The 60,948-nt window shown below is 45.1% G+C and overlaps 2 protein-coding genes across 3 annotated transcripts; both read right to left on the minus strand.

Moving 5' to 3' along the window:
• Positions 1-4,580: 4,580 nt before the first annotated feature.
• CDX2 (caudal type homeobox 2) lies at positions 4,581-8,339 on the minus strand. Its single transcript, XM_038144005.1, has 3 exons — positions 7,603-8,339; positions 5,259-5,404; positions 4,581-5,067 (listed from the first exon to the last, which is right to left on the minus strand). Exons 1-3 carry the CDS (start codon positions 8,102-8,104, stop codon positions 4,900-4,902), a joined length of 816 nt encoding a protein of 271 aa, XP_037999933.1. The 5' UTR covers positions 8,105-8,339; the 3' UTR covers positions 4,581-4,899.
• A 9,293-nt stretch (positions 8,340-17,632) lies between these two features.
• Positions 17,633-60,551, minus strand: FLT3 (fms related receptor tyrosine kinase 3). 2 transcript variants are annotated; one of them, XM_038152645.1, is made up of 24 exons: positions 60,414-60,551; positions 46,624-46,748; positions 44,866-45,068; positions 43,982-44,097; positions 41,681-41,798; positions 40,174-40,310; positions 39,440-39,579; positions 39,205-39,358; positions 35,558-35,723; positions 31,502-31,608; positions 30,179-30,290; positions 28,484-28,662; positions 27,249-27,361; positions 27,017-27,149; positions 26,823-26,927; positions 25,114-25,224; positions 23,082-23,235; positions 22,604-22,734; positions 22,097-22,221; positions 21,618-21,740; positions 20,864-20,975; positions 20,681-20,780; positions 19,261-19,366; positions 17,633-18,583 (listed from the first exon to the last, which is right to left on the minus strand). In XM_038152645.1, exons 1-24 carry the CDS (start codon positions 60,481-60,483, stop codon positions 18,449-18,451), a joined length of 3,075 nt encoding a protein of 1,024 aa, XP_038008573.1. In that variant the 5' UTR covers positions 60,484-60,551; the 3' UTR covers positions 17,633-18,448. The 2 variants fall into 2 exon arrangements, with proteins under 2 accessions (XP_038008573.1, XP_038008564.1); XM_038152636.1 differs by lacking the exon at positions 60,414-60,551 and adding an exon at positions 59,005-59,175.
• Between the last annotated feature and the right edge of the window lie 397 nt (positions 60,552-60,948).

The following is a 60,948-nucleotide window of genomic DNA, read 5'->3' on the forward strand; positions in this document are numbered from 1 at the left end:
TTGAAAAATTGAATCAAAACACCTACTGGACCAATAGGTTTGATATTACATTAAATATATTATCTATTAGACAGATTGCATTAGATATTATCTTAGCTGAGTTAGTGTTTTGATTAGAGGAAATTAGGAGAAATGAGAAAATTATTCATGTCATTTACCAGTAGTTAACTGGTCTGGAGTCTAATGAATGCCACAGATTGGTACCTAGACATCTGTGTGAATGTGTAATGAGAATCATCCATGAGTTTTCATCTTCTATTTTCCTGTATCTACTTTGAAGTAGGGGGATGCAGTGGGTGTCATCCCAAAACAGGTGACACCTCAATTTAGAAATACAGGGCTTGAAAGGGATTCCCAAGTCTCTAATTCCAGTCTCCTGGCAACAAACTGTTTGTTTTTGTGAATGGCTCAAATTTTTCCTGTTTCTTTGCAAGTAACTCTCTGTTGCCCTCTTTGAAGGAGGGTGAGTTTGGCTTCTGAAAGTGTCAAAACCTGCTAATGGAACAGGGGGCATTGCAGAAGCTGAGACATTAATTAGAAGAAACTCTGTGTGTCTGCCTGAGTCACAGCGTGTCAGAACGTGCAGGTGAGAAGGAAGCAGCCCTTCCTCATCAGCGAGGAGAGCAGGAACATCCTGCTCCGTCAAAGAGCTATTCTGGAGCAAAGCCCAGAAGGCTGCTAAGGCTGCTGGGAGAGTTTGTTCCCATCTCTCCCCAGAGGTTTCTGACACTTCCCTGCCATGGCTTTCTGACGGTAACCAGAGCTGTTTTGCTAAGGTGGCTCCTAGCATGCACCTCTTGACACTGCACTCTGCTGGGTCAGGCCACCCTTCCATGGCCTCTCACTCCAAGGTGGCCTTGTTCTCTTGCTGAGCCACCCCTGCAGCTGGACTGCCCTCAACAGACTTGTGTCCTGCTGACTTTTGTTAACGTTTACAAGCTGTTTGCCTCCTGGAAAGCCTCCAGTGCTGCTTCTCTGGCATCAGTTCAAGGTTTGCTTCCAGCTCTAGCTGCTCTAAACTTCAGCACACAGTTCCACACTTGTGTGGGACCGAGGGAAAGTATTTGGTCACGAATTTTGGCTATGACACAGCAGAGCTGTGTCAACAGAATTGTAAGCTCCATGATTGCCTTTTCTATGCCAGCTGCTGATGGAGTAGCAAGGATAAACCTATGGCCTCACACAGTCCTCTGGAGCCATGATTTCAGTCAGCCATAGCAAATGCCCCCTCAGTTTCTAAAGGATGGGCTCTGCCCTCTGTTAGATCCCCTGCTTCATCCACAGATGGAAACAACCTGGACAGAGGTCACTTGTGTGGGAAAAATGCTGGATGGAGAATGTCTCAAGTTGTCTAATGTAAGATCTTTATGTTTTTTCTTTTTATAAAAGCTTCCTGTCTTCATTCTGCAGATGCAGAGTGCTCAGCTGTCAGACTGAGGACACATAAAGTGCCCTTAAAAGATACTTCAGATCAGAGCAAGCAGTCATTTGCTCTAGACGCCATCCAAGTACTCTAAGGACCTTACTCTTCTTCCTATGATGGGCACATGTTCTCATCCCTTGCCCCAAACTCAAAGAGCTTTCTTGAGAAACTGGTATTTGCCTAAGAGTTAATCCAAGAGAAGAAATACCAATTGGTTTGTTATTGTACAGTGATAGGAGCAGGAAAATCTGACAAGAGAGAGAGAGCAGGGGAATTCCGTCTTGTAACTTTGGGGCCAAAGCTTCTGATTTCCTGGATTTTTCTTTTCATGGACTTGCCTGTCTGGCAAGCAAGGTGCAGCAGCTCTAACCTGTTGAGCTCCACCAGTCTGGGTTGGCTTGCTGCTGCAGGACTGCATGGAGCTCTGTGAGAATTGAAAACACCCATGGGTTGCTCACCACGATCAGCTCACCTCTGACAAAGACAGCTTCTGGTTCAATGTCATAGTTCAGCTATGGACTGATCCAGGTGCCTGTAAATATCCACTCAAATAAACAGGACTCCCAGTTTGCTCTTTTTTATGCTCTTTTATGGTGCATGAGGAATATAAAGGAAGATGGAAGCCTAATGGTTTGCTTGCTTGGGGATAGGAGAGGGAATATATTTGAAATTGGAGTGGATTTTTGGATTTGCTTGGTTACTTGCTTCTTACACTCAGAAATGTGAGTTCTGTGTTGCCAGAGGAAAGAATTTGAGTAGAGCTCAGAAAATGAATGCTTGCTAATAGAGATCAAGAGATCTGGAATGGGGATGTTTAAAATATGTCAGGTTTGTTGATGTAACTCTAATGAGCTTTTTGGAGAAAGAGACTTCCGTGGACATCAAACAGTTCATCTCAATGAGGGCAACTGTCTTTCTCAAAAGTCCTACAGGCAAGAAAGAAATTTTCACACTTTCAGCATTAAAAAAACCCCAACCCACAAAGCACACGACTGAAAGATTACAGGGACTGTCCCAAATGTTGCCATGCCTGGGCTAGTGCCAGAGGCAAGTGTGTGCCACCACTGCAGCAAGGAGTCCTGGATTCTGCAAGTCCTGCATCACCCTAGCCCAATGGGCATGGGCAAATGCCAACAAAACCTCGGCAAGCAGCACCTCTTAAACCCTCGGATCCTTTGTGATTAATTTACTTATTGATGGTCTTTCATAACTCCGTGGTCATCTTTTTTCTCACTGCCATTAATTATTCCTGGAAGCAAATAAAAGGGCCCACCGATATCTCTCCCTCCCACTCAGCACAGCCAGCTTTTCCTTAGGGAGAAAAAACTTGCGCTCATTTGCAGTGGGACAATGCCGACTTTTGAACCTCTAACCACTAAACAAACAAACCTTGCGCTCTGCTCCACAATCCAAACAGGGTTTATTGACAGGCGTATCGCAGCAACGCGCAGCGGCTCCGGCAGCAGCCGGGCTGGGATCAATGCTGCGGGGGTGGCCCCGGGCGCCACAGGACATCCTCGAAGGGGCAGCCCCACCCGGGGCTGATGCCGCCCGAGAGCCCTCGTGCCCGGGGACAGCACAGAGGGAGGAGAGTGAACGGTGCCTGCAAAGCCCTTCTAGCTCCGAGAGCCCTGGTGCAGCTGCTCTGCGCTGGTGTGGGGTTGGTGCTGCAGAGCCAAGACCCTCGGTTCAGGTGCTGCTCAGCTGTGGTTGTCCCCAGCAGCTCCTCCAGAATGATCCAAGGACCCTTTAGAGTCACAGGAGGATGAATCTGGCTCCTACCTCCCTGTGATCAGGAACAAACCATGGACATTGGACCCAGCAGGACGTGCTCTGTGTCAAGCCCGTGCGCAATGAGCATTACTGCTTTGGGGCTGCACCCATGTTTCCTGGCCAGGCCCACTTCGGAGACCACGTGTGCAGCAGAAAATCAAGCAGGTTCCTTTCACTGAAGCTGCTGCCTCCCACCATGGTCTTCTCCCAGGCACAGGAGCCCTGGATCAGGTTTTCATGGCCACGTGTCTGCTCTCGGACTGCCAGCCCCTGGCCCTGCAAGGCATGGAGCTGCATGCAGACAAAAAGCAGTGCAGAGACTTTGGGGCTGGTGCTTTCCATTTCCCCAAGCTCCCTTAGGCAGAGAGAGCTGCCTTGTCAGTGGGGTCAGTCCCTGACTGACCATTCTCCCCAGGCAGTTCTGTAGATGCTGCTAGCATTTGCCCTTGGCTTTTAGCAAAAATATAAGAAAAGCTTCAAGAAGGAAGAAACCAGAAGAAGGCAAATGGAGTAACTTCAACAAATTTGATAACCAAAACTCAACAGCATGGGGCTAAATCCTGGGGAAGTCAATAATCCACATAACGTGTTTGAGGCTGGACGGTGCTCCCATCACCCCTGCTGGGCCCAGGCCCACACGAGCTGGCTCCACACCCAGCCAAGGGCACTGGCTGCAGCGTGGCTGCTCCAGCCCGGCCTCACTTTGCAGCTGGACTTCTCCTATCCCTAAGTAAGAAGTATATATGGCAAACAGCCAGGGCGATTTGGCCAAATCAGCTGGACTGTCCTAGTTCTCATCTCTGCCTAAGTGAGTCTTTTGGCCTCTCTACCCCGATCCCCTCCATTTAGCCAGCATGTCGAAATGGGCCACAGCCTGTGTAAAGTAGGCTCTGATAGAGCACAGGGCTCGTCCAAGGATTTCTGCTTCTGATGGAGCTGTGATGAAGCCTACATAAAGCTGATAAAATCAAGGGAACTTTGGAAAATCGACTGAAACAGCCCTTCCCCCCTCCCCAACCAGACAGAAATTGTAAGGATGTGAGAAACAGCACACAGTTTAACCAAAGGGACATTGCGCACACAAATAAGGCTCCTCACTTCAGCATGACAGGACACCTTTTTCAGAAGAGACTAAATTCTTTCAATTTCTCTGCACTGCAGCTAATAAATCTGGATGGATGACTATCTGCGCTGGATTTATGGGCTCTTTTACAAGTGCCTAACATTAAGCAATTCACTTCTGAACGTTTAAACAGTGCCTTATCTTGTCTGCTCTGACCCTCAGGGCAGAATGAACATTGTGCATATTCATGGTTGCAAGAAGAAAATAAAATAAAATATAAAATAAAAAAACATGTGCTTTAATTTTTTTTCCTGCTAAAATTCATCATTAGCCCAACAACATTGCAAAGGTCTTTTGGACCGATCCCTGAGATATACCGGGGGTTGACTGGCAGGCAGCGCCCCCACTTCATCTAACAAATTCCAGGGTAAAAAAAAGCACCCAAACATAATAATAATATTAATAAAGCGATGGACGCGCTTCCCCCGGACGACGAGACACATACACTGTACACCTGTACACACGGCCGGCCCCGCGGGGCGGTGTAGTGCATCGGGGGGGCCGCTCCCGCCGTGCCCCCCGGCCCGGCCCGATCCGCCGCGTCCTCCAGCAGTCCCTGCGCCGTTGTCCCCGGCCGCTGTCACTGCGGGGCGGCGGGGCCCAGCCCGGCGGCCGCCGCCCCCGCCGCGGGACCCTGCAAGGAGGCGCTGGGGCTGAGGGGCTCCGCGCCGCCGGGCTGCGCCTGCTGCAGCTTCTTCTTGTTGATCTTCCTCTCCTTCGCCCGCCTATTCTGGAACCAGATTTTCACCTGCCAGGAGGTGGACAGTGGAGTGAGAGGGGGCAGCTCGCCGGGGATCTATCCCCCTCCCAGAGGCTCTCACAGCGAGGGCATCCCAACCCCGCGCGTTCCGCCCCCGCGCATCCCAACCCCGCGCATCCCAACCCCGCACAGCCCGGCCACGCGTGGTGTGCATAGCGAGCGCCACTTTTGGGACAGACCTGCCTCTCCGACAGCCCCAGGTTGGAGGCCAGCTCCGCTTTTCTCCTGATGGTGATGTAGCGGCTGTAGTGAAACTCCTTCTCCAGCTCCAGCCGCTGGTGGTCGGTGTACACGACGCGGTACTTGTCTTTCGTCCTGGTTTTAACTGCGGAGCACAAAGCCAAGGTTGAGAAAGTCAAAGCCAAAGGGTAGAGCTGAGCGCAGCCGTTCTGCTGTGCAGAACGATCAGGAGCAGTCCTATCCCCCCCTCCCGGGCTTGCTGCTCGCCTCCCCTGCCCTGGGCTGTGCTGAGCGCAGCAGAGGAGAGGAGACGTTCCGCATTTCCTTGGGGACGTGGGACATCAATGCCAGGCATGCCAGCGGGCGCAGAGGCTCCCAGCCCCGGCTGGCAGCCCTGACCCCACCGCACACCCCTCCCTGGCACGGGAACACCTTCACTGGGCACTTGTTGGCTTTTCGTTTTGCTTTACCTTCCCTAGCGACAACAAACTTTTTATAGAGAAAGAGGAGAAGGGAAAGAAAGAAAAGGCCCGTTCAGGGCGCGGTGATTTCGTTTCTAAACGAGAAGCAGCCGTCTAAGCGTGGAGTATCGGGAGCGGCTGCCGGGAGCCACTCGTGAAGCGGCCAGCTCCCCCTTTTCTGTTACGGCACGGGGGCTAAAGTCATTTCTTGGGAAGCCTGGAAGTGCGATGTACGACTTCAGAGCTCAAAAAAACCCAACAACCCAAGCCAACAAACAAACAAACAAAAAACCCCAAACCAAACCGAACACCGAAACCCCAACGGAATCCGGAGGCGAATGCCAGCTAGCAGCGGGTGAGAGTGCATCGCCGCAGCCGCTGACCTCCTTTTTCCCGAGGGTTTCTTGTTTAACTGGTTGTGTCCCCGGCCCTCCCGTTCCCCAGGGAGCCGAGGCGGGGAGTCTCTGCCCCCAAGGTGCTTAATGGCTAGCAGGCTGACTTTGTTCAGGTAAACTCTCTGCAAACCACAACAAAAGCACCCTGTAAAGATACAAGCCTGATCAGAGAAAACTCCCCAGAGCCAGTGAATAGGGAACACAATCCCAAACAATGCAGGACAAGGAGATCTTATCAAAGAAAAACCCTTCTCAAAGCCTTAATGACAGCCACATTCTGTTTGAATTACCACTACTGAACAAATGGCGGCAGGCGCTTTCATCCCCCCGGCTCTGCACATTAACATAAACACTGGCTCCAAAGGCAGAATTTGAATGGAGACAACGGACCGGCCACCACCGCACAAGCCCAAACTGTGGGAACACCACGGGCTGCTGTGGGAAGCGCGGTGGGCCGCAGAGTTCCACCGGCGCCCGGGACGTGGCTGTGCCAGCGGTCGGCGCCGGGGCACGGAGGCTTTTCCCTCGGGGCGCGGCGGCCACAGGCCGGGACTCCCGGGAGTAGCCGGGACTCCCTAACCGCTCCGCTCCGACCGGCCCTGCCGTCGGTCACGCAAGGCAGGGGATGAGAGGGGCATGCCATAAGTCGTTATTCACTGCGAAAGTCGCCGTCCTTTTTTTTTTTTTTTTTTTTTTATTCGGCCACTATATACAAATATTTGAAAAAATGTAAAAAAAGAAAGAAAAAAAAAAAAAAAGGAAAAGAGGATATAGTAGTCGTGGAAGGCGTATATCAAAGAGCGGGACTCGCATGTCCCCTGGCAGATGCACGGTGGGAATGAAAGAGAGGGTCTGCGGGGGTATTAACATCACAAGGGAGCGCGGCGCCGGCTACGGCCTGAGCCGGGAGGGCACGCCCTCGCACGGCCCGGCCCGGCCCGGCCCGGCCTGGGGCACGGCGCGGCCCGCAGGGATCGGGCTGGCAAGTGGCCGCCGCTGTCGCTCGGGAGGCCTGGCCGCACGGAGACCTTAATAAAGGGCAGGCGCCCAGTGACTCAGAAACAAATGCGGAGCGACACCGGCCGATGATTTATATGACTATAATTGGTTATAAAAATCTTCTAAGTGGCTATAAGCAGGAGAGCGGAGCAGTGGGAGGAAGAGCGAGCGTTTCCTCGGGATCCGGACCATTCCACCCTGCTCCGCCGGAGCGCACCCCCGGGCACTGAGCCCCGGGGCCGGCAGCGGCTGCTCCCGGGCCGAGCGCCGCTCCTGCTCCTGCCCGGTTCTCAGCAGGGAGTGCGGACGGGCTGTCGGTGGAGCCCGGCAGCCCTGTTCTCCCGAGGACCGACCCTCAGGAGAGTTTGTTTCGGGGAGCTCTCCCCGAAAAAAGGCTTTGCCGAGCTGCCCGGCGTAACGGGGGGCCGGCGGCCCGGGGGAGTCGTCGCGGGGCAGCCCCCGGCCGCCTGGCCCCGGCCCGCACTTACCCTGGCTGCTGAGCGGGGGCTGCGCCGGCTTCCTCATCCACTCGCAGAGGCCGCGGCGCTGCCCACCGGGGGAGAGCGGCTCGGGGGCGGCGCTGGCGGCGGCGCTGGCGGCGTTGAGGGGCTGCATGACCCCGGCGGAGCAGTGGGGCGCGGGGCCGGCGTGGTGGTGGGCGTGCGGGTGGTGATGGTGGTGGTGGTAGTCGGCGGGGCTGTAGGCCATGGGGGCGGCGGGGGAGCCCCCGTTGAGGCCGTGGACGGCGCCGGCGGCCGGCGGCGCCCCTTGGCCATAGGTGCCCCAGTCGTCGCGGAGCGGGGCGGCGTAGGGCGCGGGCCAGGCCGGCCCGGGGGACTGGGCGCCGTCGAGGTTCACATGGTACCCGCCGTAGTCCGCGTACTGCGGGGCACCGACGAAGTTCTGCGCCGCCAGGTTAAGCCCCCCCGAGTGCCGCACCGGGCCGGGGTACATGGGCCCGTCCTTCTCCAGGAGGTAGCTCACGTACATGCTGGCGGGGCCCCGGCGGCGGCTCTCCACATGCTGCTCGGGGCTCTCGCCGCGGCGCGCCTGCTGCTGCTGCTGCTGCTGCTGCTGCTGCTGCTGCTGCTGCTGCTGCTGCTGCTGCTGCTGCTGCTGCTGCTGCCTGGGGCCGGGCTGCCCGGGGCGGGGAGGGGGCAGGCGGAGGGGCCGCGGCCCCGCGCTGCGCTCCGCGCTCCTCCGCGCTCCCGGTCCGAATCCAATGGCCGGCAGTCCTTACATGATTAACGATTGTTTACAAGGCTCTATTAGTAATGGCCCAGACGCACCAAAGGCAGGTGACGTGGAGAGGCGCTGGGTATATAGCTACTACCCCTAAAAGACGATTTGCATTTAAAAAGATAAGGAGAGGGCAGCGACCTGATCACAGCTAAATATTCAAGCCTTTATTGTTTAAGAGCTTCCTCCTTCCATTGCAACCTGGTGCACTTTAACCTCCAATCACAGGTTCAAAGGATGAAATCAAGAGACTTGCAAAAGACAGAGAGGGAGATCTAAGGGCGAGGGTGGGAATATGGGAGCCGTGTATCACGGCCGATCTGTAGGCAGCACTTTAGCCAGTTCTTCTCTGGGCTTTGGTATTGGGGGGTAGGCGGGGGGGGGGGTAAGGGGCGGAAGAGGAGGGAGTTTTGATTAAAAATCCGCAAAGCCATTTTGCCGTGGTTGTTTTGAGCAACAAACCCCATCGCTGCGGCCTACTGCTTTTTGTAAAACGCTTCCCACCCGCTCCCCCTCGGTCATGGGCGATGAAGGCGAGGTAAGAGGAGAAATTCCCCCCTCCAAGGGCTCTGTCTCCTTCCTCCGCGTATGTCTGCAGAACTTCGAGGTCGGGCGCGCCCAGAAGGTCCGGGAAAGGACGAGGGCTGGGGGTACCTTCGTCTAAAACACCCTCTGCCCTCAGACCCACCGCTGGAGCGAGGCCGGATAATCCCGCCGCCAGGGAAGGCCTTGGAACCGGGGCAGGGGATGGTTCTCCTCAAGGAGGGAACCATCAACCTCCTCCCGGAGCCCGTCACCTCATTGGGCGATTCCCTCGCCGCAGCGCGGCGGAGCCCGCGGGGAGCCCGGCGGCTTGTCCCTCCAGACACACTCACTTTTTCCCTCCCCAGCTCCTTGGAAACCCTCTGGAAATGCTGGCTCTGGAAGGGCGGCTCCCAGGCAAGCGGCAGCCGGCTCCCCCAGCCCAGCCAGTCCCCTTTGAAGAGGCGACCCCCTCTCAGCTTCCCCCCGCCGCTTTTATGCTTTAACTTTTCACCCTGAGCGGGGACAATGCGAGACGACGTTTGCATATTCGCATCTTTTCCCATGACACAGCGAGGAAACCTTTCACCCGCCGAGAAAAAATGGATGGGGACGGGAATGTCCCCCCGTTTTCCCAGCACTTTCCGCCGGAGCAGCGCAGCACCGTCTCAGCCTTTCTCACCGGCTTTCCCGGTCCCTCGGGGCGGCTGAGGCTCCGTCCTACCGGGACTCCCCAGACGGGCCCCGCGCTGTGCCGGACCCTCATGTCCAGGGTGTTACACACGGAGATCCACGTGGTCGTGTCCCAAGGGTGCTTTTCCTTCCACGTGGGTGGCTGTTCTGCACACCGAGGAGTGTCACTGAGACGGGGCGTCTTGCAGCTGAGGGCGGATTTCAGCTCTGCAAAGGCAGATATCCCGAACCCACTCTCTGAAAATCTCCTTCTCCTTGCCCCCATTCTATCGTTCCGCTGGTGCTGAGCGTGGGGCTGGCGCGGAGCCACGCTTCAAAGCCAGTGCGGGTAATGCAGTGACTCTCTCAAAATGTCCCCAGGGATCCAGTGTCAGTGGCCCTGGGAGGCCGGGACGCCCAAGTAGGAAAGGATGGAGCATCTCTCCTTGGGAAGAGACCACGGACGGCCCCCTCTCCCCCCGGAGTCGCTGTGCATGTCCTGGATGCGAGGAACGGGGTATCCCCACCCTGCACATAGACGGGAAAGCTTGTGCCCACGCCGTCACTTGTTCGCAGGCGCCCGCTGTTGAGACCCTACGATAACAGCAGCACAACAGCAGGGATGCAGAGATGCCTGCCGGACGCTTTCTCGGGAGGGAATTTCTCTCTCTGTTGCCTATTCCCACCGTGACACTTTCCCCCCGCCCCGACGGTGGGGTAACGAGGAGAGGGGAGCGGGGCTTGGAGCTCCCAGCGCCGTCTGAGCAGGAGACTGAAATGTCGCTCAGGAAAGGAAACGCTGCGTCCTTTCAATGTAATCGCCTCTCCCGATAAGCACCGACAGAGCCGATCTATGCAGATGTGAATTTGATGATGCCATAAACGGAGAAAGGGGCCATTAAAACGACAAAACCCTGGACATATTGTAATAAAACGCACTACAACCCTGATCAAGCCCGAAACAGCCCGATTCAGTGTCTAAAGTCCATCAGTGAATCCCTGGCAGCCAGGTGGCAGCTTTTTTGGGTGAGACCCGACGCCAGCCCAAGCTGACGGGGCCGGAGGCCGTTGGCCGCGGGATCAAATGAGGGTCCGGGGCTCCGGTGAAGGAACAGGATAAGGCTCCGAGGCAGCTCCGCCAGCACCTGGAATGGCAGGCAGAGCGTTGCTCCGCCACTTTGCCATTGTGACAGTGATCCCAGTTGCCCCCCAGTACGGGGAGGACTTGGGAAGACCGGCCCCCACCAGCCGTACCCTAACAGGGGTCGGTGGCGAGATGGGGACGAGTCCCGCTTCCCGCGCGGATAAATGCTCAGAGGCATCCTCCGCTGCCGCGCAGCTGCTCCCCGGACGCGACCCATGGCAGCAGCTGGGGATGTGGACACGCTGGCCCAGGCCACTCTTGTCTTGAAATAAGAGGGATCCCGATCCACTCCTAGATGCCTTTGCGGCCCTTTCGGGCTTCTTTCCGTTGTGACTGGCACAGGATTTGTCCCCCCTCCTGCCCTACCCAGCTGTCGGGGCTTATCAAGGACGTCTGGTAGAGAGGATATATCTCTCGGCCGGTTTTCATCCTTTTTCTCCCCTCCGTTCTGCTCGCTCCCTCTCCGCTTTCGTCTCGGGTTTTCCCGCCAGCTCCGGCCCAGAGCTGCAGATCCGGGAGAGGAGTACGGGCCCTGGGACCAGACCCCCACCCAGGAGCCTGGGTGAAGGCCTGATCTCTCCCTCTTCGCTTCCTCCGTTTTTTTCCTTATTTCGTTAGATCCTGAGCGGGGAACTGCGACCCAACGCCTCTCAAGCTGACAAGTGCCTGATGGGGGACACCTATCACGCAGGGAAATATCTTCCCCTCTGCCCCGCGCTGACCTCGATACTCTCCCCGTAGGGCTGTTTCACCCAGGGCTGCCTCCTGGGCAGGCTCTGGGCTCGCCGTCCTCCTCCTTCAGCCTCAACCTTACTTCTTGATCTGTAAGAAATACTTTCCGGCATTTTCCCGGGGGGAGTCCGGGCAGGGCATGGCTGCGGGGAATGCCGGGGGCAGGGCGCTGCTGCCCGCTGCCCGCTGCCCGCTGCCGAGCGCTCGGACCGCGGGCAGGCGGGGCTCGGAACCGGAGCGGACACCGCGTGTCGGGCCGACGCTCATCGTCGCCTGGGGCCACGGGGCTGGCGCGGACTGGGGGACAATGGGGCGAGCAGCACAGCCCGAGGACTCCCGTCCCAGGTCAGAGAGGTCCCCGTAAGTCCCGGGAAGGGCCGAGTGCTGCGCAGCGCCCACCATCCCTCCTCCGCAGACTGCTCCCACTCGGCGGGACCCTTGTGGGGATGCGGATTCACCGTCTTTATTTCTACTTGCTTTGTGGTATAACTCCTTGTTCTGTGATTTAGGAGAATCTCGGGGTGGAGTGTGGGGGATCTTTCCGTCTTCCTCCACCTTAGCGACACGGAACCGGGAGCGTTGTTTACAAGGTAAAGAAAAAGAAAAAAAAAGCCCGCTTGAAAGCCCTTTGGCGGCCATGGAGAGAGAAGGGAAGGAGGAATCGTGTGTTAGTTAGTCCGACCTGTGGAATTTATGACTCCCCCTAAGCACAGACATGATAAGGACTCAGAAAACATCTTGGATCTTTTCAAGCCGGCAGCCCCCGAGGCTTTGATGTAGATTACATTGCAGAATAACCCAATACTTTTATCGTGGGGTTGATACTCGTCTTGTTTAAGCACATGCCTCTAGGAGGGGGTTAGATGCTGAACGCTCGCTCCCGAGCGGATTCGCGTTGCTGGGAAGAAAGCAGACGGGAACGGAAGGTGGCACCTGGTGCCTGGCCGGGGCACAGCCGCCCCGTACCAGCACCGCCACGGGCCGGCCCTGCGGCCCCGGCCAGCCCTGCCTCTTTGCACAGGTGCTGCCAGGCCTGAGTTCTCATGGCCCTGCTCTCCTGCAAGAAATAGGAACGCAAACAGAGAAGAAGGAAAAAAAAGTCCTATGATACATCCGAGACTTCCGCAGCCAGAGGCTGGTGAGGGTGTCCCCAGCCTCTCAGACCCAGCGGCTGGCACACCTCTGCTGACCAAGGAAATAGCTTTGGTTGGATTTTATTCTATTAATTTTCTTTACTTGACTTTACCTCACTTTGTTATCTTTCTTAAATGTCACAGGGGAAGAAGGCCGCACCAGGGCGCCCCGGCTGCCCGCAGAGCGCTTGTGCCCGGCCCCTGCTGGCGTGTCCCGCCTGGGACGGCCGGGGCCCGATCCGGTCACGGGAGCCGTGAGTCACCGGCAGCGCGCACCCGCAGGACGGCCCCGACGGCGCGGCCGGGCGGGGGCGGGAGCGCTCCCTCTCACGGGAGGGGAAGCCCAGGGCTCGGCTGTTGTCGCCTCTGCCCTCCAAGGACATTCCCGCCCCGCCACGGACGCTCCCCGCAGCACGCAGGGCCGCTGTTATCTTCCCCGGGCCCGGCAGCGCCCGGCACGGGATGCAGCGGGAGCGCGGCGCTCCCCAGCCTCACGCTCCCGGCTTTGCGGCGAGGCACGGCCGGCACGGGACACACAGGCAGAGGGTGTCCCCCGGTCTGCCAGTCCTCTCCCAGAGCCACGTCGCTCCCCGGGAAACCGCAAGCCTCGGCCCGGCTGGTGGGATGGAGCCACTAACGCGAATGTCGTCTTCCGCGCCGAGCAAAACACCGAATTTGAGCTGTGAAATGGTTTGCACACATTTGCCACCAGGGTGCCTGCCCCGTGCTATCTCCCTCTCCCAAGGAAAATCTGAAGGCTGACGCCCTCCCTGCTTTCCTCACTGATTAGTGTTCCACATTTCCCAGCTCTGAAGCCCTAGCAGGGAGGTGATGCACGCCCCTTGGGTGTGTTGTCCCCATCTCCCCAACACATGCTAGTCTTGCCGGTTTTTTTCCACCATTCCCTCTGCTCCAAGCCCTTCCATGGCAAGATACTATGAGCTGGTTCCCCACACAACTGTGTCCCTCAGCCTTGTGCTCCATGGCAAGCCCAATCCTACAAACCCCTTCAGTGAGCAGAGGCAAAGGGTGTTGCTGACCCATGTAGATGGTTTGCTGTTTGTAAGATCATAATTGTATGCACCCCTGAAGGGCCATGGTGCTTTGTGGATAATATTTCATGCTAGCAAATGCAGGAGCCCAAAGCAGAGAAGTGCCCAATGCTTCTTTGGCCTGGCAGGGAGCAGGCCAAGGCTCCCATGTGGGACCTTTCCTTACAATGGGGCTGTAGGAAGGCAGAAGAAGACTCATCTTTCTTCCCCGACAAACCTTTGCCCTCCAACCCAAAACCTTAGTCCTTCTGTCTCCAAGGAGAAATTGGTACCTGCCTGCTCTCCACCATCTCACATTTGCTCCCAGTTATTTTATTCTAGTTTCTGAGTGGGAAAAGGAATCTCACTACATTTTGCTTCTGGTCTGAAAAGAAGCCCCAAAAGGAGCTGAAGGTAAGGCCAGGCAGACCCAGAGCCAGCTTCCCAGCTGTGGCCCACACTCCCTGCCCCAGGCTCTCCTCCATGACTCGGCTCCCAGCCACTAGCCCAGCCCTGACTCAATTTAGCTTCCCAGCCCCTCCTCACCCAGGGCAACCCTACACACAGGAGGCTTTTCCAAAGGAGAACCCAGTACACATCATGTAGTTACTTCTCCAAGAGAAGTATTTCAGAAACTTGAGGAAGGTGTCTCTTTCTTTTTATGATCTGAAGCCTCCAAGTCTCCTCTGAAGATGGGACAGTCACGGCACTGGTGGGGCTGGAGGGCTGTCATTAGAAGTAATTTCTGGGTTTTCTTCAGCTGGTGGATGCATAGATCAAGGAGGGAGAGGAACGCTAGTGCACCTGGAAAGAGGCTTCTCTGGGCAGCCAAAACTAGGTGTTAAAGCTTAGCTATGGTGCAAAGGATCATGAGTAGGTGTAGGCAATCCATGGCAGCAGGAGTGGGTCGCTGTCAGGATCTCCTGTCTGCTTTCATCCCAGCTAAGCAGTGTTTACATGAACTGGCTCCCACACCAGTCTTTATGTGCCTCTGTGGAGGCAACCACAGGAGCATCACCACTTTGCCACCTCTCTCCACAAACGGGTCTTCAGAACTCCTTCTCAGCTGAGGTCTGAACCAGATTGTGCCCCAGGGCATCCACTCTTCTTCAAGGAGTGTTACTCTATTAGTTTTCTGGCACAACCTTAAACACATACATTTTAATCTGTCAGTGACCTATAAGGCAGGATCCCCAGAAGCTGCACTATTTATCTCATTACAAAGCATTTCAGGAAGCATGAATCTAGCCCAGGTCTCAGACAACTTGCCTGGAAGGACTTCTGTTGGGTTACTCCATAGTGCTGGGATGCTCACCAAGGGTGAGAAGGAGCTGGGCTCAGGTTCCATCTCTTTCTGAAGCCATTTGAGGCCTTCTCAACCGCAGATCTGGGTGGGTCTTTTCATGCTTTTTTAAAAAAAGGGTGTTTTCCTTTGCATGGTCTAATTAATTAGCCATTGATGCAGGAGTGAAGGTGGCAGAATGAGAAGTCTGAGCCCTCAGCCACTGAACACTTGATCTGATTCTGTGTCTGGGAGAAGAGGGCTGAGATTTGGTGCATCCAGCTCCATGGGATCCACTCATCTTGAGTATACTTTGATTTTTTTCCCCTGAAATAATTTCCAGCAGAAGTTCTGATTCTAAAAATAAAACCTGTTTGCAAACAGCTCCGGAGCAACTATGACCTTGGATTTCTTCATTGCCTTTCACAGTGCCCTCCATGGAGATGTGGACTGAAAGCCACTGCTAGCACGCATGACAGGGTCACTTCTGCTCTTCTCTTCTGGTTTAGCACATGGTTAGTTCCAACTTCTCTCAGAGGGACGCCACAGAGCCCATCCCAGGTATCCCAAACCCAAAAACATGACGTGTTGGAGAAGCACCTCCAGTTTCGATCAGGACAGAGAAGGGTCTCTCACCTTTTTGGTCCCTGCTGCCTGTGGCACAGGAACATGGTTGGTTGGGAAAACGCTCTGAGGGGGGTGGGGGGGCAGAGAGGTTTGTGCTGGTACTGGTTTCGTCCCATCGGTGTTAGGAGGTTTTGGCTGTGGAGTCCTTTTGACCGACACCCTCATGCCCAGCCCTACTCTCCGGGTCTCCTGTAGCTCTGCTCCAGGCACCGCGGCTGGCCGGGTCCCTGTGCCGGGCGCCAGCCCTGCTCCTTGTCCCCCGTCCCTCGGCGCTGTCCGCCCGGCAGCCGCGGTCGCGGAGCTCCACCTAGTGCCGGCTGCGGCCGAGGAACGGGGCCGCTGTGCCCGGGCATCCCCGGGGGGAGCTCCTCGGGACACGGCTGCCGGCTCCCAGGAGCGCCCTTGCAGGTACAGGGGAAAGAAAATTCGGGCAGATTCTCCAGCGCCATCCTGTCGTTCAGCTTGGGCTGTCAAATTATCTTTTTTCTTATTTCTGTTACTGTTGCGAGGGAGAGCTCAAATGTCCTTTGCCCTTCAATGCTTTTAATTGACCTCAACCCTTCTATTGCCCTTCTCAGATTAATGATTACTGAATCTCTGTCAGTCTGTGCCTAACTTAAGGCATCCAGCTTAGACTAAAGGCATCTCTGCTGGAGGTCTTCGAACAAGCTTAACTCTCTCCATTGCCCCCCCACAGGGGGCAATTCACCACTTTCTCCTGACAAAGTGTTTCTGGAGGCACAGATTAGGGGTCTGGATCCTATGAGAGAAATGAGGGCATTTCCCTTCCAAGATCATGAAATTGATCCCTAAGCAGCACTGTCTGTGGCTCTGCACAAGTCTCAGGAATGGACCACCACTTTGCTAAGCTGTGTTGCAAACATCCTGGAAAGAAAATGTCCTAAAAGAAATTATTTTTCACTCAGTACCTCCTGTAGCTTTGCTCCATCCGTCTCTTCTGCGTGTAGAAGCAGATTCACAACTTCCCACATTTTCAGCCTGTGCAGGAGGGTTTTTCTCCTGATTGCTCTTCCTCACAGAGTGCTGTGTTGCCCGAGCTGCTTTTCATGTGTGAATCGTGAGAAGTTGTGCTTGCTCCAAGGTTGTCCATTTGCCTTTATATTCCCAAGTCTCAGCTCAGTAGTGATGATGGGGCCAGATGAGCTATGTCCAGTTCTTTTCAAGTCTTGTGGATAAACATGTGACACAACTCCCTGGCTTGTTTTTAAGTACATGGGATTCCCATCTGCTCCTCTTTGAGCCAAGTTCACATCTGCTCAGTTTCTAGGGCCAGCCAGGCTTGGAAGTGACCAGCTCAGCATTAGGTTTCTCTAAATTTGAAGGCTGAAAACACTTGTCTTCACAAGATGCTTAACTCCCACTGTCCAGCCACTGCAGGCTGTGGGCTAACAGCGCTGAACAGTGACATCTTGCAGATGAACACTTTCAAACCATTATGGGTATGTTAAAAATAATACACGTTTTGCAGAGAATGTGATGTTAAAATTTATTTCTGTCTAAATATCTCCAGATTTCTCTTCAGCAGTTTGTATCTGATTAAAAACTGATGATTCATTCATAATTATTAATAACATTAACAAAAATATACAAATGATAATCACTGTATTACAACATTGTTTTCAGACAGTGTTAGTAAAGAGCAGCTCAATTTCTGTGATAGCATATTCTATGCAAAGTTATTATTTTATAAGATCTGCTTCTGAAAAATCCTAACTGAACATAGCACCTTGTAAAATGTAAAAGAGAAAAAAAAACTATTAACCAATATATTCTCATCTTGATCCACTGTGATGTAGACAAATGTATCCTATTAGTCATGATGAAAGTTGCATTTAGAAATTCCTAAACCTCATAGTGAAAATAGCTGTCTTTTTAAGTATACTGAAAACACATCAAGCCTCTGGGTATTGTCCTGGGATTCTGTGAGAAAGTTAAAGAGATATAGCTTCATTTTAGTGCAGGAGTGTTCATACACCCAGGCAGTGGATTTGGAGTGATGATAGTACACTCCTAAATTACAGAATGTAATTTCTTCAAAATAAAACTTTTTTTTTTTTTTTTTTTTTTTTTTTTTTTTTTTTTTTTTTTGCTGTTAAAACACAGCCCCACGAATTAGCTGTAACTCAGCTGAAGTGAGACTTTCAACTGGAGACTGCCACCTGGATTTTCCAGACCAGGGAGGTAGAAGGTTATCTCCAAATATCACTCCTCCTGGTTATTTTAGATGCTTAATTTAGGTGGAAAGGAATCCCTCCTGTGAGCGCCTATCTCTCATCAGCAGTTGCAGAATGTAGCCTGGCTGAGTAGAGGCCACATGAGTAACCAAATCTTGATAAAATGAACTCACCTGAACTGAACACCCACCACCCATACTTCACAACCACTGAGATGTCCAGGGTCAGACAGTTACACTCAATCAAACTAAGAGCTCCTTGTACAACAATACTGATGGAACTGTAAAATTTGGACATCTAAAACTGGTGACTCCAATGTTTTTTTCCAACACTCCCTGACATCTGGAGATGAAGATGTGAATAGCACTTCTGGAAATCACACCAGCTCCCTGTAGGTGTGTAGTCAATGCTTGTAAACATTGACTAAAATTACTGTGGACTCTCTCATGTTTGCTTGCAATGTGGTAAGGACAGTATGGATTCAATATGTTGATTGGGCACTATTTACATAGCACCAGGAAAAGAGATATTCAGTTGGAGAGAGGCAGCAAAAAACCCTGTCTTGTTATAGATGCGTTTGCTGAATTCAATCAAATGAATTACACCTTCTTCTCAAAAAGTCACATAAATACTGACTGGCCCACAAGAAATACAAACAGTGCAGCAGTTGGTGACAATTTCTTTTCTTAGAGCTGATATAAAACACTTATCCTACACATAGTTTATGACAATACTGAGACCAAATCCACAATTCAGATTATTTTTCAACTTGAGGGTCTGCATGCTGGAGCACAACTGGCGACAGCAAAGATTCCTCATCCCTGCTTACACGAGGTTTAGTTTTGATGCTGGAATGGTGTGTAGCAACGTTTTTCTCTGTACTATCGTAAACCTAGAATTGGGAAGAGGAAATAAAAGATATCTTCTGTTATTGTACTTGGAAAATTGCTCTCCTCCCCATGAAGCAGGCGCTGGGAATTAGTGTGTTTGGTCCAGAGTGGATACCCAAGTAGCAATTGGTAATTTGGAAAGAAATAGTTTATCCTCCCTGAAGAGGAGATAAACATCTGGTGTGGATAGACCAGGACTTCCTCAGATCATCTTTATTATTTTGACCTTTGAGAATGACATACAACATTCTGTCTGTGTGGACATGGCATGGTGATCCCGCATGAGACACCCTGGGCCCTGGCTCAGGCTCAGCTCCCCTCCCATGGCAGCTAGCAGCATCACCAAGCCTGACTGCCCTGGCTGCTGCACAAGGGAAGCCCATTCCCTCAGAACAGGCTGAGAGACTTCAGCTTTCCAAAGTCCCAGTGCAGGCAGTGGGAGGAAGAAAATCCTCATCAGGAAGGTCAGGGTTCTTTCTGATGGCAGAAAAACATGCCCCAAGCTCTTAAATGGATCCATGGGCAATGTATCCATAATAGAGTTGTATACTTCAGTAGAAAGAAAGCAGAAGACTATCCCTCATCTCATTGTGATCTGTGGAGCTACATATAAACCCCACAAAACCCCAAACTCAAACCCAGACAGTGTTCACATGTTTATCTCACTGTATTTACTTACTGCTCCTTCTACCTCAGCCAGCTGACAGGCCAGAGAGGAAACCAGGTAAGAAAAAGAAGGTCTTTTCCTGGAGTCAAGAGCCCAACAGGACTGCATCATGCAATAGCTGCAGAAGGAAAGACATGGCACAGAAAACATGTTAGCTCTTGGACTCTCTCTGTAAGTGACTACGTGGAATTGCAGGACTTGAATGGGGAACCATAGGGATCAGAATGATTTTATAGAAATAGGCCAGAATTACAGTGTTGCATCAGAGGAAAAGAAGCAGAAAGATAAGAGGTGAAGTGATATTACAGTGATTTAATCAGAGTCTTTAGTAAAATCTTCATTGCGGTATGACACATAATAGCACGATGCTTGTTTTCCAGCTTCCACAGAGAAAATGTTAGGAAGACAATGCCTGTCTTTCATAGGAACTAAACCTGCTCCTTGTGGACTATGTAGTCCTAAGTAAACTTTTCACACAGCTAGTCTTTTAATATAATTTGACATCATAAAAACATTTCTGAAATTTAAACACCACGTTAGAAATATTGCAGCTTCATCAGGCATCAGTGCAGTGCCTGACTGCTAAAGTCCCTTGCAAAGTTACCGGGATAGTGTGTTCCCTGATATTTAAACCTCCCTCAGCAATCTTTCATGGGTTAATTTGTCAGATTCCCCTGTACTTTTAATGCCATTACAGCCTTTACGTGGTGAGGATAAGAACAGTGCAGTGGCATGGCAAGGCACTCTGTCCCTAGAGCATCTATGAATTCTTCTGAGCCAGAAGAGCTCAGCCAACCCAAAGTCCCTCCCCTTCCTCCATGTTCCAGACCTCATAATTCTCTGTCACCTTTTGTCTTCTCTTGTTCCCTGGGGCTGACCTCCAGGCAGAGTCCACCTAGGCACAGGCTGAAAATTATGTGATGAGAGCACAGAATTAGCTTCCCCCAACTCTTCCTTAGCAGCATTTTTATCTAAGATGATCCCTAGCCACCTGGAGCTGAAACAAACCTGGTAAAGCTTGATTAAATCATAAAGTTTAGGATAGAACCAACCAAAAAATTAATCAAATGGAAAACATAGCTTTTGGGGAAAAAAATAAAATGAAAGATAAGAAAAAAGAGAAAAGCAAAAGAAGAAAGAAAGGGGAAAAAATCTGTGGTCTGAGAATACGAAATTACCTGGGGAAAGAAGGCACAACTAAATAAATAAAATAATTTAGTCATGTCAAATGCACATAACCTATAGTGTTGATCACTTCTGCTTTAGAACAAAACCTGCAGGATCAGGCAGCCTTTGTTAGATTTAGAGGAAGATCTCATATTTTGCAACTAATTTTGGGTAAAAGATAGTGTACAATAAATGAAAGGTTATTCAAACAGTGACCTAGTAAGTATAAATTCTCATGCTGTGCATCACTTGGAAATACACTTACACATCTTTTGTAGCATAATACGGTTGGTCCATTTTAAATCCACTTTGTATTAATTTGTAGAAATTGGTGTCAACCTGAATACCGGGGTAAGGATTTACACCTGTGGAAATTATGGGAGAATATGTGTTATTTCAGAAGCTGTCAAAACCAAACATCGCTCTTTTGTCCCACTGTAAAACATACCCAAGGAGAATATTTCCCACAGCAGTATTCCATACGACCAGACATCGCTCTTCATGGTGTACGTCCTCTCAAACAAGCTTTCGGGGGCCATCCATTTGACTGGCAGTCGAGCCTGTGCAGACATGGGGATGGGGGTCAGGTCATGCTGTGACACAGGCTGTGACACAGGCTTTCTAGGTGACTCACTGTGCTTCTCACTGCCAGCATGACCGATTCATGTTTGCTGTGTGCAAAGCTGTGTCTCTGTCAGCAATCCCTGGACATTCCCATTGCAGAGAGAAATCGACACTTCTAAAGAGCCAGTTCATCTCATCCATTTTAGATGACTATTTAAGGAAGAGATGAGCTCAGTCCTGGAAGAGCCACCTTCCTTCCTCTGACTTCAAGTGTAGAGTGGCCCAGATGGAGATGTCCACACTGTACTTCTTCATAAAGCCAGAGGATCTGGCACACCCCCACACATGTGCTGTTGTCCTACACTGTTAATGCCCACAACAGTAAACAACTCCCAGTGCTTCCATCAATGGGTGCTTTAGAAAGAGCATGGGCACCATCTCATTTACAGAACCAGCTTGATTAGTTTAAATATAATCTAAGAATTTGCTTTTGCCAAGGGCAGGAAAAACTGAGATTTCTGCATTGCCCATACAGACATGCACAAAGCTAACTAAGAGTTAAAAAATTTAAAATTTTCTTCTTAGTTCCTTATAATTCTTACAATGCTGTGAAAACCAGAGAGCCCTCACAAACTTACATTGCCCCTGACGATGTAGTTGGAGTCATTCATTACATCTCTGGCAAGGCCAAAGTCACATATTTTCACCACTTTCCCATGGGTCACCAGTATGTTCCGGGCAGCGAGGTCTCTGTGAATGCACTTAGAAGGAGAGGAAGGATTAAAGCTCGGCAGCATTTGGTAACAGTGGTGGACAATTCCCTGCCCTCTGAGTTGGCACCTCCTTCCACTTCAGCAGTTTGGTCCATGGCCAAGCTGGACACTCCCTGGCTGCTGGTGGCAAGGAAACAGGGCCAGAGCAGGCATAAATGTGCCGTGCAGTTGCTTCTTGCTCAGGGTGCTGCCTAAAACTGCAACCCAGTCTTCGCTGTTAAACCAGGGAAGGAGGTATAGTTCAAGCTTGCCACTGAGTGGCTCTGTTCCTCAACCTGCCTTTTATAAACTGGCCTATTTTTAGCATCTTTTCTATCTGAAAAAGTTGCTACCCTTCACCATACCGATTTGGACTCAAGAAATTCCATTCCTTTGGCAACTTGATAAGAGAAGCAAAGAAGGTCTTCAAAAGTGAGCACATTAAAATCCTCTTCTTCATCCACCTGTGTGCCTGCATCCTTAATTTTCTCTGTAAAAAATAAACAAAAGTATGAGTTTTCCATGGATTTCCTCACTCCGATTAATTCCACTGACTGTTGTAAAGGATTTTTACAGGCTTCCTACCAAGAGCAACATCACAAAGAGCATCCATCTTTTTTATCCTTTACTCAGATACAAAATAAAGGTGAGTATTTTCATATTCAAATACTGTGTATAGCATGAGCAGAAACATAAGCCTCTGATCTTAAGTGTTGTTGAATCCTCCTCCAGCAAAACTCCTGCCAGGGCTGAAGAGAAACATATGATAGAAAGAGGCCTCTTTTCTCATGGAATCTAGTCTGGTCATATCAATAGTACAAAAAATATGATAATAACAGCATCCTTGAAAATATAATCAATTAATGTCTTACCTTCCTCAGAAAACAGCACAATCCTATTTGATCCCAGGGTCACATTTATGTTTTGACTTCTTTGTGTGGTTTCAAATTCATCCCCTCTGCACAGAGCTGAGTTCACACTGTACGTCAGGTGAGTCCCCGTCCTGGAGCGGGTGACACATTTTCAAAGGTTTCACACAGTGCATCACATAATCTTCTACACATAAACTCTTTTGCAGTGAAAAACATGAACCGTTACTAGTACAAAACATCTGGACACAGACATGACTCTTCTCAAAATTGGGAAGAGAAACAAGAGATTGTCTGTCTTTTGCAGTCTCCATAAGGAGAATCAAATCTCAGTTCCTCCGAAAGCATTGTTTATTAAAGTATGTGAAGGCACATCCTCAAGAATTCAATAATTTCACCAGCGTACACAGCACAGGTGAGAATGCAGCTTAAAAAGCAATAGCAGTTTTTGAAAGTATCAAATTGTTACTCAATTCTTTACCTAGAGTTTTGATCCTGATGAATATTGTGGTAAAAGCTGAAGTTTTGCTGTTTAAAAATATCTGTCAGTGTCCAGTGAAACTTTTCTCTCTTGCTCCTTAAGTAGTTCAGAAGGTCACCATAGCAACAGTATTCAAATATCAAGTAGATTGGTCCTGAAATAGTTGGAAATGTAAATAACCTGCTGCTATTTATAGCACCCTCCCCATTAAAGCCCTAATGCTGCTTCATTTTCTCGCAGGATTAATCTGTGTTAAAACATCCCAAGCATCTTCCATTCCCAGGTAGATAAGCTGTACTGATGGGCACATAATAAGAACTTGTTTACTGACTATATCGTCCCTTGGAAAATCTGTGTAACTTTGTCCTTGTGGCGCATCTCTCAAACTGTGCTGAAAATCCCTTATAGAAACAAAAATCCTTGCCCATCCCAATGGCAACGGGGAGGGCAGTACAGGCTGCAAGGATGCAGCATATTTTCTAAACCATGCAGGGCTCAAGCAGAAGATGACTCCTGCTAATTATCTGGATGGTGTGAATTTGTATCCTTTGACCTATATCCTTCCATCTATCTGTTCAACCTTCATGCTCTGGAAAGATCCTTTTTATTTTTCCCCAAGAAGATCACCTGAAACCCAAGAATACTTTGCTGAGGAGACCTAAATGAGGGATATCCCTTGCAAGGGGAGGTGTCTTAAGTAGAACACTGGTCAGGACACTTTCTCAAGGAAGGAAAACTACATCCAATTCCTGACCCAGGCAGGCTTGGATAAAAGCCATGACCAGCCAGCAGGAGATCAGAGTGGTCACACACCATCCTGCAAAGCCTCACTCTGCTACCACTTCTGGCCAAGAAAGACTGACCATGAATCTGTGGATATTTCTGTCAGAGGGCCACTGTCAAGCATAGTAGGACATGCTGAAAAAAAACCTGTGAAGTCTCTCAGAGGGTGGACGGGAAAGTCTTGAGAACCATGTAAATACTTCTGAAAATGGCACTAGGATAAGGCTGGAAGTGCTCCTGCCCTATCCTATCAGACTAAGCAGGTCTTCCTTGCAGCTCTCCTGCCTAAACCATCACATCCTGCCCACTGTTCCACAAGGCAGTGGTTGTATTTTTAAATCAGCTAAAGCTACTAAGAACAACCTATTTCTCTGCTTTCCTCTTACCCCTCACATGTTTGGGCCTGACAGTATTGCCACTGATGTAAACTGAGGAAACAAAAGTTAAACTGTTCTGCTTGGTCTTTCTGACTGAATAAATAACCATGAGGGAAAATCTGTCAAGCTTTTCAGTGTCAGGTGTTACAGTTCATGATACGGACCTACACTGGGTGAAACCCTGGCATTTCCCCAAGCTGATCTGTTCTTTAGCCTTTCTTCACCCCCTCTTGTTCACCATTGGACTGGCCAGAGAAGCAGTTCCTTGGACAAGAATAGCTGTGTAAATTACCTCAACGATAACACGAGTCACACATTAATTAATCAATGATATTATCTCACTACTTTAATCTTAGCCCACCTTTGCTTATTTTTTTCACTCTTCAGTTTTGTTTTTACTTTTGATCCTTTAAAAGGTTGTCCCTCTTTCCATTATTTACTTCTCTCATTCCTTTTTTTTTGTGTCCATCCTACCCTGGTTATTTTTCAGTTTCTTTTGTTTCCTATCTTTTAGCTATTTTTATCCATTCATTGGTGAGCCACATGGATTTAAAAAAAAATTATAATTTCCTATGTGAACATAGTCATGTGTATACAAAAGTCCGTGACACCAGATAAGTTTTTCCTTTTCACTTAATAAACTGGCTCATACCAGTGCCATCACCACTGTAACAGGAAATCCTACTCTACAGAAGAACTGTTGAATCACTTCCTGCCAGTATAATCAGAAATGACCCTTTTCTGTACACATGCACAATCTTAAATTTGCTTTCAGTTCATCTTCATCTTATTTTGGGCCAGCACAGAACAGCAACATTAGTCCTCTTTATTCTGATAGTTTTAATTTGTACTTTTCCACAATTTCAATTTACCTGAGAGAGTACAAGCTCCTAGTAGGTTCACAATATTTTCATGACTTCCAATGTGAGTCATCATTTTCAGCTCAGACATGAGAGCATCTTTTTCTGAAGCATCAGGTTTTTCTGTAAAAGCAATAATACAGATTTGGAAACCTCCGGCAAAGAAATTAAAATTTAAATGGTTGTGATGCTTTGTCACGTGCAAATCTTCATTTCAAATTCATTGGACTGACAGTACATTCAGGAACATCCTAAAAAAACCTTTCCAAAGTAAAAGATTCAGTCAAAGGTGGAAACTAAATTTGTGTGTGAGTGCAGATCATTTGAGAGCTTGGGAAAGCAGTCATGAAATGTCCACATTTGTCATTCTTGGGCTGGCAAGGAATGACAGCAATATATTAAAGTGTTCCCAAGCACAGAAAAAAATGGCAGACAAGCCTGTGGCAAAGAAATGTTAAGAGATGAAAATGGCAGCCACATGGCACACAACCAGCTGCAATCCAGCAGCTGAGAAGGTCACCCTGTGTTTCAGTAACAGCTTTAGTCTTGTTTTTCAGTGAGCATTTGGTGCTCACGACTTCAGTGAGTTGGGTATGTGAACCAAAATGATCAAGTCGAGCTTCCACAAAGACAACCACAAAGGAGTGGGCCAAGGAAGCAAAAAACTGATGCCTATGTGGAAATGGGGGACGAAAACCTGAATGGCAGTGCTGGCAGGAAGGGGCTGTGCGGGCACATTGGTATCGGTGTGAAGATCATTCCAATATTTATCAAAAGGTGGGTGAGGTGGATACCTGTCTCTTTTCCCAAGTAGCTAGTCAAAGGATGAGGGGAAACACTTCAGTTTGTGCCAAGGGAGGATTAGATTGGATGTTCAGAAAAATGTCTTCACCAAAAGGGTTGTCAAGCACTGGAACAGGCTGCCCAAGGAAGTGGTTGAGTCACCATCCCTGAATGCATTTAAAAGATGTGTCACTGAGGGACATGGTGGTGTGGTGGACTTGACAGTGATGGTTAACAGCTGGACTCAGTGATCCTAGAGATCTTTTCCAGTGTGAGGTACTCCAACATTCTGTGAACAGGGCTGTAACTAGTTGGGACACAGTGAGGCAGCCCTCCTCTGCTTTCTTCCAGGGAGGCTTGCTCCTGGACTCTGCTTTTGTGAGGAGTCGAGACAGCTTGGAGAGAGGCCAGACCACAGCAGAAAGGAGTATTCAAGGTTTAGTATCCTTATTCATAAGTAGGGATGGAAAGAAACTGTTTTGTGTTGTCATCAAGAAAAACACTACAGGAAATTGTGCTGTAAGTTTTGGAAACAGGCAAGCTCAGACACAGCAGGCAAAGGGCTTGGCACAGCTCGGCAGCACTACAAGAAAAAGGGACCTTACACCAAGGGTCATAGTCACCAATATAACCAGTAGGATAATCTGCACTGGGGATTTGCATTTCTCCTCTTTAGAGCCTCCATACTTCCCTACACAACACAGACCTTCTGTAGTGTGTAGGGCAAAATGCAACGTGTTGTAGGATGAAGGCACTTCAACATTACCTTTCCAAACTGAAACAGGGATTTGAAAGCGCTTTGAAACGGTTTTGAAGCCAAGCATTTGTGAGGTTAACTGATGAAAGTTTTCTGTGTAAGGGGGATTTCTAATGCCTCTTCTACTTTGGAGATACTAGAACACATCACTGCTTGTGGAAGGTACCAGAGTTGATCATACCTTTTAGCATTTTCACTGCGACCTGGACTGAATCTCCTGCATTGTTTATTCCATAAGCTGTTGCAGTCACTACTTTTCCAAAGGCCCCAGAACCAAGGACTTGTCCTGCAAGACACAAAATGCCAGTATTATTTGCTGCAGGTACAGCACAGACTACTGCTGCAGTATTGAGATTTACCTTATGGATTGCTCACCAAATTCCAGATTTTCCCTGGGAAATTCCCATTTTATATCATATTCAAATTCTCTGAAGTCGATGTAGATGTATTCATTATCTGATGGCCCTATCATCTGTATCATTTGCCACTGGCTTTCATATTTGAATTGCTTTGGAAGAAAAAAAACACACAATGAAGTAAGTCTTAGAGAAGAAACAGCCTGGTAGGAACAAAAGAAGGATAGTCAGGTATTTATATTTGCTTTTACCTTTTTGTATTTAAGAAAAATAAATACAAACAAAAAAGCGATCAAGAGGAGAAGAAATCCAGCTGAGGCATAGAATGCAGCATTGTCCAGGGGTGAAGAAACAGCTCCTGCAACTTTAAAAGCCACAAATTACTGCCCACAGAAACAGAGTTTGTGTGTACAGCTGAAAATGCAAGGAGAGCCCACAGTCAGTTCAGGCAGTCTGCAGCCCTCTCACACCCGAGCCTCCTTTGCACGGAGAGTGAGATGCAGCCACATGCAAAGCAAGATGGGCAGTGGGCATTAAGTTCTGGGTAATTCTGACATCTGTTCTCATCATTAATAAACCTAAATTCATGGAGGTATTGCTGTGATCCTTGGATTGAACTTAGTGAGCATAAGCAGGAATAAGGTGTTGATTGGTAGGTGAGCATGCAAACATGAGACCTACCCTCATATTTTGGTTGTTTCTAAAAGTGTAAGTATTATGATTACTTTCTATTCTAATTCCAACACGAATGCTCAAACTCTGACAGTGGTCACAGCTTCTGTCCACTGTAGTCAAAAGCACCAAACTTGTTCATCATGACAAAGGAAATCCCTGTACTGCAAATATCTGGGTGTTTCAAAACAATTCCTGGTGCCCCAGCATGTTCCCTCTAACTGAAATATTTTTTCTCTATGGAATAAACATGTTGTTAAAAGTACAAAGTGCAAATAATCATACTGACTTTCTGGTTCAATAAGGGAACAATCTATGATTCCCTTGACTAGAAGAGAGACTACCTAACCAGGATGTAACCTTCTGTCACCTGCCTACAGCAGTTTAAGAAGGTCTCTTTCCCAGTACTCCTGCTTTCCAGACAGGGATTGACCCTTCAGTGGGTCTGTTGGCTCAGCCATGATCTTGCTTGAGGGTGCAATGACCTCCATGGGGTGAGAAGAGCTCCCATGGGCATTTCTGGCAGCACCAGAGGGACCTACAGGAAAGTAGCAAGAGTACAGCACATGCCACCAGCTCCAAAGTGCCGTTAGCTCTTGCCAAAGATGATTCTTCCAGATTTCATGTAGGGATGTTTAAAGTAAAATAAGAAATCAGCCTCAAATATTGCCATGGCTCCATCCTGCACTTCCTATTTTTTTTTCTATTTATTTTAATGAGGGAGGCCTCTGCTTTGGGCCTAGAGAAAAGAGAATTGTGTCTCCCATTCACCCACCATTTCTGATACTATGTACATAAAGAGCTTATGTTTTACCTGACAGGTTAATGAAACTTTTTTCACAGGCTGAACCAGCTGAATTGTTTGCACAGCACTCCACTGAGAAGGTTGTTGCTGTCTCCTTAACATATAAAATACTGCTTGAAATCCATGACCCCAGGGATCTCCTCTCTGGCAAGAAGTTCTGAATCCCCTCTGTGATTTCCTCTGTGCAGCTGAAAAAGGAAGCAGACCAGTTTTGATTTTTAACTTTTTTAGTGACATTTGCCAGGGGAGAAGATGGGAAGTTTCAAAACGTCTTATGTCTGTGTTGGAAGAAAAGAAAGGAAGGGGCTTGTGTTTTGTCAGCTATAGAGTGAGACCTCTGGTCACTTACCAGTCTCATTTTTGGGGATGGACATGGCAGGGTTAGCAGGGACTGAGCTACCTCCTACACTGGGCTCACTGCCACTCTCCATCACTGCCTGAACTCTGGAACCTCCATCCATTTCACAACTGACACCACCCCCTTATACCTCATCTATTCCCACTGGTTTCATATTTGCCTCAAAACATTCAAACCACTGAGCAGCTGCAAATGAGCCACTGCTAATACTATAAATGCAATATGAACCCAGAGTAGAAGTTCTACCTCCTTTCCCTGAAGGCATGTCACTTCACCCATGAAGTTTCTCTCACTCATGATGGAGAGCCTCCATCCACCCAGATGGAGAGCATTAATGACTTATTTAAGGCCTGATATGTAGAAAGAGGGAATTTGACACTTGAGGGAAAAGTGGTCCACATAGATAATTTTGTCTTCTAGCTTTCTATCATTCATCAACTTACTGTCTAATTTACTCTCCACATAAATAAATTAGGAGATAAGAAATAAATTTATTCTGCTCTACTCATAGCACTAGCTTCTACATTTGGAAGTTCCTCAGAAAAGATATGTCATAGCATTTTCTTCCCAGAAAGATGATTTAAGGAGTATTTTAAACTCACTCTCTGCATGGTTTTTTTCTCTTCCATTTCTGCACAGATTGATATAAGGAAGCCTTTTAAGAGGTATGGATAAGAAAATTGTCTAGGTATTTTTTTATGTCTAGCTAAAAAAAATACTTTAGAGTTTATCCACAATCTTACAAAGGAAAATTTGACTTAGTATTCTTCTGCACCATGGGATTATTAGTTTTTTGGCATATCTAAAATAAAATTGCAGAGTTCACAGATCAGGTCAAAGCTGTTTCAGCATTTTTTAAAATTTTAGAGCCTGACTCATTCCCCTAAATAAATAGAGGAAATGGAGACACTAACTTTACTGGAAACACTCTCACTGACTTTAGTGGTTTTGGTAACAGGTCACCATAGCAGGTCTTTTAACCAAAGCTTAACCAGTTAATCAAGCCTGTATTAACCAATACATTCCCTGTATCCCTATAACTTTGACAGGCTAAGAGAAAAACTTAGATTGGACTTTGTTACCCCTAACTGTTGATATAAACCCAGTGGGGTCTATTTTGCTGTAAAGAGCCCAAGATACACATCTTTATAGACTTCATTTGATGGCAATAAAAAAAGGGAAAACTTCCCCTAATTTTGGTCATCTGGTTCCCCTGGAGTAGGTCAACCAGTTAAATGCACACACTGAAGTGTGCATTTTACATTTGGTTTGCTACAGGCTGGTCTTCATTTAATCAAGGATAGCTCAGATAGTCTTTGCAATGAATAAAAAGAAAGAAAATTTACTTGGATGAGTTCAATTCAAGACAGCTCCTCCAAACCCAGGATGAGGCAGGGTAACCTTCAGCAACACAGGAGATCTGCTTGAACAACAGCTGCATCCTTATTTCAGGCTTTCCTGCAATAAGACAACACAAGGCTCAAGGACATGGCTTAGTGGTATAATTGGGTGTGCTGGGTTAATGGTTGGAATCTATGTTCTCAAAGATGTTTTTCAACCTAAACAATTCCATGATTCTGTAAGACAGTTTCTGTCAGCACTTCAAGTGACAAAACCCCGTACACTTACGGGGCAATACTATATCTGCTGAGACCAAGGTCTGCTTCTGTTTTCAAAACAAAAAACTGCATATCACAGTGAGAGCTGGGTGTAACTCACAGTCTTCCTCCCTCCTTGGTTTTGTGGATGGCAGTGTGGCAAGGCAAAGGGAGCCGCCGCTTCTCTGTCTGGGCACAGCCAGACCAAAACAATGGCAGAGCCAAAATTAGAAGTCTTGACTTCTGCTTTTCTGACTTGTACTAAGTAGCTGGCCCTAGGGCTGCCCTGGCACTGGGGTTCTGGATGTCCAACTTGTACGAATTGTGCATAGAAGACCCTTGTATAAATTATATATCACAAATAAAGCCCCCAGACCTGGAGCAAGGGAGAGATGCTGAAGTCATGTGGCAGAATTGAGATGACTGAGAGCGTTGGTCAAGACTGTGCATGTGTGTGAATTGTGGGCAGAGGTATATGAGGCATTGCAGCCCAAACATACAAGTTACACACCAGAGGGTGCCCACACTAACTACATTAACTCATAAATGCCATTAGGGAAAAAAAGTCATAAACGTGGCATAGAAAGCTAACTCCTAATGGGGAGAAGGGTTTCCTCCCAACTCTGTATCTCCTGTGGTTTCTGCAGCAGCCACATATGTTCCAGCTTTACAGAGATAGAGTTATTGTGTTTTACTGAGTTCCTAGGCTTGTAATTTTCTTAAGAAGCATTCATTTTTCTCGGTATGCAACTGATTCCTCATATTCTGTTTATGGTAGATTAAAGGGAAGGAAAAAATTAATAACTTTCTCCTCCTTGCTCTGTTCTCCATCCCTAACTGACACAAGAAATACACGCCACAAGCATCCAGTGTCTTTCTCTGATCCTGGACTTCAGCAGCGTGAGGTAGTGTGGAGAGAATCATGTTTTTGCCTTTTGATCCTCCATTTTAAGCAATAAATCTATGTAAATGAAATAGGGAATACCAATAAAAATCCTATAATAGCTCAATTTATACCAGTGACAAAATCCCAGACTTTGCCAAATCTTCAGCAATAGTCTTGTTACTTACTTCTCACATACAGAGTGAATTTTTTTGTTACAACTGTATCATCATTTTCAGCATAAAATACATATATCCCAGACTGGTGCTGATGGTTGCAGAACTTTGATGAAATGCTGTGGAACGAAGTCAAAAAAGGGAAAAGGACAAAATAATTGACTTGAAAAATATTGCAAATGCAGTCAAGATTTACATATAGGTTTGATACAATTCTGCATCTTCTCATGAAAAATACAAAGGAAATTATTTTTACTTAGAGAATATAAATCCTAGAATCTAACTCTGCTGGTGAGAAGATTTTTTTTTCCTTCAGTATTGATTTAATTCTGCATTTTTTTCTCTCACTCTTCCTGGAGTGCACACAGGCTGTCAAGCTGTGATTTTGTTACCAATTTATTGGATGACAAGACACACCCAGGCACATCTGCTAAGACCAGCGAAGGATCAAATTTTCTTCTCTCCCAGGAACTTTGGTGGGAGTTTCTAGCTGATGTGATAGATTGTGTTAGGAAACAGCAATGACAGGGAGGAACATAAGAGACAAACATCTCCAAACAGAAGGATCTCACATAGGCTCAGGAAAGCGATCATCATCATCATAAGTTCATTGTCAATGAGATAAAACACCAACCCTCAAGGTCATTCTGCAGGAAAAAAAACCAGCCTTTTACTAATCCCTATGGCCTTTGAGCTAGTGGATGGCAGAAAACAAAGACCAAACCCTGCAGGGGACAGCTTGTGACAATGGAGATGGCCAGGAGGGGCTCTAACAAGGCTCTGGGCAGAAGCTAACAACAAAGAGCTGGGAATTAAAGATTCATGCCTGGCTGTCCTGTTGTGTCACTGGTGTATGGGATACAGGATGAGGCAGGGAGAAGGGAATATGTCATTTTACAGTGATGGTATCCTATTTCTGTGTTTCCAACTAGGTTATTGCTGTCAGGACAATTGTCAGCTTTGAATAGCAGATAATGCAGTTCATCAGCATTAGGAGAGCTACCTAAGAAAATGTCTCTTATGCATATTTGCTGACAATTTGGGGTTAGATATTTTTGCTGACAACTTGATGGTAACCATGTCGTAGGTCCCCAACTCTGTTTTAGTGATAAAGGCAAGGAGGAACATCAGAGAATTTGAAGAGAGAAGAAAAAAAACCAACCCAGATAGCCCATATCAGCAATATGCAATGTAGGAGAAAGCAGTAATGAGATTAATCTAGAGAACTGAAATCGGGATGTTTCTCCTTAAGCAAGACACATACAAAGACACCAAGTATCACCTTGAAATTCTAAACCAGGAAAACTTCCCTTGAAGCCACTGGCAATTATGTCTTTTGACTAAGGCCACACTTTCATATAGTTATTGACTTTTGAATGCCTTAGTCTGAAATGGCCTCAACAATGTCTCTGAGCTCATGGATTTTTTTAAGGTCAGAACCCTTTTCAGCTGCCTCAAAAAAGATACTGAAGACAGAAAAAAAAAAAAAAGGACCAAATTAAAAATAATTAGTTGCTTTTGAAATATCAGGTTGGAAGGATTATATCCTAATTAAGTAATCAGAAAAAAAATTTAACACAGTATCTTCAATACCTGAAAATATAAGGGGATGTGAGCTATAAATTTAACAGAGTGTGTATGAAGTCATTTGCTCTTAGGGGAGAAGTGAAAATCAGTGGTGTGCTGGAACAGAGAGCCCACAAAAGCAAATAGAAAATGGAAATTCTGAAGGAATGTCTGAAAATATACTGAAAGCTTAGTGACAGGAGAGATGGATCGCTGGGTTTTGAAATGAAAAGCTGAAGAAATGTACAGAGTTAATTATTAAAATTTAATATGATCTTTTATCTGAAGGAATAATTTTACAAGAGACTGTCAGAAATTAAAAGAATAAAAACAGGAAATGAAAAAGGATATGAAAGGAACAAAGTAGAAGTGCTGGGAGACAGGATTACAGAGAAATCAACTAGAACATGCAAAGTGAGACTCACAATGTGTTTAGATATGTGACGGCCTTTTTTGTGTTGCTTTGAGAAACCTTCTGCTTTAAAATCACATTGAAATCTGCAAGGCTACAGCTTTCAGGGAGAATCTCCTGACCTCCCTACCCTTTGCTGCTTCTGCGTGCTTCAAACTGAATGAAATATGTACCCCTGCTCTTTGTCCTCAGGGGAGACATATCCATCCAATGCTTGCATTCAGCCAAAACTGGATTGTTGTGAGGGATGTCTGTACAAAAGAATGTACTTTTCAGATGAGATAATCAGCAAATTCAAGTGCTTTCCCCTCTATTTTATTTTTCCATAACATAGATAGGATGCATATAAATGCAAAGAATAACTACCCAAAATAAGCATAAAAAACCCTGTTTGTCCAACATCACTGTCAGACAAATGGCTGAGTTATCTGTTTGAAGAAGCCACCAGGCCCCAGCAATGCTTGGTGCCTGTGGCTTGTGCCTGTGGCTGAGCCAGCCCGGACACAGGGCTCCAGGGAGAAGAGCTGGCCTTTCCCCTATCCAGCAGGTGGTGATCAGCACTCAGCAATTGCTGCTTTTTGCTGCGATGGCTCTGAAGTGACTCATAAATCCCCGGCCAGCAGTTGCACCTTACTGACTAATGACAGCTGCCTCAACTGTTTCAAAAGTTCTCAATATAATTATTGTTGGCACAGTCTGTAGCACCTAATTATTATCTGGATTGAATTTATACCCACTGTCAATCATCCAAGCAAAACTGAGTCCTGCTGGCACAAGCAGGGAGGAGGGGTGTGTATCAGCTGCAAAGCAAATCAACTCCATGTTATCAGCTGGAGGGAGGTACCTATTGGACAAGGATGAGCAAATGCTCCTGGCTGTCCCCTGAGACCTCATTTCCAAAATCAGTCTTGTCACAAGGCACAGTTCTGCCAAGCCCATGTCAGGCATTGCAGATTAGTCACCAACACCCACCCAGTGCTATCAAAGTTTGCTGACAGCCCTCACTTTATCAGCAGGGACAGAGTTCCTGTGGCCATTGCCAGGAGATGACAACTTGCTAACCTGAACTGAGCTGTCTCTGAACTTCACCGAGGTCTGACCCCAATACACAATCTGATGCAGATGAAAAGGCTAGTCTGTTGTGAAGATAACGTGACAAGCTAGTGGATAAAATCAAAGGTACCAAAATACTATGGAAAGAAATCATAAAAAGTGCAACCAAGGCTTTGACACAGCCTTATGCAGATGATGACAGAGGTTTTAAGAATATGAGAAGGAATCAGAGCAGCTGCATTAGCTCCTGCCTACAGCCTGCTCACTTTTAATGTAAAAACTTGAAAAGAGCAGCATGGCTTTACTTTCATTGAGGTGAGTAAAAGCTGTTACCTGCAAAGCCATGGGACTACTCTGAAAGAAACCCTGAAGGAAATTAGATAATGTTATCAAGAAATTAGAGAGCCTAGGGAATGGAGAAAACATTAGCCTTAAACAGGATTCATGCCAGAAGTCCATTGTAGGAAATAACAGAAAAGGTAGATAACTAACAGGTTTATTCAAAACATGTTTTGCTGCGGCAGCGGAAGAAACCATGACCTGGGTAACGAGCAGAACGGCATGTTTCTGTGACACAGGCACAGGCCAGCAGACCTAGCAGAGGCCTGGGAACTACAGCACCCTGGACTTGCTCTGAGCTGCTTGAAAGACACTGGGAACATCATCAACAACAGGATGAGAAGATGGGAACATGCAGAACTTGTGATCCAGAATGAAAACTGCAACAGATCTGTAATTCAGAACTTATGTTAGAGAGAAGGGGAATGGCAAAATGCATATAAACTTAAGGGTTGCTGGATGCCTAACTTAGCAAAGGGTTTATTATAAACAGAGAATAAAGTGATTTTACAAGTTATTTGTGTGAACTGTTGTTCAAAGCCAAAATTATGTTCGAGTGCCTTTTGTTAACAGTCTCACCTTGTGGCCCATTCATATGTTAAAAACACAGAGAGTACAAAACATCAACAGTAAATGGTCCAAATTTGATATAAAGGAAAAACACTATTATATTAAATAATTACAAAATATTCAAATACCTGTGCCCATCCACACTGTAACTTTGCATACATGGAAATGTTTTATTGGAATACAGCCACATGCATCTAACTGGAGGATATGCTGTAAAGTTAACTTCAAAGCAAAACTCTTCCTCACCAATTTCAAAATCTTCTTTAGAGTCAGTTATATTTATAAATCCCTTTTCTGGAGAAAAAAAGGAAAGAAAATTTGTATTAGAAAGGTTGGACTTTAACGAAGACATTTTACCATCTGTATGTTTTTCATTTTGGTTATCACAAGCCAAAACCATGCAACATCACAAAAGGTATCCTGTTAATCAAAATAAAATAATGCTTCAAAATAGTGCTGAAATATTGTCACTGTGTTCAGTTGCAGACAAATGATTTGAGCCTGATGAAGTTGCATATTTGGTCAGGCCACAGCACTTCCAAAATGGTCTGGCATTTCTCTTCAGTCTAACCTACAGAGTCACAGGGCCAATAATGTCATTATTTAGTTTGGTTTGGGTGTGTATTCCAGGTGTTAAGAGCAGCATTTCCTGGCTTTCTTTCTACAGGAACAAAACCAGGTGGCACCACCATCATAATCTACAGTAGCTCTTTCTCCTTCCCTGAAATAAGCTGAAGATTTTGCAAATGAGTCTTGTAGGTGGTCCTTTATTTCTCCATTTAAATTAAACATATTTAATGCAAGATGACAGCAACATAGAAAAATGTTTTGAAGAGGTCCATGAACCATGTGCTGCTGGTATTTGCTCTGCTAGGGTGGGATTTCTTTCACCTAGTGGAGATGTCAAAAGCTCTGTGATCCAGCTAAGCTACTTGTTTGGATGTCTGATAAACTCAGTGGAATGAAAAAGGCATATTCAGATGAATCTCATCCTAAAGCAGAAGATGACAAAGATGTAGTGAACCACTTCTGGAAATCCTGTTTCTTGGCACCAACTGAAGAAGGAACCAAAGTCATTGCTGGGGCTAGATGTCTCATGGCTTGGAATGAATCCTGCCCACAGAGACTGAACAGCAGACGTGTGTGGGGGGAGGCTGTCCTAAAGACACCAGTGGTGCTAGGATCAACTCTGTAAAGATCCCAGAACCCTATATATTGGAAGAGATGTGCAGTCAAACTCCTGCCCAGAGCAGGTCCAGCTAGATGAGGTTGCTCAGAGCTGTGTCCTGCTTATTTTGGGTATCTCCAAGGACTGTCCAACCTCTGGAAAACTTGAGGTGGTGTTTAATCAGCTACATGGCGAAAAACTACACTATAAAAATATTGTTGGACCTGTTTTTATGTTTTTCTCTTTTGAGCTTTTTTTTTTTTTTTTCCTGATTGAACCCTATATTCTGCTTGGTATGTTTTATCTGTCTTAGCCTACTTACTACCTGAAAACTCCCATAAAAGCCACAAACATTTCAGTATTTCAAAGCAAGAAACTATTGCTTTCATGAGTACTCTCCTATTTTTTGATATTAAAAGCTTATTGATTTTATCCATGGAACTTCATCTTCTGGTCCTTATACTTCCAGGCAGAATATCATCTCTGAGTGCACTATTAACAACACAACCAGCCAAGAGTGAAGACTTTCTCTAGAGAGCATATAAGGACCTTGGAGATGTGTATGCCATTTCTCTGGAAAACAACTGAGGAAAAAAAGTCGTCTCTTTATTGGAGGAGAAAGAAAATGTCACATTATTGCTTGATTTATTATTTTTGGCAGGCTTAAGTGTATTTTTGACAATTTACACTTAGCAATGACAAAGAGGTGAGATGAAACTCTCGAGACTGAACAAGTCTCTGTGTTCCTCATATTTCTGTATTTTTTGCTTTTAATACAATGTGCTGCAAAACAACTTACATATTCCTTAAGTAAGATTGTGTAGTGCTAAAAATTATTTGTTTAACGCTGGTGGAAACTGAACATAAGACCTGCAGTAACAAAGAGCCTTGCAGTTGCAGTTGTTGGCATGATCTCTGCTGTGCTTTGAAGTGGCCTAACCACTCTGCTTGACCTGACAGTCACACAAAATGGGATAAATTGGTGAGGTATCAGTTACCAAAGAACAAATGAAAGCAATCTGTCTGCAAGGCATTATTAGACATTTGAAGAGCACCCATCCATACTGCTATGGTGGCCAGGCTCCCCAGGCAATGGAGTGTGCGCCAACGAAATCAGTTTTCTCTTGGATAAGTTACACCATGATGATTCCCAGAGAAGCTACAGGTGTTGAATCATGCACAGTGATGGCTTAAAGGTGGGATGCTGATTGTTTCAGAAACTGCTACCCTAAGACATGGGCAACTGAGTGAAATCTGTATCTGTAGCACTGCTGAAATGGAATCTGCATTGTTAGCATAAATTCACACCCACAGTGATTGTCATTAACACATTAGGCTAAATGCTGGGATGGATCAGAAGCCTTGGAGAGAGAAGCACAGCTGTTAGCTTGGTATGACAACATCACCCACTTTAATCCATCATGTAAATAAACAAATAGAATTTTTCACCAGCAAAGACAATGAACCCTCAGAAGTTTTGTTGGGATAAAGGGATTTTAAGGAGGGCACAGACAATCAATATAGGTTGGTGCATTGTAGCAAAAAAATATCCTGATCAGAAATACAGCCTTCCAGGGACAGCAACTCAAATATTCCCTCTGACTGTCACCCATGTTCACAGATCCCAGAAGCCACTATTTCTGACCTACATACAGCTACTGATGAAAAAGAGGATCTTGCCCTACCTCTACAGTACACCCTCAACCCTATGTTCATGTTCACCAAGGATATGTGTGTAGAAAAATTGCACAGGTATCATACTCAGTTATTGTAAATGATGAGAGAACTTCCTGCTCAGTGTAGGCAGAAGCTGAAAAGAGGATATTGCACTGGGAAAGTCATTTCTGAAGAGACTGAGGTGAGTATTCTCATTTCCTACCATACCTAGCCTAGGTATCATAAACTACATCTGAGAGCAACTACATCTAAGATCAAACATATGGTGACTGCTTCAGAGAACCTTGTTTTCAGGGCTAGAGGCTTCAGCTCCAGACACGCCAGTCATTAAATTACACCCTGTACCTACTCCAGCAGTGTGGTCCTACCTACAGCTTTCCTTTTTAAGCCTTATTTCCAGACCTAGGCCTACTTGGGTATTATTTCCATCTGAGAAGCAAAGTTTGCAGTTGAGGCTGCTCTCAACTAAATTCAACACTGCTGGCTTTAAAACCAGCATATTGCTTGAGGAGAATGAGATTTGCTTTTTAAAATTACTGCTCTGTGGCACACTGGCTGAGAGTCACCAACATGTGAGATGAATCCCTGAGAGTTATAAGGGCAACTGTGATTCTAGAAGATCCCATTGAAACAATCATACAGACTGCATGTCTAAACAGTGCCCTTTCATTTCACTTCTAAAAGCACTGTCTTTTAAAGGGAATTATTTGAAAAGCAATATAAAGAAAAGGTTAATTGTATTCAGGTAGCAGAATGACTCAGTTCAGATTAATCTCTCGGCTCTCCTGGATTGCTTGGAAGTGCAAACAGACTTTTTCCTTAGCAAGGGAGCTACAAACATACAGTACATATCTGCAAGTAAAGAACAGACACATGGAAAACAAAGCAAAACAGCTGAGAGACAAAATTAACACCAGGGATTGGAATTACCTAGAACTGTGATCAAAGCAGTTTGATTTGGATGAGCAGTAGAAGAGCAGGTGTAATGTCCACTGTAATTTCTTTCTGCTGATGAAACAAACACATGCTGGACCCGAATTGCTGACAAGTTTGCTTGATATTCTAATCCTTCAAAGTAGTAACCCTGGTTTTCAACAGAGATTCACATTTAATCAGTTGATAGTGCCCGATACAACCTATTTTAATATATGCCCTGTCTTCTTACCTGCTCAACTTCTCTGTTTTCAAAAGATAGTTGTAGTCTGAATTTATAATTATGGTGAACAGCTCTGCATCTGATCAGCAATGGTTCTCCAACCCTAAGGAGTAGTTCAGGTAAAGGTGCTGCTCGTCTTTCATTTAAATCTACAAAACCAAAACACAGACACTGAAAAAAAACACCGCTTTGCCTGGAAAATGTTAGATCAACATTTTTTCTGCTAATGCTGTATTAGTTATAAATTTTTACATTGTAATGATAATTACCATAATAATGAAATTAGTAACCTTCATGGATTTAGATGTCTCAAAATAAATTTTGTCATGATTCACAAGACACCTCTAGGGCACAATGCAGCATAGAGCTTAGCTCAGGTTGGGTTTATTTAAAAAAACAGGCGAGCAAATCTGAGTGCATATACCAATTAATAATTATATATAAAAAGATATGTTTGAGAACACTTTGGAGAGCTTTTCCATGCACACAGTCCTAAAAGCATGAACAAAAAATCAATTCAAGTATAGCTAATATAGAACGGCAAGAGGCTTTTTACAGAGATGAGAAAGAGCTATTGGAATTAGGTTTTAAACATGTGACAGAGCACTCATATTCACTGTTAGCTTTATCCCAGTGATTACAAACAAGTAGCTTAGACCAGAAATCATGCTCAGATAGGTAGTGCAAATAACTTCAGCAGCAGGATTGAGCTCACAAGCAAGTAAGCCGTAGAGGGTAGTTACCTATTGTAAAGAGGCTGGTGCATTCTCTGCCCAGGACATTAACTGCACAGCACCATACGTAAGTTTGTAATAATTCATGTTGCATCATCTGGTTGCCATCTCTTTCTCCAGTTTCTTCATGCCTTTTATAAGGGCAACTGCAATTACAAGCATAATTATTCATTGACTCATTTGGTTAACCGCAAGCAAATAAGTCTGATAAATCTCTAAGCCATGAGAATATGCAAACAATAGTGGGAAAAGTGGATTTCATATATTGAATAAAAAGGAACTAGGAAAGGTGAAGATAAGAAAGCAAAAATGTCACAGTCTGGGCAGAAATGTGAGCTGAAATGACCTGAATATGCTCAAACTGGCTCTTAGACAGGTAATTATGTGATTAAAATCCAGACAAGATTAAAATCGTAGAGGCTGAGCTTTCACACCACATCTCTGATTTCCTGGTGGTGGGAGGTGCTGCAAATCCAGTGGCATTATGAGATCCAGACCCTGAACTGCCATGCTGCAGAGAAAAGCATTATTGCCCCTGTTAACAGAATAAACTTTATATATTAGTAGAACGGGAAAAATTATTTAGCTCACAAAATCACAACCCCTTGTCTTCTCAGCTCTGATACTCCTGGTGAAGCCCCCAGTGACTGCAAAAAGGGAAACATTGCATCATTTAAAAAAAGGATCCAAAGGAAGAGCATGGGAACTGCCAACCTGTCAGCCTCACCTCTGGCCTGGGAAGGTCACAGAACAGAGCCTCCTAGAAGCTCTGCTAAGGCACAGAGAGGTGATTTGAAAGCATCTCACTGAAGATGTACCTGCATATTACAGTGTACTTAGACTTTAAAGATGAGCTTTAAAGGTCCTTTCCAATGTAAAGGGTTCTATGATGGTAGGATTCAAATTTAAAAACATGTGGAAAAGCAGATGCCTTTGATTTGCTCTTGTGACGTCAAAATATGAATCTGGAATAACGTTTCTAAAGCCAAGAGCTGACAGTGTCCAAAAGAGTGCAATAGTCAAAATTTCTAGGAAAAATGTGTTGCAGCACTCCAAAAGTGGATCATGGGGACATCATAGGTTTTCAACTAGCCCTTGAGTGTGCCAATCAGCAGCATCTCCAAAAATTCTGAACCAAAAGCTCTTCTTCAGTTATCTCCCCAGCTGAGTAGGCACACTAAGCAGTGTAGAATCATAGAATCATTAAGATTGGAGAATACCTCTAAGATTGAGTCCAACCATTAAATTAACTCTGCCATATTCACCACTAAACCCGGTCTTCAAGTGCCACATTACAAGTTTTCTGAACACTTCCAGGGATGGTGATTCAATTGCTTCCTTTGGCAGGCTGTTCCAGTGTTTAGCAACCCTATCAGTGAAGAAATTTTTCCTAATATACAATCTAAATCTCCTCTGGCACATGTTGAGGTAATTTCTTCTCACCCTGACACTTTTTCTTCAGAAGATGGCAAACTTTTAGTCTAGGGATTCAACATGCACATAAACATACACATACCTCCTTTCAGGTGTTTTGCAGAATATCCATTCCAAAGAGGGCTGGGGGTAGCTCTCAGACATGCACTTGATAGAATCTGATTTTTCACTTTTCCTTAAATAGGGTTTGCCTGGTTTTTCTGATAAAAATCATGCAAATATTTAAGAAAGAAATAATTTTGAAAGACTGTTTTGCTCATTTTGTAGTACATAAAGTTTCAGAGCTGTGATTTGTTTCAGGAGTTTCAAGACTGAGGGAACAGAAAATGGTTTAGCCTTAGGTGTACTGTGGGTTGGTCTCATTTCCTTTTCAGCTTTGATTGCTAAATGCACAGCTTCCTTGTACCAAAGGCCTTCCTCTATACGTCAGGAGATAATCCTGAGACTGATACTGCAAGGTGTTAATTTGCTGTGGTTGTTATTCATTTCACTGGGCAGGAGCACCTGTGATTTTGAAATCACATCCTAAGTCCTGTTGAGACTACAAAATCTGTACACAAAATGGGGTTTGCTCAGTCAGATCAGATACATAATGGAGGCAGAAGGGGAGATAATGACTTCTGATAACCAGCAAACTTCTCTACCCTGCATCTGTAACGCAGAGGGAAATGATTCCTAGACAATTCCCAGCATCCTGAACCTCTCAGGCAGAGACCTGGACTAGGAACAAAAATTTTAATGTATTAAAACTGCTAAAGTTTTGACTCAAAATGAAAAGCACTGAGTCCAGTTTTAAGTCATCTTTCAATGAAATTGCAGCTGCCACATGTAAAAGTGACATTTTCCTCAGTCATGCTTTCATTGTGGGCAAGGTGATGTGCTAAGGTGAAAATAATACTCATGGCTTCGTAATTTCTTTCCACATTTATGTCTAGGAGGTTTTTTACCTACAGAGATTCACATCCAAGTTGAAGGATTCACATCTAGCCTGAAGGGTTTTATTAGATATGTAATTATGACATTAAATTCACAGGACCAAAGAGAAAGCAATCCAAGCAATTGATATGGAAAAGACCTTTACCGACATTGTTTCAAATTATTCTTGCTTGCACATGTAATAATACCTTTTACCTCTAAAGCTTAATTGATATAGACATGGCAATTCTTAATGAAAGCTTAATACCTTGTCCCCTCAATGAAGCTGGTAAAATTATAATTGAGGCAAGCTGTAGGCTTTCCAGTTAAACAAGGAGAGATTAGAGGTGACTTTTCTGACACCAGAGAGAGAAAAAAAAGTTAAACAGAAGAAATACTTAACAAACAACTAAAGAGGGAAAAAAATGTTGATTACTCACAGTTTATTAAAAACAAGACGAGTAATAGAGCTTGTTAAACCTAGAAGGGTTCGCTAGTCTTTTAGCTGTTTGGATTGAGGTTTTGCCTTTGAAATTCCTTCTTGCAGTTTTACATTTTGTCTTTAAATTTGTCCATTTCCAGACAAATTAATATAATCTTTCCATTCTGTTAAAAAAAACATGTCACTAGGTGTCTTTATGGGGTTTTTTGCGATGTTTTAGGGCATCCCTAGTTAGAAACAGAAGCTTGCACTTTGTTGCAGCTGTTGCCCTTGCATCAGAGATGTCTCTTGTGTGAGCCTTGAGAAAACTCAATCAAATCCATTCTCACTGGGAGCCTTTCAAAAAGTTGCACCTCACAGGTGCTCTGTCGTGAACATTTAACAGCAGCTAAAACCTCAGCTTCTCGGGCACACTTGTGTTGAGCAGCTGCAGAACTGATGGGTTTTGGTTTAAAAGACGATGAACAAGTCAAAGCCGGCACTGAGAAGAGGGACTGTTTCTTTCTGCTTTCCTCAGCGGACCTCTTGCCACCCACAGAATTGTAAAAGGAAAAGCAGAGAGAGAAGTGAGAGACCTAGCAGCAGGCACACATGGAAAAGTGGCAGCAGGTCAAAGTGTGACCAGAATATAAAAGGTCTGGTCCAGATTACAACCCGGTTAGCAACATCAACAATGAACAGGTTAAAACAAAAGCAAACAAATCTAGCCCACAAGCATTGAAAGCACAAAAAAAGCCACCATCAGTTTGTCCCTTTTGACACAGAGGGGAATTTTTCACAGGGGAGAAGAAAGCTTCTGCACATTTACATCTTTATTTGTTCATTTGCATGGTTTATTGACTAGAGAAAGCTGACTCACATAGTTTGTGGTTCTGACTTCAGCCTCCGAAGACAGCTCCAAGTGCTATGCTAATCTAGGAAGATGCTTGAAGTGCAGCACATGAAAGCTTCATCGCTTTGACTGAACTTGAGCCTCTGCCCTTGAACCTATTGATGGAATGACCCCTTTCATGTAGACGTACTTACTTCGGATGAGAACAGGCACAACTACTGTGTAATTGCCAGCTTCACTTGTGACCAAGAGGGTGTATTTTCCAGCTTGTCCTTCTTTTATTTGGGAAAAAGCCAAAGATGTAATATATCTATAAAACAGAAAGTGAAGTTGTATTTATCACGGTAATATGAAGAAGGTAATATGCAGCACACACAATTAAATGTTAGCTATTTAGCACTTGCAAAAACCCTTTAAAGACACTGCTATTCATTATTTACACAGTGCCCTTCAACCTGAAATACTTCCTTCATGTGTCTTCCTACACAAGCAGCACATAGGAATTTACAGCCACAGTACCACATGCTTAATGCTGAGCATTGGGAAGGACGGCCTTCCTGAGCTTGATGCAGTTCAGGAGCTCCACAGCCAAATGCTTTATCTACAGTCTCATTCTATAAGTTTTGCATGAGGAGGCAATTATGGAACCTGAGATTCCAGTCCAGAGAGTTAGAATGCTGTTGCAGTTCTTGATCTGCACTGTGATCCTAAAAGACACATAATTCTTCATGCCTCTGTTTCTTTGACTATAAAATCACAATTTTTCCTCACGAGCATGGCAAAGCTCAAATTCATCAATGTCAGAGAGTGCCTGGAGACTCCCGGGCAGGATGCTATACAAATTAAAAGAACAAGCTTAGTTTAAAATGTTCTTGGGTTTAAGATTCATGTGTGTACATTGATCTAAATGACAATCAGTAATGTGCTTCTGGGTGACAACAGTTAAGGATTAAGAGATTGAAAAAGATAATGCATACATGAAATCAAACACAGGCAGAGTCACAGAAAACATTCAATTTGCATTCTAAAAGAAAAGATCTCTTAAAGGATCTTTGATCCAGTACATCCCTTGACTTACCTATTCTCTGAGTCAAAAGAAAGTTTACAGGCTTTGCTCTTTTTAAAGAACCAAAAGCATGAAATGATATTTGAAATGTTCATTGTTATTCTTAATTCAATATCTTCAAATACATTGACTTCCACATTTTTTATTGTTTGGTAGATGTTCTCTGCTCCTTGAGAATTCAAGTGACACCCAAGATCTTCCAAAATATTAGGAACCTGCAATGCAGGAGGACAGACTGTTAGGTATTTATTAGCTGTTAGCTTTATTTGCCTTTTTTTTTTTTTTTTTTTTGCATTCAGATTTTTTAAAGGATGCTCTTTTTAAAATTTCTACCATCCAACCTATTAATAAATATGTTGAATTCTGCTGCATGAGAAAACTCTTTAGGGTTCCTGTTGAATTAGTCAATTCTGTTCTCTGGACAAACACCAGAGAACAATCTAGCCAGAGCCATGATAATTTCTGCTAGTGATGCAGGTTATTCTTTACACTTGATTTTGTTTCCTTTTATTTAGAACCATAGGGAGACACAGGACTATAATAAAATGTTTCTGTTTGCAACTTGGATGCAGAGGCAGGGTCAGAATGCTTGGTTTATTTTAGCATCTCACTGCTTGTCACTGCATCATCTGGCTAGACTGCTCCTCAGCTCCTTGGGGGCTTTATTGAGTAAGGAACATTTGGGCTGGACACTGTCATATTTTTCATTTCCTCGCCCCTGTGTACAGCTAAAGGAGAATTGCAAACAGAAACAGAATCTTCCACTGTCATTCTGAAAGCCACCAACAGATTAGTGAGTCTCTAAGATTAACTGCAGCAAAAGGTGGGAAGGAAGTAGCTCTGTCTGAAGAGGAGCCCTAAATGTCTCCATTGCTTTGTTGGGTGAATTTTATCCAGCGTAAGTTTATGAAAGGACAGAGTTCATTGCATCCCCATTTTGCTTGTTTGGTTGGTTCTTCTCATGTCTCTCTCCTTTCTCCTTTCTCTTGACCTGAGAAGTACCCAGAAATAACAGCCATATTCTGCCTTGTCAGATACAAGGACAGCACAGCTTTGGCTGCTATACCTTCATTTGTTATTTGAATTACTGATTCATTTGCTCAGGAATGAAAAAGATTTCATAAGACTTCCTTGAAACAAGAATACTCGGGAAATATTTTAACCACAGGTCTCAGCTGATTTATAATTTAATTACACATCACCTCCCCCTGGTTTTCTACCATTTTGAGCCAGAAGAGAAGAAAATAAAATTGTATTTTATTAATTGTCCAGCTTTGGTGTCGAAGTCAAAGTTTGGACCTGGCAGGGATTTATGGGCTTTGGCGGAGGGAATAGAGGACAGTACAGCTTTCTGTCAGTCCCAGCAGCTATGGCACACACACACCATGGCCGTGGCAGTCTCCTCTTAAGGGCACATATTTTCATATATATTTTTACACTGATACATTGCCAACAATATCCAGCAATATTCAGGCAGGCTGATATAAGATAACATCAAGATGTTAATAAAAAAAAAAACAGTTTTAGAGAAAACTGGTACTTTACTATTCACAGTTTACTATTCACTGGTACATTACTATTCACAGAGTCAGAGTCTGAATTTTCAGATATGTATCCCTCTAACCTTCTGAAGCCATATTTGGAATAACCCTAGTGATTTTGTCTGTGATGTCCTCACATTCTAAAGTTTTAGGGTGTTGTAAGTTCCTGAGAAGGTATCCTGGAGTGGACAGGAACATTTTATAAGCAACTTGTTTTCTATTATATCACCTTAGGAGCTACTGATGTCTCTAGTGCTTCTGAACCTTCATCCTTCTGGCTGATAAACCCACACGTGATCTCAGATGTATTTTGAGTCATTGTAGAAGTGAAAGCAACTGCTGTCATAACAAAAACTGCAAAACAGAAATAGAAACAATAAAGTCTACAATAAAGTCTACATCTCTGCCATCTCTGCTATGGGATAGTAGTTTTAGTTAAAATACAACAAAATTGTAGAAAGATTACATCTTTAAAAAAAAGCCAAACTGAATATGCAGACATACTGTATGAACTTGCTAACTCTTCATTTGTGTATTGAAGCTGAGTGGAAGCTCTGTTTGGAGAACCTTTCAAAAGCACAGGCACAACACACTTTACAAGTATGTCCCATAATACTGCAGAGAAAGTCTAAAGACAAAAGCCACTATGTGTTATAGAAGCTCCTTTAGAAACAGCATTATCAAACACAGATGCTCTCTTGCACTTCCCTTTCGCATTCTTGTGTTGGAAAGCACCAAACCCTACAGCACCAAACGCTGCAGCACTGAGATGGAAGATGATCATGCACCTTTCTTCCCACAGAAGGCAAAGGCAAGGATTGTGAAAATGAGAACCACCTGCTGTAGGAGATCAGGTTTGAAAACATCTAAGGAACCTGAAGGTGAACCTGGAACCTGATGAGATGCGGCTGAGAATCCTGAGAGAACTAGCAAAGGAAGTAGGTAAGCCCCTATCCATCATATTTGAGAAGCTGTGTCAGTCCTGTGAAATCCCCACTGATAGGAAAAGGGGAAACATAAAAAAAAAAAAAAAAAAAAGACCTGGAGAACTACAGGGGACAGGCAGTCTTGGTGCCTATCAAGATTACGGAGCAGATCCTCCTGGAAACTATAAGAAGACACATGGAAAATAAGGAAGTCTCTGGTGACAGCCAATGAGACTTCACTAAGAGCAAATGGCACCTGGCAAATCTGATTGGTCAATGGATGGATGGTCAAAGGCTTGATGTCCAAGCAGAGTGCAGTGACGAGTATTCCTGAGGAGTCAGAACTGGGACCAATGTGTTTTAACATCTTTATCAATGACATGGACAGTGGGATCAAGTTCACTCTCAGCAAGTGCAAGTGCACACAAGCTGTGTGCTGCAGTCAACACACTGCAGAGAAGGGATTCCATCCAGAGGGACCTGGTTTGTCTTGAGGGGTGAGCCTGTGGGAACCTCATGATGTTCCATAAGGCCAAGTGCATGGTGCTGCACCTGGGTCAGGGCAATCACAAGCACAAACGCAGGCTGAGTGGAACATTGATTGAGAGCAGCCCCAGGCAAAAGGACTCAGGAATGTTGGTGGATGAGAAGCTCAACATGAGCTGGCAGTGTACACTTGCAGCACAGAGAGGCAACTTCATCCTGGGGTGCATCAAAAGCAGCGTGGGCAGCAGGTCAAGGGAGGGGATTCTGCTCCTCTGGTCTGCTCTGCTCTTGTGAGACCCCACCCGCAGTGCTGTGTTCCGTTCTGGGGTACAGAAGGACATGGAGTCATTGGAGCATGTCCAGAGGAGGGCCACAAAGATTATCAGAGGATTATCAGAGGATTATCTCCTATGGAGACAGGTTGAGACATTTGGGGCTCTTCAGCCTGGAGAAGAGAAGGCTGCCTTTCAGCACCTTGCAGGCACCTGAAGGGGGCTAGAAGAGAGCTGGAGGGGGATGTTTTACAAGGGCAAGGGGGAATGTTTGAACTGAAAGAGAGCAGGTTTAGATTAAATATTAGGAAGAAATTCCTAATTAGGGAGGTGATGAGGCACTGAATGAGGCTGCCCAGAGGAATTGCGGATGGCCCAAGTAGCTGAAGTCCTTTATCCTTATGCATAAACAGCAGTGTGGGAAAGCTTCTGATGCCTCAAAGGCATCATCTCTCCATAATGCTTCCTATAAGCCTTTCTGCAAGACTGCAGCTTGAAAGGTCACCTTTCAGCTTTAAAGGAGCTACAGTAACCATGTACCCACCATTACACCAAACAGAAGTATGACTGTAGAGCTGGCTGGGTGAAACGTGTCTGATTTCCATTAATTCCCTAAAGCCAGCCATCAACAGTACATATAAGCAGTGAATCATAAAATAACATATTTCTCCTGGTAACCTGAAATATTTCTGCCCTCAGGCCTTGGCGTTTCACTTTGTTTTCTTTCTTTTTTTCCCTATTCAGTTCCTGAGATTGTTGCACATAAAGCTGGGTGCAGAGTTGAAAGAAGGAAAGAAGGTAAATATATCACAAAGTACTTGAAGGATGAATGTGATGAGTCTCTTTCTGCAGGCAATGAAGGAGCAAAACTGGAAGCAGGAAGAAATGAGTTAGAGCTGTTGCCATCTCCTCCTTGCCATTTGTATCTTCTGGAACTGTCTGAGCTCTGAGCTGGCAACACATTGACAACCTTTTCTCCTTGCCAAAGTGTATTAAGTCTGAGTCTTTTTCATTCAGGCGCCCAACATACTCTTCATTTTGGTTGCCACCTTTCTGCAGCACGCACAGGCAATGGTCTGCTTTTGCAGATGTCTGAGTAAAACCCTGCGTGTTATCCCTAAGAAGGATGAAGGTGATTTCTTTGTGGAGACATGTATCTCCATCTTTTGACTATAAAAATAATAATGGTATTTCTTGAGATGGAGTGCCAGTGAGCAGCTGAAAGGCAGGTATGCATGAGGTATCTACACCAAGCATGCTGAATTCCTTCCATCAGTTCAACTCAGGTTTCTAGCTCCTTCCCTAGCCTTTCACCAAGTCCTTCTCTGCTGAGCATTCTCCACTTCTGTTGGTTTGTTGGCTGATTCTTTCACCCTTTTCAAAGCATTCACCTCATTCATGGCCAGGGATGGAAACCCTCCTATGTCCTCTGATTTCTAAAACACACCAGCAGAAACCACCTGCAAATATGACCTCAAAAGCTCAACACACTTAGCTTGCTGAGCATTCTCTTTCTTTATGGTTCTGATTTGTGAATAATTTAAACTTCTGATTGTACAAGCTAAGCCAGTGTATCCCAGTGTGGCATTATTCCACTTTGCCCATGCTGCCTTGTCAGAGGGAGTCCTAAGGCCACAGCAGAAAAAGGAAGGGTGTATTTAAACACCAACAGAGAAAGCAGAGAGCAGATTTGCAGCCAAAAGTTAGACAGCTGTAGCAACCAGACTGTGAGTGAGACATGCAAACAAAGTGTGTGATGAGCTGGAACTGCATCTGTAAATGATGGTATGAGGGACTGTGGTGGAAGCAGTGAGCACCCTGACACCCTCATGTGTAAGTAAAAATGTGACTCCTTTTCAGGTAAACAGCTTGCCACTTCTGTGGTGTACCTTCATTCCTGTGAAGGTTTTTAGGGTAAGGAAGGATGTTTTGGACTTGACATGATTCCAGATGCTTTACAGTGAGAAACAAATGAGTAATATGATAGTAAGAAGTATTTACATGGTATTGAGCGGTCTAAATTTGTGTAGGTCTTGAAAACTTGTGTAGGACAAAATAGAAAATTAGAGCATGAATGAGCCTTTCAGAAAAAGTAAAATCAAGAAAAGAAACACTGAGAAAATGGTAATGTTCTGATTTGCCATCTTGATCTTTCAGCTTCTACGTGGCCTCTTCAAGGGCTGCTGTTATGGTCTGCACATCTGTCATCCTCATGAAAACCCAAATTAAGAACTGCAGAGACTGAAAGCACTGGGTAAAGAATATCAAATATGTAGCATGCATAATCCTATTGTCTATTGCTGAACTAGAGTGTAGCTGAAATGAAAATAAATTGCTGCCTCTGAACAATGTTTGTTTATGCCTGCTTTCCATCTTCATTATATTTTTATAGGTTATACAAAAATAAAGGCAGTAGGAGAAATCTTGTTCTCACTGCAGTCAGGCAAACATTTAGCTGCCATAGACAGAGCCAAGACTTCATCAAGATGTGTTGGCACACACTTGGGGAAATGCCTGTAAAAGGCAAAAGGGAGCTTACAAGTTATGGTGCTGACAAGAAAGGCCTGAACCTGCTGGAGAGATACCAAACCAAGAAGCTCTGTTTAAGCTAGTTCAGCCATCAGATGAACGCAACTGCTTCCAAAAATTTATTTTCAAATTGGGGGTGACAAAAGTAGCCTTTGGAAGACTGGGAAAACCACTCCAAAATATGCTGAAAGTCTGAATTAACTAGAAAGACAATAGCTTGGAAACTGGAGAACTGTGGAAGATGAAAACCTTTCTCCTCATACCAAGGGATCCATCTTAGATTTGTATTCAGCTCGGGGTGCTTAATATTGTACAAAGCAGCCAGGCCTTTGCTAGACGTAGAACAATCTTCCACTCTGCTTTGCAGCTCAGATGATTTACATAAAGCAAACAATGATTTGGGTCTTCTTTGGTTTCTGACTATGTCCTCTGGGTGTGACTCTCTGGATTAACTTTCCAAAACTTTCTTAGGGGATCAGGGGAGGTAGATAGACCATATCTTCCAGAAAAACTGTTATGTCTGTCATGACTTGTCAGAAAAAAGTCTTCAAAGTGGTGGCATGGATGAGCTTAATATTCATTCACTAACTCTTTAAAACCCCACTTTTGCATGTGGTACCCTTTTTCTCAAATCACCCCCAGAGTGGTAGATCCTAAAGTGAGAATTATACTCAATACAAATATGCTAAAAATCAGAGGGAGGCAGGACAGGTAAAAAGAACTGACCTTAAACTAGTTCCTACCTTTTAACCATATCTCATTTCTCTCCCATCAAACTTAACTTTTGTCCTTCCTCATCTTTTTGCACTGCTTCCTCCCTCACCATCTTCACTCTTTCAGCTTAAATAAGTCCCAGCTCAGAAAAATATGCACATTGTGAGTTGATTCTTTTATGATGGTAGGGCCAGAGGTGTTGCTCCATGTTTTGGAACAATAACCATGTTAGAACAGGGTTTAACAAGCAAGGTGGGTGACAAGATGCCTCTGCTGCAGCTCATGCTAATTGTGACCAGCTGTTGGAACACCGTCTGGGGTACGTCTGGGTCAGGAGCAGTCATTTATCTGGTCTTACCAGTTAGTTACAATAAATGTCACACGAATTGATTTAATTATTCACAGTCGTGTTCAAGCATGATTGACATTGAGGTGGAAAGAAGCTTATCGAGTGTGATGGGTTTCGAGCGAGGGGACAAGAATCTCTAGACTTGAATCACTGAGCAAGACAGCAGAGAGAAAAATGGAGCAGGGGAGGTCGTGTGGCTCCAAAAAGCGCTCAATTTGAGCCTGCGTACCTAGTCAAAAACGAATAACGGGGTCCAACACTGATACTATACAACATCCTGGAATGTGACCGCCACCTGCCAGTCTCGTATGCCATGGCCTGCAGCCCTTCGCGCGGGTTACTTTCCCACCTGCATCTGCCACCACCGCCACCCTCCGCCCCCCAGCTGGTCTCCAGTTTGTGCCCCGGGCAGGCGCTGGCGCGCCGCGCTGTTTGTCCCGGGACAGCGGCCGTGCGGGGGCGCGGCCGCGGGCGGCAGGGGGCGCTGCGGCCCCGCGCAGCCCGGCGCTGCTGAGGGGCTGCCCTCGGGGTACGGGCACGGCGCCCACCCTGACCCGCCCGGGTCTGGCTCCGGTGTGATTGCAAGGAGATACCGCGCTTTTTTAGATTCTTAGGGAACGGAACGTGACACAGAAGTGCCCTGTAAATTCTTTCATGCATGAGTTAAATCGCTGATGACTGACTTCATTCTCTTCTTTTTTTTTTTTTTTTTTTTTTTTTCCTGGAATCTCCAGCAAACATTTTCTGTTTCTTTACTGAAAGACAGAAAGCTTAAAAATCCTTCAGAAAGCTAGGGAAGAGTCCGGAACACAAGTCTGATGAGGAGCAGCTGAGGGAGTTCAGCCTGGAGGGAAGAAGGCTTGTGGGAGACCTTTTTGCTCTCTACAACCACCTTGAAGAAAGTGTGGTGAGCTGGAGATCAGCCCCTTCTCCCAGGTGAAAAATCAGAGGATGAGAGGAAATGGACTCAAATTACATCAAGGGAAGTTTAGATTGGATATCAGTAACAATTTCTTCAGGAAAGGTTGGTCATGCATTGGAGCAGGTTGCCCAGGGAAGTGGTTGAGTCACTATCCTGGGAGGTACTTAAGACGTACAGATGTAGTGCTTTAGGACATGATTTAGTAGTGGACTTGGCAGTGCTGGATTAATGCTTGAACTTGATGATTTTATATGTCTTTTCCAACCCAAGTGATTCTATGATTTTCTGATTTTGAAAAAAAAATATAGAAAAAAAGTTGGGTTTCTTTTCATAAGAACAATTCATACAGTAAAATCTTCTTTCTCAGAAGAACACCTTCATGTAGGTTGTGCCCCTGTTTATTAAAGTGGTCTCAAAATTGTTTCTTCAGAAGATATATTAAACTAGAACTTGTCACAGTGAGTAAACCATTTCTATGCATCCAGTGCAAGTCTCAGCAAAGGGTTTTGCTGGCTGATAACATCTATTTATGTCAGTTTTCTGTAGTGAAACCACACTGCCTCTCCTAAGAAGTTTGCTTCCCTAGTTCTCCCAAATTTAATCTATGCCGTAATCTAAAAGATCTTCTCCAACATATGAGACACAGAGAAGTTTCCTCAATCTGCCTCAGAAAACTACTGCCAAGACCCACCTACTTCAACAGAGCCTGACACAAGCAACAGGGAAAACTCTGTCCATTCTGTTTAAAACTCTGTATTTTAAATTTTCCTCATCTTTTCATCAACCCTCCATTTTCAGGTCCCAGATGAAAACAGCTGCAAGAAATTTGCTCTTTCATGTTTTTTTTTTTTTTTTTTTTTTTTTTTTTAAGAAATACCTAATAACTTGGTCACTGTTTTCAAATTTTCCTCTGTTTTGTTATGTCCTAAGAAATTTTGGTACAGATTTCAGCAAACTTCATCTTTTGGATAAAATTATGCTTTTCAGTGCTAATACCTATCTTCTTAGAGGAGGACAGTCAGCAGCCCAGCCTGTGGCTCATTACAGACAACTTGTAAATTATATAGAGATTTTATCACAGAAAATAATTGAGATGGCTGAAGTTTTCAAATAAGGTATCACATAGGGCACATATTTTACACTCCTCTGTTGGAAAACCAGACCAAAACTTATCCCAAGGAACAGGCAGCTGTGAGTAAGCAGATACTCCTGGTTTTACTGATTACTTATAGGTATATTAGATTCAGTGTCTTATGTAGCAATAATAAGCTATCAATGAGAGGAAGTGCAGGAGTATTTTTCTCATGCTACTATTACGCATCCAGTGTTATTGATTAATTTTGCCATTGACTTTATTGCAGACTGATATCCAAACCATGCCTTGTGATAAAAATAGTGGTTTCAGCATTCATTAAGTCAGGAAGAATAACAACCTAGTTTGACTGTTCAGGCTGGTGCTCACAGGAACCTCACTGAAATCCCTGCTGCTTTAGCCACATTTTGGGTGATTTCAGCCAATTGTGATCCAGTTTGCAAAGAATAACTGGGACTGCTGAGGACACCCTTTTTTAGGAAGTGGCTGAAAAGTGGCTGAAAATACAGTGAACCTCAGCTACCATGGCAACCTCTCTGAGGAAGAGCCTGTGCTGTGGCTGGTTCTTCTTCTGCTTCTTGTCCCCATCTTCCGTCCTCTCAAGGGAGCTTCTTCTTGGCTCCCACATTACCTTTCCACCCCACTAAGTATGGTGAACAATGAGCCACATTAGGAGGAGTTTTGCCAGCAGACAGAGGTCCTTTGCCTCTACTCAGCACTGTCAAGGACACACCTGGAGGCCTGTGCCAAGCTGTGGGTTCCTCAGTGAAAGAGAGACATGGGCGTACTGGAGAAAGTGCAGTGGAGTGCCACAAAAATGATTATGGGACAGGAACATCTCTCCTATGAGAAAAGGCTGTGAGAACTGGGACTGTTCAGTGCAGCGAAGAGAAAGCTCAGAGGTACAAACAAATGAAGGGAGTGTGCAAAGAGGATGGAGCTAGGCTCTTCTTAGTTGTCCCCAGTGACACAGAGGCAATGAGCACAGACTTTTCCACCATGTGGGTGGCCAAACACGGACACACATTGCCCAGAGAGGTGGTGGTCTCTACCCTCAGAGGTGTTGAAATGCTACCTGGACAGGATCCTAAGCAGCTGGCTCTAGATGGCTCTCCTTGAGCAGTGGGGTTGGACCAAATGACCTCAGAGGTCCCTTTCTCCACCCTGCTGTGATTGTGCGAACAACTGCACAACTTTGGGGGCAAAGAAGGACTGGTGTGATGCCAACACAGAAGCCTCAAATCAGAAAGTGGCATTGGGCTGTCCTTATCCTTGACTGTTTTCTAGAGGATGTTTGCTCATGGGAATGGCATGTTTGTGCTACTAAGAAGCTGGATAGACAACCCTGAAGTAAGGTAAACAGATCCATCCCATCTAATGACATAAGTAAGTTTGCTTTAACTCTTCTCTTTTTTTCTTTTTTTTTTTTAACGGCTCTGTGTTTAAGTACTCCAGCTCATTACCCAACACACTGTAGCACTTCTACTGACATTAGTGGAATTATTAACTTCTTGCAAGCAAAGGCTACTTTAAGTTAAGTATCTAAGGGTAAAGGTATAAGACTCCTCACACAAATTCAAGAAGGAGAAAAATATCTGCCTGAAACAGAAATGAAAACAGAAGATGGCAGATAAAGAACTGATACTCCTTGTCATCCTAGTATGGTTAAAACTTCCCTTTTAAATGAAAACAGGTTTCTATAACTGACTAGATGATACTGTCCTTACTTTCCTGGAAGAGGGAATGAGGAGGGAGCACAGAAGGTCTCAGATGTGTATGGAGGAAGAATGGACAGAAGGAGGGAGAGTAGGAGAGAACAATTTTGCTGCAAAATAAGAAAAGACAAACATAAATCTGAGATATTTGAAAAAAAAAACACTGTTGCTATTTGGAACTAAATATGGTAAAAATTAACAAAATAAATACTAGTTGTTCTTATTTGTCTCATTAGGAGGTTAGGGTTAAAAATAATTTCAATTCTAAAGCAGTTGTACAAATGTAAAGTCCAACATATTCCTTACAGAGCATGTTGTAACAATAAATCACTTTTCAAACTAGCCCTTGTATCTGACACATTAGAAATCTTATCTACCACCAAAGGAGTAAATACTGTGTTTTACAACAGTAACAGAGCCCAATATCCAGGCAATAAGTTAGCTTTTCTGTCTGTTTGCCCTGCTCATGTTTTTCAGATTTTCAGAAAACCTAAATCAACCCAGTGATCTAAATCAGCTTCTCAGCTGAAATGTGAGTTTCATGAATTTTCATATATTTTGAGAGATACATATTCAGAAGCCTGTGAACAGGAGGTGCTCCACACGATATTATTTCGGGGGTCATTATAGGAGGGGCTACTGCAGCAGGACAGGATGCCCACAGCTCTGCTCTGCTGACAAACTTGCCTCTGCTGAGCAGCCACAGCAGCAGCACCCACCCAACGCTGCGCAGAGATGTGGGGGCACCCCTGGAAGTTGGGCTGTACTCTGGGCATCTTCCTGCTTCTCAGTACCTTGGAATATGGGTAACCAGAGGAATTTTCTGAAGAAAAGAAGGGGGAAAGCAAATGACTCCAAACCTCAAAAGAAAAAAAAACAAAACCACCCATAGTTTTAAGTTGCATTTACTTCCATTGGAAAATAACCGTTTTCCTGCACAGCCCCTTCACCTTCAGGAATCTTCAGAAGTGATACCTTATCTTCTGATCCATGAAATATATGGTGATGGATGACCATCAATATGTGGTCTGCTGGGCCAAACAGTTTCCCTGAGTGAGCAGACCATGTACTGGCCTTATCCAACATTCACAACCAGCTTGCACCCAGGTTTTTGCATATTTTGGGAAAGAGACAAGATCAAACTTGATTCCCCTTGGGGTGCTCATTGATTTCACCTTCCTGCCAGTGGCAGGGCTCAGTGCCTGAACTTGCTCTGGAATGTTTGTCAGCTGTTTTGTTGGAGAGAAATCAGTGTATTGCTGGGAGTTGAACAGATCCTGCAGGTGGCTAGATCCCACACATTTCTGGGTTCTCCTCCAAAAGAAACATGCCGGCCCGTCTCATATTTTCCAGGATCTCTGCCATAGGAATTTAAAGGACACTTGTATGTTCTGTGAGGGAATTTTCAACAGTCCTGCCCTATAATTTTTGTGCAGTCAGACACACCATAATCTAATCTGGACCTTGTTGGGATTTGAGTTTGCAGTCCATGCTCATCTACTCAAATGAGTTTCCTCTCATTTGCCAGTCACAGGGAGATCTTAGGCAGCTTCTCACATCTTCATTTCTCTCAGGTGCCCTGAAACTGGGTTTCATGAACACCTCTCAGTAAGAAAGGGGTGCAATTTAAAAAAGGGAGCAAGAGCAGTTGTCAGTGGAAAACTTCCTCTGATGAGAAAGGTCACTGAAAGTTTTTTTTTACAAAGTTCTCCAATTTGTAAAACACAAAACTGCTATGGCTTCTGTTCCCAGGCCCCATCCATGCTTCTACTCATCCACTAATGCAAGGCTAATTGTATGCTAGATAACACTCCCTTTAGCCACAAAGTCTTGTTTGGGATGACCAGAAGAATGTAAGATGAGAAACTGGAATAATGCTTTTAATGTATATAGCTCTATTTACATATATATTGTATTGTGTATATTGTTTTCTGAAGTTCTTGGGATTAAATTTCTTGCTGCTGGGGAGCATTTATTTGCAGCAAGTAACACAGGCAAGATGCTTGTTCTTTCTTGAAACTTTTGCACTTCTGAGCCTGTAATTTTAAGACTGACCTGCTGCCTTAACTCTAAAGATATTGTGGAGATTCCCCTATGGGTGTTATTATTCTTTAGCTTTCCTTTGCTGGTTAAGTGTTGCCATTTCTGATGACACTGGTTCATCATACGGATACCATCTGTTGTCTGTGCAATTTATTACTCAGTCTTATCTCCAGACAACAGATTCTTAAAGGGAACACAGGCATTTTTAAGAAAGTATATATAATCCATTAAATGCTTCACATTATTTACATCAAAATTGTTTTTGAGAAAGATCTGTTAGAGACACGTGTGGAACTAGCAGTTCTCAGGATTTTTGCTGTCAAGTCTGTCTCTGATGCTTCAGATCCTAACTGTTTTGCATGTTCAAAAGCATTTGCATTTTTTCCCTACAATAGCCAGCCTTATGAGAAGAAACACTGCCTCCCTGTACACCTTGCCTTGACTAAATAATATCTCAGCAGAAAGAACACCAGTCCTCCTAGAGGATAATCGTATCCTGGGGCTCTCACACCTTTTGCTCTCTCTGCAGAACTGTCTCTTAGCCATGCTGACAGGGCCCTTTGGGCACCATCACATCCCAGATGCTAGTAATTTTTATTTATTTTGTTAGGCAGCCTGCAAAAGTAGCAAAGCCCAGTCAAGAAGAAAACACAGAAGTCCCGCTTTGACAAGGTTTGCTTAGTAGTATCAGTAGTCATGCAAAGCACGAGATCATAAAATATTAATTTTCATTTTTACTCCACCTTCTCTTCAAATAGCTCACGTAGACTTTCAACCATGAATGAATAATATCTAACAATTGCTCTTTGAAGTAATATTATTATCTCTGTATATGGAGCGGAAAATGGACCAGAGGTTGTTAAAAAACTTTCTCAGGTATGCACCAGAACTATATCAATCAGGAGAAAAACAGGCACTCAGTCCTGGATTTTGAATCAGCAACATAATTTTTGATAGAACAAGCCATTAATTTTAGAGAAAAACAGTTCCAGGCATTTGAGATGGAAACAAATGCTATTTCCTTTTTTCATAACAGTTAATTGCTGGGCTGATTTTCAGTAGAGGAAATCAAGCTTTAAATTCCAAAACTCTTCACTCTAACAGTAAACAAAGGTACTTTCTATATATTAATATCATGCCTTCTTCTATTTAGATCACTAAATAACAACAAAAAAACCTGATAAGACAATGATGCATCATTATATTTCACTCTACTAAGATATCTGATTCACAGATTATTTACGTGGGAAATTGCAGGTATAATATTTAAAGTGTTCAGGTCAAGCTAGCATTAACAGCAGGAAATACATTTACATCAGAAGAAAGAGAACAAAAAACCCAGTAATTTAAATACTTTTTGCCTTGAGCATAAAATGCGTCAGATGTGTAAGAGCAAAAGCCAGGCTGGGCTGGGAGAGATTAGAGTGATGGGAGGAAGAAGAGCATCTCCAGATGAGAGAAGAAAGATGAGACAGAAAATAAAAGATTCAAGAGAAAAATAAATCAAAGGGGAAAGAAAGGAAAGATGTGACGGGATGCACTGAGAGTGAGAAGACCTCACCTGCGAGGTGAAATGGAGTTCCAGCGGAGCAGCCATGGGGCCAACTCGCTGTCATGGCTGGTGGTGCCCTGCAGTGCCCTGGCCCCATGAGTGAAACTGAGCCTGCAGGTGGTTGCCTTAAGGGTGCATGTCACTGCCCACAGTGAAACCACTTCTTCAAAAGAGAGGGCTCGAGACCTGAGCCATAAGGAAACGGCTGCGGGACGTGGAGAAGAGGGGCCTCTCTGGGGGTTGGAGGAGCATCTTCCTTCTGTCAGAGGATGCCTCCACCAAGCTGAGCAGCTGCCTCCACTTCAGCTGCTCAGTCTTGAGTCCTTTGCTTGCACTTACTAAGACATATTTTCTCCTGTAAATTTGTGTTGTCTCACTTCAACTGTTATTTTTGAAGCAGTTACAATTTCTGCTTTCACACACTGGCAGCATAATTTCTACAAGTCCTGATGAGGGGAAGAGCAAGTGTTTTGCCAAAGCTAAAGAGCTCAAAAAAAAAAATCCAAATGAAGTTTGTGCAACACCATGGGAATACCCTGCCACATCTGTCGTGGTGGGCTGAGGGAGGTTTCCCATGCTTGGTGAGCACTTGCTCTGCTGGTGACAGAGGACCTGCTGCGGTCACCTCTGAGGTCCTGGGGGCTGCCACCCAGGCAGGGAGTGGGCTTGTGGCATGGGGCTGTGCTTACACCAGGGGAAACAGGGAACTAGCACTGTTTGCAGGAAGGTTCAAAGCGAGCCACAGCTGTTCTGAAGCTGTTACACAGATTACTTGTCTAGGGGATAAAAACAAAGGCCTCAGACGTGAGCCTGTAGAGACAGAATCCCTCTGCCCTCAGCCTGCCCCTGCATGCCACCTTCCTTGGAGCGTAGTGCTTCAGGAGCTGCCTCCTCACCAGCTCCAGGCTGCTTGTGTGTAAGAGGTAGAACTGGCCCTGGTGTAGCTGAACTTGCTGGTGCCAGCAAGCCCCGCTGATTTGTACCAGAACAGGACACTGCAGAGGGGCAGACAGATCTCCCTGCCTTGCACAGCTATGCATCACAGTCACTGGGCAGAAACTGCATCCACTTCTAAGGATTAAGCTCGAGTATCTCCCCTATGATCCCCCAGGACAGACCAGGGGATTTTTATCATTTGCTCAGCTGTTTTTATTTTATATATAAAGCTATAGTTTTTGTTCATTCAGTTGTTATTTTTACTTGCCAAGGGCTAAGCATTCATTCTGCAATTGTTCAGAACCTGGATAAAAAGAATTCCTAAGCAAATAAACTCAGTGCTGGTAAAGTGTTTTCAGAAACATCACAGAGATTATATTTACATTTTTTATTGATACCTGCCTGGTATCAATAATAAAATACCTTCTGCATTAGGGAAGTAAAAATAAAAATGTAGATGAATCAGAACTAGACAGACTTACCACACAAAAGAAGATACAATAAAACATCCTGAAGGTAACTGCAGGGGCAATGGGGCACAGAGGCCAGCATTGTTCATGGATATGAATGCATGATCTCTCACAAGACTGCCTTAGACATGCTGACTGAGTCAATGGCATTGTACTGTGGTGCTCAACACAAGTTTGTGTGTTTTGCAGTGCAAAGGCAGGAGCTGAAATGGTATGAAAATTAGGGAGGTACATATTTGCAAGGATGCAAAAATGAGAAAAGGAAGCATATATTCCATGGGCATTAAAGAAATTGATGCAAACAGGAAAATACTATGCTGGAAACAAGCTCTCTTGGCTGGCAGGTTGCCCCTTTTTTTCCCACAGCCTGCACTGGTACACAGTCCCTCAGCATAAATGAGGTTTTAAGACACCTCTGAAGATTGCCTAGTCCAGTGCTATACTCAAAATATGATCAGCTAGTACAGGCTGCCCCAGAGCACATCCAGTACATACCAACAGGGATGGGGAGTCCACAACTTTTCCTGGCAATTTATTCAGCACCTGA

Source organism: Motacilla alba, chromosome 1, assembly GCF_015832195.1.
Source record: "Motacilla alba alba isolate MOTALB_02 chromosome 1, Motacilla_alba_V1.0_pri, whole genome shotgun sequence".
NCBI lineage: Eukaryota > Metazoa > Chordata > Aves > Passeriformes > Motacillidae > Motacilla > Motacilla alba.

What these genes read in the sequence shown, in the direction of transcription:
- FLT3 (XM_038152636.1), bottom strand. Translation starts at nt 59,092, where the DNA reads ATGGGGCCAGGGCACTGCAGGGCACCACCAGCCATGACAGCGAGTTGG. An exon ending in AGACATCAGTAGCTCCTAAG is followed by an intron (nt 45,069 to 46,623) that starts GTGATATAATAG and finishes CCTGCATTGCAG; the next exon opens with GTTCCTAATATTTTGGAAGA. An exon ending in AAAACAGAGAAGTTGAGCAG is followed by an intron (nt 39,359 to 39,439) that starts GTAAGAAGACAG and finishes GTTGAAAACCAG; the next exon opens with GGTTACTACTTTGAAGGATT.
- CDX2 (XM_038144005.1), bottom strand. Translation starts at nt 8,104, where the DNA reads ATGTACGTGAGCTACCTCCTGGAGAAGGACGGGCCCATGTACCCCGGC. An exon ending in GCCCCCGCTCAGCAGCCAGG is followed by an intron (nt 5,405 to 7,602) that starts GTAAGTGCGGGC and finishes TGTGCTCCGCAG; the next exon opens with TTAAAACCAGGACGAAAGAC. An exon ending in TGGGGCTGTCGGAGAGGCAG is followed by an intron (nt 5,068 to 5,258) that starts GTCTGTCCCAAA and finishes ACCTCCTGGCAG; the next exon opens with GTGAAAATCTGGTTCCAGAA.